At 43.7% G+C, this 59,620-nt stretch overlaps 1 protein-coding gene across 1 annotated transcript; it reads left to right on the top strand.

The window, feature by feature from the left end:
• The first annotated feature begins 20,547 nt into the window (after positions 1 to 20,547).
• On the top strand, positions 20,548 to 32,097 carry gtf3c4 (general transcription factor IIIC, polypeptide 4). The gene is made up of 5 exons (XM_030085374.1): positions 20,548 to 20,862; positions 25,556 to 27,298; positions 28,198 to 28,328; positions 28,728 to 28,816; positions 31,863 to 32,097. The coding sequence occupies exons 1-5, from the start codon at positions 20,548 to 20,550 to the stop codon at positions 31,925 to 31,927; spliced, it is 2,343 nt and encodes a 780-aa protein (XP_029941234.1). The 3' UTR covers positions 31,928 to 32,097.
• The last annotated feature ends 27,523 nt before the right edge of the window (positions 32,098 to 59,620 follow it).

Genomic DNA, 59,620 nt, shown 5'->3' with positions numbered 1-59,620 from the left:
GGCCAAGTCATGTAAAAGCAGAAGTGTTGCTAATCTATTGTTCCAACAATGAGCTTGTTAGCGCTCTAATCTGCACGATGCTGCGCATTGCAAACTCTAAAATACCGCGTGTCTAAACTGTGCATGTCCCGAATGCAGCAGATTACGAGTTTTAAACGCGTTCGCAGCTTTGTCTCACTGGAGCGCAGAGGCACTTTTAATATTTTGTACACTTAATGCATATGCCACTGCTCATATACTGTGCAGCCGAGTGTTATGAGGGCGCTCCCGCAGAGAAAATCCCTGCTATGTGTAAATGTCATGAAAAATTCCTTCATCTGCCAGAATAACGTTAACCTTCACCATTTTGTTCCGCTGAACCCACCTCTCAGGCAAATGTGTTACAAAGATGTGCGGCGTCTTCCTCGGCCCGCTCCCGGCTCCTCTTCCCTTCACGCCTTTCATTACGTGAACGGGGAGCCGATGCCGTCCACCGGCTGCCCTTTTCCGGTTGCGAGCGCGCCGAGGAAGCATACATTTTAATGACGGGACCTTTACTTTTGAATAACTGTGAAGAGGGAGGAAAATAAATTGCTGTTCAAAAGGAGATAATACTCTTGGCATTGTGGGATTGTGGGGGATCGGGCAGCTGTGTGGCATCGACCCCTATGCTGAGACCAACCTGTATAAATTAAGATATAAATAGCCTCATCTAGCGTAGTATTACCAGGGGTGTGCTTGAGTGCTCCGGCACATGCCTAATGTATGCATGTAGGTGTGTGTATGTGTGTGTGTGTGCGTGTGCACCCTCATGAGGGAGGCAGAGAAAAAAAGAACATGCATATGTCCATAGCACAATCTGGTTGCACAATTGTGTGCGTGTGTGTATGTGTGTGTGTGTGTGGGCACGTGTGCACACATACTTTTCAGCAGAGTGCTGGGGAAACCTAAATCCTGCTCAAGTGTAAGGCAAACAGTGGTGGCGGTGTGTGGTTATTGTATTTTCTTTGCCGGGATCCCAGTAAAGACCCCCAGGCCTACGCTGCCTGCCTGTCACTGCGGCCATCCTGCCACCGGCGGCCAGCTCCGCTCTGCAGCCAGAGCCCTGGCGCAGGCCCCACAAGGAAATTAAAAGGGGATTAAGGCTGGCTGACACTTTGTGGCCGATTACTCATTTATTTTTTGTGTGCGAGGAGCGTGGGGTGGCGGGGTGGGGTGGCATCTTGACTTGGCTGGGAAGAGCTGGGTGGGGCCTTGGGATGGGTTTACTCACAAGGTACTGCTGCTAGCCAAGCGTGATAATGGACAAATGCATCCTACAGGATCCTTTGCAGGGTATTGGAAGAAATCTGACTTACTGTTCCAGAGGAGACACTCGAGTCGTTTGGAACTTTCAGTGGAGGTAGAAGAGAGAAATGGACAATCAAAGATATCAAAGATAATAAAACACCACAATGCTCAACAATGTTTTCAACTTGATGTAGGCGGCAAGGATGGCGACAACAGTGAGGTTTCTGGGTGTTAAACAGTTCTGTGATTTTGACTTCAGCTGGAAAAAAGGTCAAATTTGCTTCACAGTCATAAATAACGATGTGCAATACCGATGATCTTGGTTCTGATCTGATACAAGTAAAACCTCAGCTGGTATCCCTGATGCTGATATTAGCGATGCTGTATTTTTAATCCCTACACTTTCAAACATTATTCTTTTTCTTTGAATTTCAGCTCCAATATATTATATAGCCTTGTAGCATTACTAATGAAAGAAGTTACAACAGCCATCAGAAAATAATACTTCAAATGTTTAAGATCACCCAACTTTTAATGGAAAAGCACACAATATCTAAAAACAGTAAATAGATTGTTAATATCTATATTTTAACATAATCATTGATTGTTATATTATGTAACAAGTCTTTTACTGCAACGTTCCCATCTTTTACACTTTATCCAATTTAGGGTAGCACTATGTAGGAATTAATTGCAGCTGATTCTGGGTAAAAACAGAGAACACCCTGGACAGATAACCAGTCCATCACAGAGTCAACACAGAGAGAGACAACAGTGGCACAATCTCTGGACTCGAACCGGGGTCACTGTTGTTACGAGGTACACTACTCCACCATGTGGCCCATTGTTTGAGGTTACTGTAGTGAGACATTCATGAGACAGGAGTTTGTGATTACTTTTAAAATGTATGATAAACACTGGTATAAAGCCAGCTCACGTTCCCTGTTCGCGGGTGAACAGTCCAACGCTTGGTGAATTCTGCTTCACAATAATAGGAAGAGCCGACGTCCAAGGATCGAAAAGCGACGTCGCTATGAATGTTTGGCCGCCACAAGCCAGTTATCCAGCTATTCCTGTGAAAAGCTAAGTGAGGGAAAGAGAAAATAAACTTCAAAACAGTTGTGTTATACTGGAATAATGACTGACTCAACGATCTTAAAAATAAAATGTGTGTTATAAAACAAAGTTCTGGTGTTACTTTGAAAAGAAAGACCATAATTCAATTGTGTTTCGAGTTTTATCTGTGAGCTTGTAATTCGCTTATACAGTATCTTTATATGTGCCAAATTAAAGGTAATTTACAGTAGCCAGTAAATCTCAAATACATGCTTTTAGACTTGTGTGAGGAAACCAGCTTCAGCCACTGTTGTGTTGACAGCAGTATTTTCATTTTTTTGAACTTCCCCTGGATGGGACTGAGAACAGCGTAGATGCAACAGTACCTCACTACACCATCTTGTGGCACAAAATGGTACCGTCACCTTGCTTAGCTTGCCAACTATAGTGAGACATCTTTGCAACACAGACTCCTCTCATATTCCATAGTTGCACGGTCAAGAAAAAAATATTTGTGCATATATTCAGTTACTTTCCACTACTGTACTTTGCTGAGCTCGTATTGGGTCATGCATCATCTCATTGTTATGAAATTTGGCTCTGCCCTTTATTTGACCACTCTGGCGCCTGATCCCAGCATTAAGTATGCTTAGCGGCAAGTCCCTTTTGATTCTGATGCGCATCAGGCAGCTCAGGTTTACTGCCTCTTTGTGTCAGAACTCAATATCATCGCTGCAGGGGAAAACAAACTGTACAGATGCCAGTGTTTGGTCTGCTAATTAGCAGTTTGTATTAGTAATTAATAGGCATTACCAGTCAACCGGGCTCCTGCGCGGCTGCCTCCAACAGCCTGTGAAGGGGATCCAGGCAGCGAGATCCCCCCGCAGCGCCGCAGCACAACAGCCCAAGGAGAAATTTCTGCATTGTGACTGCTGTTAAGGAAGGATGAGGAACAGACTGTCTTCGATCGCTACAGTCACTTGCTAAAAGGAGAATACTGCATAAACTCTTAAAACCTAGCGAAGTTAAAGTCTTTTGAGCATTGGAGACCGACTTTAATTGGATCTCAATTGAACTTCTCGGGATCCGTTTTTCAGGGGTGATTGTCCTGTTGTGCCATTTGTTGAAAAAAATTGAAAAAAACGTCTGAAGTGAGGTTTTCTTACTTTACCGATAGTTTGATCAGATGTGGTGAAGACAGCTTGAAGTCCAAACAACACATCGATAAACGTTAGCGCCTTGCCTCTGCAGTAAAAAAAAAAGAAAGAAAGAATAAACATGCCTGGAATGCAAAACTACCCGAGAAGCATTAGAATCTGGACTGTAATCTGTTCACCAGCGATTTGGGTCAATGATGAGCTCGGGGTGTGGTGGGCGTGAGGTGAAGCAAGGTGTGGTGGGGTGGCAGAGTTATCAATTATCCAGAGCGCAGTGGCACTCTGGCTTCCTCCAGATCTGGTGTTAAATTAAGTTGTCAGCGCTGTCTCTCCGATTCCCCTCATCACGCGGGCAGACCGTGATTGCGCGTGACGGCCGCTTGCCGGAGCTCCTCGCCGGCTGCCGCGCTGCATCTCTGCTGCAATTCATCAGCTTGTGAGCGCACTGGCCCGGGCTCCAGCCTCCAACGCCAGCGCACGCCGCGCTGCACCGGAGCCAGCCGGCCCGCCAAGCGCCGTGGCAGAGGGAAGAAACGATGGGATCACCTTCCAAAACAGCCCGCCGTAGAGGACGGGATGCAGTGGACTTTTGCCCTCGCGTCTGAGGTACGAGTGGGCTCGGGGCACTTTTGCCGAGTTGCTGAGGAAAAAGTGATCGCGGGAAAGGAAATTAAAAAAAAAACAGAGGAAGGGCGTCATCTTGAGAGCTGCAGAGGGCAACAATAAAGCCTTTGGCCTTGCTGTCCTGTAGGGGCAAGGCCTCAGGTGAGAGGCAGGAGAATATGGGACACCAAGCAGGGAGGCTTGGCACATGGGCACTTGCCACAAGCTCGCTCCCAGCACACTACTGAGTTGAAGGACATCGGTCAGAACATCCAGTCCCCCAAAAAGAAAGCGAGGCAGAGCAGCGGGGGGAGGAGACAGCAAAAGGACAACCAGGTGACAGAAATAATGGATAACTGTAAAGCAGCAGGGTGCTAAGCTCTCAGTGCTTAAGTATTTATTTGTGATAAATAGTAATGACGGCACACTTACAAAGCATTTGTTTAATGTGAAGAGGGCTCAAGAGGGGCTGAGAATCATTCTCGCGCTCCTTCAACAGGGCCGGCATGCTCGGAGGCACCCACGGGGAGATGCCAAGCCCTGCCCAGCCCTCCACCTCCCGTCTGCATTTGAAAACACTTGCCGTCCCTTTACACTGTCCCTGCTTCCACGCTGAATAAAACATTAAACGCCATTCTGAGATATTAACCTACTTATTGAAAAAAGACTCAGTGATTTATGTCGATTTGGTTGGCTTTCAATGCTGCCCAGCTGTCACCGCCGAGTCTGTAACCTAAATTATCTAGCAATGCTCTTTCACTCCAGTTAAGGGAATAAGCAGTCCTTTAACACTTCAAAAGGCCTGACTGTGCTAACTCTTGAGTTGTTTTTTTTTTTTCTTCCGCCGCACTTCTTACGTTCAGTAATTATTCAATCTTCGTGATAATGAGCGCCGAGTTGACCTTGTGGATAAAGAATATCTTCTTTTATCTCCATGCTTCATGTTTTCCAGGCTAATTTAAGAAAACAGTGCTTAATCTTTCACCAAAAGGCAGCAAAACACCGGGTCTTTGGATCCTTTGCAGCCGCAGCGGGAGGAACCCCTCCGGTTAATAAGCAGCGTCCAGGCCCCGGTGTATAGCTGGCAGCGGGTCCGGCGGCCGTGGATCAAACAGTCGTAACCTCCTGTTCCAAAGATAAGCTGCAATCAGAACCACGGGGGATCTTTAACCAGAGAGGAGAGTGTGTTTGTGTGGAAAAAAAAAAAAAAAGAGAGGCAGAACAGACGGAGGGAAGTAAGCATGAAAAAGAAGGAGAGGGCGGGAGCAGCCAGTATGTACGGGAGTGTGTGTGCAGTTAGCGGGGAATATGGCAGACCGTCGGTCGTGACGTGCTTGAACGGAACCCGGAGGGGGGGCGCGGACTGAGCCCCTGCGCTTAATTGGGCACTCAAATGTTACCAGGTCCCTTCCCAAACGACTTGGAGGTGACACATGGCTAAGTGAGGGAGCGCAAGAGGAGCTTGTGGAGAGAGGAAATGGAGCACAGGGTTTAGCACCTCCTGCGGCCAAGTATTTTTTTCGCTCTCCCTCTGGGTTTGTTTTGTTTTTTTTTTTTCCTTTTGGTTGGGACAACGGACGGTGTGAGTGATGGTGCATTTGGCTTCCTGCTGCGCCAAGGATGACTGAGCAAAATCAACCTATAGGTAGAAGGAAATTAAAACACATGAACATAGTTCACTTTTCAGATTTGCAGGATACATTTGTTGCAAACACATTTGCAACGGTGGCATAAGATTTATATGAATTCGCCGTTACCCAGAAAACGATTTGAGAGTTTAATGCAAAATCAAACGCCCACAATGTGCTAATTTAACACATGTAAAAATAAAGATTACTGTTTTCATTTAAAAAGAGGAGGGCTTCAAACGCACGCTCAAGCAAGACGGGAGCAAATTCATAATTTTTTTCCAGTTCATCAAAGCCTCCACCGGCTAATCCCTTTCTTATATAAATAGCTCTTTTGGTGGAGAGGGTAGCTGCCGCATAGAGCTCTAACCCTTCTGTCCCTGAAGCTACAGCCAGGATAAGCTGTGTGTTGGATTGGCACATCGGGCTGCCTGGGGCCTGCTGCTGCGCTGGCCGCCAGTACAGATGGAGGGCAGGGCTGGGCAATGCCAGCTTGTCAGTCGGATTAAAACGACTCATTTATTCACTGAAGTATCGTGCAAAGCGACCGGGCCAAAGCGGGGTGAGGCGAAAGGCGGAGAGGAGGGGTCGAGCAGCGGCGAGATGGGGGCAGCTTGGATGTGAGAAAGGGGTCTTCGGCTCTCTGTGCCCTCAGTCCTCCCCGCCTTCTCCATCCCGCTCTCCTGCCCTTTTTTTTTTTTTTTTTTCTGCCGGTTACTTATCTTTCTGGGGCTGCCAGAAGCCATTACCGCAGTGTACGGAAGGCGGACGGCGGGGTGGCATCTCCCAGTGCCCGGGTGACAGATTGCCGCTCGGCATTGGCGGCGAAGGAGGTTCAGGGGTTGGAAAGTGATTGGCTCTGATGGTCAGGAAGTGGGCACCGAGGGCTGGAGGAGGAGGCGGAGTGCAGAGGAGTGAGGGAGAGGATGACAAGACCCGGCTGCGTGACCTTTCTTAGCACGCGAGTTACCTAAAGGGGCAGAGGCCCTGCTTTTAAGAGCATGCTTTGGCAGTGGTGGCCGCCGTGGTGGGTGCGGGCCGAACACGGATGCCAGGGCAAGGAGAGGTGGCCCCGACACCGGCTTCTCTGCTCGTGCCCAAGACCCGGCTGTCCCCGCAACACCTCGGCGAGGATAAGTAGAGGACGACTGGCATCGTCTGCAGATTTGTCCGAGGTGGCTCGCCATCGACAGACTCACCTCTGCAACTTCAGGGCGGCTGCCAACATCAACCGTGCAGTCCTCAAAGTCATGAAATGTTTTCAGGGAAGGTTTCAGACTTTGACCTGATAGAGAGAGAAAATCCCTCCGCCGAGGACGAGTGCGGACGGATTTATGAATACCGTGTTATAAAGACTTAGAAAACCCTACTATAGGTATACATTTAGCTCGTTACTAACTCATCTTACAAATACGATAGGCAGCATTTTTTGTCTTCAGCAACAGAAATTGACCGATTCATGACCTTTGAATACCAAAACTTAATTAGGTCAATTGAGTACGAATCAATGAACATGTAGGTTCAGTTTTATAGGAAAGCCTGTCAAGTTGATCACATTCAGGATGTGATTTTGACCTCTGATCTTAAACCACCAAAATCACCTCATCACCACATCCCCGGGAAACAATTCTGAAATCCCTGTTTTCCATTGGTAGAGATATTGCCCTAATAAGACGGGAACTGACACAGGGATGACCAAGAAACGCAACGTTTCTGAAAATGCGACAACAATGAACTTTAAAGATATGCGGCAGATAAAGGCTGAAGTATTTCCTCTTCAAATGACACACACTCAGGTCACTAACAGGCCACAGCTTTGTGTGTGTGTGTGTGTGTGTGTGTGTGTGTCTATGTGTGTGTGTCAAGGGGGGGGTTGAGGCTTGGAAGGGTTTTATCGGGTCTAATTACTCCCGATAGCTGTAATTTACAGGTTGACAGCAGGGAGAAATCGGCAAGATTCACACTTCTGCGGGTCAGCATCTGTCGCCATTACTGCGCGGCGCACGCTGCCGGCCGGTCGGCGAGCAGGAAGAAAACAGTAAACAACAAACGGCGTGTGACAGATTAGCAGCGCAGGCTAAAGGACCTTCCACTGACACATCATTTCTCTCGCTCCGCGAGTCTGTTTTCGCGGCAGCTGTCACCAATAAAATGGAAAAGCAGGAGATGGGGAGGGGAGGCGGTGGCGGTGGCGGCGGCGGCGGAGGTGGCTTTTGTTCCAGATCCAGAGAGGTGGGTGGTGGAAGGAGAAGGAGGAGGAAGATGAAGACAAGAAGGAGGAGGAGTAGGAGGAGGAAAGAGAAAAAGGAGAGAGGTAGAAGAAAATGTAAGTGGGAGGGAGGGTTAGTGAGAGTGACCTGTTTTAACAGTCTGGCCTCACTTTTTAATGGAGTATTAGCAAAGAAAAAAAAAGAAAAAAAGGAGGGCAGGGCAACGTCAAACTGTATTTTTCCGCTGACTGTAATTACCCCCGCTATCTCTCTCTTTTTTAGGTCTGCAGTACAAATTGCCGGTGTCACCCCGAAGCGGTAATTCTAGTTCCGTTTGCATCAGCCTGTGTGGTACAGGTTTGTTCATTATCCCAGTACATCCTGCACGAGTGCACGTTTGTTAATTCTGCAGCACGGCGCTCTCGGCCCCGCTCTCCTCCGCCCGGTCCCACGCAGCTCCGAGACGAGCCAGGTCGGTCCGGTGCCAGGGACGGGCTGGTGGGCTACACTGCTGTCCACCTCATTGCCTCCACACAGTTCTCGCTGGCCTGCTTCTCAGCACCGAGTTAGTACCACGTCCGTTCTGCCAAACCGATTTTTTCCTTGACCTCCAACTAGAGGACATTCTCCAAGTTGTTGGCTTGTTTGGCTTTTTTTCTTTATTTTTTTTTAAACAGCTCTTCGGAGAGGATTTCTCCGAACATAAAATGAAGCAAGATTTCCAACAACAGTAACGCAGGTATTTCTAACAAAAAAAACTTAGGATTCATGATGTATAGATGTCATATCAAAAGACACCACTTGTATATAAATTCATTTGTAATTCGGCACTCAGGCTCTTGCGAGAGACAGGAACCAGCCATCATCACTGTTTTATAATCTATTACCCCTCAAAAGATCTGTGCAGTCTTTCAGTCTGTGATAAAAGGTCATTCTAGCAGCTACAATGGAAATGTGTCCTTTTCAGTCACTATAACGAGAACAATCAATTTTTTTCTTTTTTTTTTTGCAGCAAACAGCGATGGAGGTCATGGCAGCAAGGTCTGAACTGAACATCACACAATACATCAGACTAATGTACGTATGTGTGCAGCAACTCAAAAAGACAGAGGGGAGAAGGTTATGAAGCTCTCTGCCTCTTATCTTAATGGTTTCTTTGCAATAATCGATCAGTAATGGCAAGCTACTGTACTGGTAAGAATATACGGGTATTTTGTCTCCTGAAGCAGGTCTAAAAAAAGTAAATTGTCTAATATCACTTATTATAATCAGTCATCTTAGACTGAGCCAGATGAACATCAGGTGTGAAAAGAGATCATATCAGGGGGATGACAATCCAGCTCCCGGTGCTGGATGTTATCGTTAAAAAGACATTTAAAGGCTTTAAAATGCTAAAACTCAAATGCTTTCAATGATACATGATAAAAAGAGCAGACAGACTGGAGAGAAACCAGCTCACCGTTCCAGAGATCAGTGAAAGGAACAGGCTGACCGTCGATAAACAGTTTGTCAGAGTTGGACTGTTAATTTTACAGACACACTGTGTTTGTCCACGTCCTCTTAATGGTGTCCCATAATTAACAAGAACTGTTAATTTCATTTTGAGACACTATAAGGTAATGCACTCAGGAATGAGAATCATCCAGAATTATCTTATGAACACAGTTCCTAGTGCAATCCATAATTGTAATTAACATCTTTCTGAGAAGAGTTTGCAACAAGAAGATGCCGGATCAAATCCTGAGAAAAGTACGGCTTCCCAGTGAAAGAGTCTGGTTGTCGTACTGGTCACCTGGAGCATCTAAACATTTCCGATGATAAAATTGGTTCATAACTTATCAAAAGTGTATTCTTCTAAGATTAAAAGGTCAATAATGGTCGTTTTCAGGCTCGATCAGTCTCTGGTGCAGGTGTGTCTCCATCCCCATCAGCCAACACATCAATAATTCTGGGTGTTTGTAGGGTAATCACACAGGTCTGGCCCTGTCCTGTTTAATATCTAACGGGAGACTGCCTGGTGACTCCGCGTGCCAACCTCCAGAGCACCCCGGTCCTCCGCACGGGCACCATATGGGCGGCCCAGCCCCTGTTCCATTAGCGGGGTCTGAACGAGAGCGAGAGCAGGCCCGGACCCCGGCACCTCCTGCCCTTCCCCTGGCACTGCCACAGGGCATGTCCTCCCACTGCCAGCTGCCCACACTGGGTCAGAGGACAGCCACTGCCTACCTGAGTCTGGCAGCAGCCGGCCGCTCATTACAGCCAGACGCACGGTGCATAATGTGGAGGAAAGGTCAACAACCGCAACACATCTGTTATCCAGACAATACAATGAGCATGCTGACAAATGCTAAAAGTTCAGCAACTATGAAGAGAGGCCTGTTTTATTATCATTTTCACACGAAAACTGCTCTGAAATAACTGAGTGCTGTTCAAAGACACAGACTTCAGTTGAATAAAATTCCACTTTGGTTATTAGTATAAGTTTCCTTAGTTATTTTAGGCTACAAAATGTTGTGTTTTAATGTATGACGCAATGAAAAAAACCAAGACCAATACTAACACAGCTGCCACAAACTCCTTATATTTCAAAGGTTAGACTCTAACGTATTATATGTGAAAAAGGCAAAAAAATAATCAATAATCTGCTTTAATTGTTGTCAGAGTGGTATGTTGTATTACAGTTCAGACCATCGTACAGGACTCCTGCAGGAATCCTGAATCAAATCAAAATTACTGTTATTATTGGCTTCATTATATCTAAAATGATCACATCTCTCACATTATTGGCCATTAATACATTACTGGTTGTGTTTATCCCCTTGGTTAACAGAGCTACCAGTTGCTACCTCACAAAAGTGGTGTTTTCCAGTGCAAAAAAAAATTATAAAATATACTTTTTATTTGCTTATTCACTGAAAAAAACAAACCATGAACCACCACATTGTCATATTTCCATGCTTCCGATATCAGCGCACCAGACTAACAAACTGTTGACCGAGTCAGAAAATACTCATTTTTCAGAAGAGGTTCAACAAGTGAAATTTCCATCGAGTGTTTTGTGAATCTACATACAATCACTGAACATCCAATCAGAATTTACACTCCTAAAACAGATTGCATCAACTTGTTAATCATAGTCTAATTTCAAAATACCAAAAAGATCTTTTTAATCTCAGTAAACTGGACTTCAGCTTAGATCTATCTTGAATTTCTATGAACATACTGAAAATTTAAAATAAGCAACTAAAACTGGCCATACTGGCAGATCTGTGATGGTATAACTTATCTTTAGCATGATTATTGAAATTATCTGACAGCATAAATGGCTATTTAAGGATGTTTTAATTGCAATAGTCAATTCAGTGTCTCTGGTAAGGAAAACAGCACATCATATATGCAGTGAGTGTATATTAAAGTCATCAATAATTTATTCACCGATTAGAAAGAAAAAGTCTAGATCTGAATCATTACTGCTCATGCAAGTCATGAAATCTGCATCGCGACCTTGCGCGTGCTTCCACATGTGGCTACAAAGCACTCGTCTTTCACCTCATGTATTTGTGAGCTGGGTTAACATGTTGGGTGCACAGGCATGTAACATGTGTGAGGGCTGCCTCCCTGAAGACGGCACAGAGGAAGGCAGGAGGAGGGCGGACATCCGGCGCATCGCATGGGAGCGTCGGCAGCCTGTACCTGCCACAGGACCCGGGGCCTGTTTTAATTAATCATCACACGAGATGAATAATTCAGCCACAAATGCTGGGAAGAACTAGAATGGTAGGCCTTTATTATAAATTTTTTTTCTTTTCCTCCTTCCTACCCATCTGGTTTCCCAGCGATCAGGGCTTGCTCTCAGGTAAACACACACCTGCTAAGTCATGGAAGCAGCGAGGCGTGGACTAAACCTTGACTCAGCAAATTCACAACGTCTCTTCTGATACATACGAGTCCGACGGAGGAAGGTTGGCCTGAAAAATGGCCACAGCTCGGCTCATCGGTTTCCATTAAATAACTCTCCCGGGACTGTGGAAGGTTTTAAACTTTGTGGTAGAGGTACTTCATCTTTCTGGCCTGATTCCATTTCAAAGCTATTAAAAGTCAAAGACCCAGCTCACGGTGGACCGCAAAGTGGCAACATCTCGGTGAACTCATTCTGCTCTGTGCTTAGCCTGAGTGTTGCTGAAGTGTCCTTGAGCAGGGCACTGACCAAAAACTGCAGGAATTTAACAAAATCAGGAAAGCAAGTGAATGCAGAAAACTTCAGTGATGATATACTTGAGTAAAGTTTCCACAGTGAACACTAGGAAATATCTTGAGCACAACTATAGGAGAATATTAACCATGATCCCAATAAAATGATACATTAACATGCATGACATTCATCACAGTCATCTTAATGTTTTGATGTCTCCATATGTATTGATTTGTTCAATATTGATGAAGCAGTATGAACTGATAATATATTAAGATTATATTTACAGAGAAACACAACTGGATTGTTTTTGTCTTTCCTACCGTTTGACCTGAGCGATCTCCATGCAAAGGAAGTGGTTGTTGTTATTCTGAGGTAGTCGAGCCTGATATCTGAACTGAGATGATCAGAATTATAACCAATCTAATGGAGAATACATTAACCTGGAGGTATTTTAACTGGGGTTATCTACGCATATCTACTTAATAGTCTTCCTCAATTGCACCATTCAGACAACTCCTCAGATAACAATGATCACATCTACATTTCAGAATATAATATTATAAATGAGCATATTATGTCTTAAACTTAGATGCAGGTACAGTTCAAAAAATTAAACAGAGTGCAACTTTTCAGCAGACAAATCTTAATTAATGTAAATAATCGTGGTGTTTAGTGAAATTTACATTCATTCACAAGCAGCAAATAGAAAGAAGTCCTCCGTTTGGTGGCACAGTTTAAACAACAAACAGCTTACGTGAAAACATTTAAGCTAGTTTACCACTTACCTTCGTTTGAGGCCTGCTTAGTGTCCCAGCTGAAGAATTCCTCTTCAAGAAGACTTGGTGTGGAGGAATCCCTCCATCTGGATCCTTTTCTTTGAAACGTTTCATCACAGGCGCTGTTCAGGAAGCTCAGACTTCACTTTTCTCCTGTGTTTCGGTGATTAATTAAGTGGGCGTGGCCTCAAAGGTGTGTTAGATTTAAACACCTGCATGCCATGCACGTGTCACGTACGGAGAAGCAAGAGGCAACAAGTAACAAAAGTATCAAATAAGTTACTCTTCTTATGTAGATTTATCATGTATATTTACTTTCTTTTCTTGTGTGAGGACATTTTACTAAATTTCATCCGTTTGAAGGTAAATATCTATTTTATACTCTTTACCTTCTTTGAAGTGGTTCTTTCCAATGTCTTTGAAGATGATTTAGAGTAAAAAAAAAAAAGATCAAAGCAGCAGGTATTAACAGATAGTAACTGAGCAATAATAAATATATGCACAGACTTCCTGCTTCTATTTTAAAAAGGTAATTCTTCCTGAATTCAAAGCATCTCATTTAATACAGTGTTCTACTATAAAGCCCAGCAAGCCTGTTTTCTTTTTTTTTTTTTTTTTTAATACTTGATATAAATTAAATCATGATCTTTGTTATTGGTAATGATTAAGCAGCTTGAACTCCTTCGACAAAGTATCAGAATAATAATATCAGTTAGAATGTGTCTGTGTGCATGTGCAAACATACAGCATGTGCATCTAACACACTACTGAAAAAGTTTTTTTTTTTTTAAGTGTGTCAAAAAAACAAAAAACATGTGTATCAAAAAACACATTCTCAAAATATTAAATACCTTCCTATAGCATCAGAGGGGGAGCATGGATCTCAGTACAGAGGGGGCGGAGCATTCTCGATGGGCCCTTATGATAGTTATTTTACCATTCAAACAATCCCTCATCCTACCATCAAACAACACACTAATGCTCACTTTTATTGAGCCAAGAAAACCTCTATGCCTCAGAAAGCAGAATAAAGTCACAAACCAGTTCACAAACTTGTTCTTAAGAACAAATACACATATGCACGTACACACACGCACACACACATACACACAAATGCAGCCTGACAGGTGTCAGTCTCAGAGCGTCCGCTGTCCATGGTGCTGAAAGCTCAGATAAAAAGTCACGGGCTACATCTGTACCATCTTTGATACAGTTTTAATATAAAATGAACACAGCTGGTCTGAAATTACACAATCTATTCAGATAGATACAGACAAAGCTATCTATATCTTTTGGAATTCATGTATATTAGGAAAAAAATAGACTTGGCGGTCTCTTGTAGTTGAAAGCAACTCAAGGCACATTCAAATAGGCAGGTGTTTAAGACCACGGCATTCTGATAAAGATATTTTTGAAGGTTTCACTGACTCACCAATGGCTCCGATGTTAGGGTTTGGGTAGTACCGCTAGCGGCTAGCATAGTGTTTAGCATACTGTTTAACTTCCCTCCAAAGAGTTCAGATCAAGTGCAAAAAAAAAACCTTGTTAATGCCGCTCAGCCAATCAGCGCTGGCTTACAGCTCTGATGCATTCATGGACAGTCGTAATGTAAGAATTGGCAAATTGGAGCCCACAATCATATGCGTATACCTTCTCGCACACGCTGCACGTTTTATTATAATCATTTATTTACGATTAAATGTGAACACATCACATGAAACGCGACCCTGTGACCTTGTGGGCCCTGGGGCGGCCGCCCCCTTGCCCCCACTCCGGCTCCCCTACAGCACAACATACATTGGAGGATCAGGCCTATTCCTGGTGACACTGTCCACTGGGGCTGCTTGTTTTATCAGAAATCATCACTGACACCAATATGCGAAATTTCTGTATTAGAAAAGACCCACTGAACAAGAATACATTATGTTTCTATGCACTGTGTTATCATACACTGCAAATTCAAACTGGAAAATTTTCAAATATGAAAGAAAAATGTGACTAATCTCATTGAATTATCTTACGGTAATTGTTACCAGGTGTCATTATTTCACACCTGGTGGCCACAAAAATAACCTCCCAAAACAACAAAATGCTCTGCTTTTGAAACACTGCTGGTGGAAAGTGTAGAGATGCATCTAATGGAGGAGAGGAAAATCACAGTCTCTGTAAACTGATAAAGAGAAGGAGCACTGTTGTTTGGAAGAACACTTCCTAAAACAGAATTGTTTGTGGCTTAAGTGTTTCCTTTTTTTTTCTACACATCTTATCATTGTTGTGATTTGTTTACCTAATTCCATGAAAAGATGATGGAAAAACCCAGATGGGCTCAGGAAGAACATGCAGTGTATTTCAACATCATTTCTTTACTCATTTATTAGTGAAAAACAAACTTTTCCCAGTATTGTCCAAACTTCCACATGCTTATTTTCCACATGTGTTTCTCTCTATTAATAATGTGGCCTGTGGCTGAAGGATATCACAGGTCATATTTGCCAGAATTTTTTTTTTTTTTGTTGTATTCAAAGACACCCTCAGCCCCTCTGGTGTCATTTTTGACCAGCGATCGCTCCTCCTGTTCCAGGCTACATCCTGTTAAAGCAGTTCACAGCGTGTCCCATTATTCCTGCACTGAAGGCCTCCCTCTGATCCTGACATCCCCTCACCTTGACCTTTTACACGAGGCTGAACATCCCAGAGGGGAGCTAAGTAAAAGGCCACTGCTGTGTTTTCCACTGATGCCGCTGATGCGATATCAGTGTTTTTATCGAGGATAGGGGGGCTTTGCTAGTGCTTATCTGGGGTGTGAAGCCCAGCACATCTCAAGCTAGCTCGAATCTGTCACCGTGCATAAAGAGACAGGAGGGGGGCACTTTCTCGTCCCTTTTCACCCCAAGGACGGCGTGCAATGGGGGTGGCGGTGCACTGATTGAGAGCAACACCTGTCAGGTGAGGGCTTTCGCAGTTGACGGCACAGACGGAGCGCCAAGTCGACTGCTATGACTGCTAATCTCTGACGTGGCAACCCGCCGGGCTCTGCCGGTCTCCAGAGGGCGGTGGGGGGGGGGGGGGGGGGGGGGGGGGGGGGGAGCGAGGATCCTGGGCGAACCCAGGCTTTTTTCTTTCTTTAATGGAGGAACTGCCGCAGTCTCGCCAAACACAACCAAGCAGGCTGATATGCTCTAAATACATTTCATTATCATCATCATGATTATATCACTAATTGTGTGTACTGGGTAATGTGCTGCAGCAGCCCCCTCCTGGGAGGTGTCTGAGAGACTGAATGATTAAAACATGTACGATGAACCATGCATCAAAACGTCCCTGCGGGCCGCCTCACAAGATACATGTAAGCGGCTGCACTGACACTCGGAGCCGAGCAAACAGCAGAGGATGATGGTCTGCTGAGGGGTTGAAAGGCTGAGGAGGAACCTGCAGGCAATAACAAGACAGCAGGTGGATATTAGAGATGCAGGGGATTGACCCGAGCCGACCCCATCCATATCCATAAACCCACACTACATCACCTTATATACCTTCAGACATTGCTCCACCGCTGCCTAAATAATTCCACCAGCACCACCGCAGCGAGCAAAGCAAAGGCTGCGTTTCAGACCGCGGCTGGGCCTCCTTCAGCCCGGCGTTGGGGGACTGTTTCCATCTTTATGTGTGGTTGACAGGAGAGGATAAAGTTTTTGTGACAGCATTTGATGAATGTTTAATCCAACATTCATACATCCCGGGCTGGGATTGGGTCCCCAGTCAAAACCCACCAAAAGACACACAGCAGGTGTGTAAAATATTCATTCAGTACACGCTTCATTAAGAATGAAACATACCGTGGTCCCCGCTCATTTATTCATTTCGATTATCGGAACAAAAGACAGAAAAATGGGAGATTAAAACATGGTGGGCGAACTATTCTATATTTGTCTCGCAGATTTGTAACAATTTGTTTTGTGACAAATAACTCAGCCTGTTGAAATCCCGCTGTCGTCTTGCTGGGAGTCAGGCAGCTACTGCGAGGAGGAGCTTTCATGTGAGGGGCTCGTAACAAATCACTGTCTGCCGGGGGGGATTCCTCGGCTCCGCGTCCAACCGCAGCGCTTTGAACTTTGACCCGTCCGGTGACTCCTCCCGCAAAGCATGCTGATACATTTCTGAGACATCCACTATAGACATGACATTTGTTCTTTTTTTAACCCCCCCCCCCCCCAAAAAAAAAAAAAAATCAATTAACAACAATTAATGATCCCTCCTGGAGATGAGTGTCCGCTGCTCGGACAGATGAAATGAGTGATATGGTGCCTGTCACTGACTGAGCTTCTTCTTTGAATTTGTCATGGGGGAGCGCGGGATGACGTTCCAGCGCCGTCCAGCCCTTCTTGAATGAATGTGTCACACACATGACAAAATTTCCCCGTGGAGATCATTAAAGTTTCATCTAATCTAATCTAATTAAGATAAGGATGTCCAAGTCCTGTCACACTGTAGGCGAATCTCCATAGGACAGACAAATACAATTACATTGAGATTAGATTTAATTAGAAAACCAAGAAGCTTTTCAGAGATATGACTTTTTTTTTTTTTTTAAGAACCAATTGTGTCAGCAAGCTTATCAAATACAAGTAAAGGTAAAATTGCCTAATATTTGGTGATTTGTCCTCTTATGATCGGTTAAATGTGTGGAAACAACTTAAAATTTGGGAACACGCCATAAGAGGGTGAACTGCTCAGTTTTTCCAATAATATTGATCATGTGAAATACCCTCAGACCCTATTTGTACCTGGCAATATGCTTTTTGGGTGATCAGATCACATTTCGTGAGCCCTAAAGAGAAATGTAAACAGGTGCCAGAACGTTTTCACTCACACTACTCCCCGGGACGCATCTGACCCGTCTTTGCAGTCTTTACACATCATGTGCTGTGAATCTGCTCTGTGACAGCGGAGTAGCAGTAAAAGATGTCATATGTGAAATACAAACGTCATTAATGTGTACTGTGTTTTCGCTTAAGAGAATTCATTAATCTGATTTGGAAAAGGACATCAAGGTTTCTGCTCGAAGTTCTGCAGAGAGAAGGTGGCTTATAGCAGCCTGAGCAGAGGTCACCGTCGTAGCCTCTGTCTGGGGACACACTTAAGTAATAACTGTGCGACAGGCCCTTTCACCTTTTAGGTAGTAATACAGCCTGAACTGAAGTGGTTAGCGTGAAGCGGATCATATGGACAAGTGTAAACAGTTTGCGTCAGGGCTCTACATGGGCCCAAAGAGGCAACGGTCCCTCATTACATTATGACAAAGAAAAAGAACATTCTGCCACGCACTGTCCTCACTCAAAAAGGAAATATTGGCTAAAAGACAAACTGAGGACAGACTGCAAGCAAAAGAACCGACAAAGTCCTGAAAATGTAGCCAGCAGTGGACTTTATAAACGTAAAACCATAGGATAGCACTGTAAAAATGCTTCATGAGAAAATAATCATAGTAGTATTCACAACATACAGTCAGCGGACTGTTACAGATCACACCATCTCAGTGCTGTTTTTAGATAAATGTCATAAAACTTTACACTGGGAAGCTTTGAACAATAGCCTTCATGCAGTGGGCTTTGTAGTTTCCATGCAGTTCTTCTTATCTCCTATTGATTTATTTCCAGTCAATAGAAAGGTTTGAGGAAAAAAATAAAGAGAGGTCAAAAACTTGTGTCTTTCATGTGTCTCATGTTGAACGTGTCCCTTTAACACACAGATTTCACTTTGAGATGTGACACAAACCATAAAGCCGACGCAACATTGTGAATATTTGACATGACTAGAGCGACGATTTTGTAAATCCCCAGCTTTATGAATGGCATCAGTCAAAGAGTCTTGCAGTCTTTGCAGAGATTAAGTGTATCCTGGTCAATGGAAGATCTAATGAAGTGTATTGATCTGGCATAAAACTGACGAGTCTGGGCTTCAACTTAATAACTGGTATTTACTTTGTCGCAAGAGCCGGCCCATCTTAAACCCGTTTTAGTCGCTTTTTCTAGTGGACAAATTTGACAGCTGAGCTTTCAATCAAATAAACAATATTACTAAGGCCATAGCCAAGCTGTCTTGTCATTTATGATATTACAGTATGGTCACATGTGAAAGGAGATCAATTTTCATGTAAATTTCCAATGTTTGGAGGGACCCAGCAGTCAAAGAGAAGCAGACTGAAGTTTCCTTTTCAATGAATGAGTGTCTTTGAACCCTTCGAGGCCATATTTTAAAGGCTAACAGTAAAAAACAAACAAAAAAACACATTTTTAAAAAAGTATGTCGATTATGTTTGTCAGATGTGCAGTAATCAGCTAAACCTAATATGACTGCAAATAAGGTGTGAATTTTATACATTTTCATGACTTTCCAAAACATTTACTTTACCTGACTGATGGTGACGTTTTTGCAATGATTTGGAAAAACCATGTTAACCTGAGTTTTCTTGCAGTAATTCACAGCAAATGTCAGTTCTGCTGTTATGACAGTTATCTTGGAAGCCACATGGGCTGCATGGTGAAACTGGAGTCAGCATTTTCGTCTCATACCAAGAATATCTCCATTTCGAATCTGGGTACTGAGGCCTTTTTTTGTGGAGCTTGCATGTTCTCCCTGAGTGTGTGGGTACTCCACTTTACTAAATAGTCCCAAAATATGGATTTTGAGTTACGGGACACAAGACAAACAGCAGACTGGTCTTGTGTGCACTGGAGATGTTTTTACATATCAAATAAAGAAATAAGAAAAACATGACTATGCATAGGATGATCAGACTATTATGGAAAAAAAAAACAATAATGACAACAGGCAGGAAATTCCATGGTAGTGGGTTGAAGGTAAAAGCATTTTTTTCAATAGGACTCTTTGGGAAGGTCCACAAACTGCATAACGAACAGGAGATTTTTCAGCGGTTTGTTTATTTCATGAAGGGAGAGATCAGATTTCCTTGTCTCACACACACACACACACACACACACACACACACACACACACACACACACACACACACACACACACACAGACATACTCCCATTATATTGCACAGAACAGAGGAGACATGGCACTGAGCATCATGGGAAAACACCACCAGTCAAAACCCAACCATCTAGATAAAAATAGATAAATGACTGTGGATTAAACCAAACAAATGTGTGTTTTATGTTGCTCATTTGACTGACAGCATTATGATACACTGATTGTGTACATATTTCAATGTATAATGCTGATTGTGCATGAGTTTAGCCTGGTTTCTTCCCACAGCACCTCTAAATGCACATAATTGTGAAATGAATATGTGTCATTATTTCTGTTTTTGTTTTGATTAAAAAACATAGGTGAGGCTGCATTTAATTAATTTGTGTCACATAATTACTCAATTTCCATGTTTACATTCAGAGGTCATCATCATACATTGTTTGTGGTTAAAAACTGGCAAATGAAAGTTTGAAACTATAGTTTGTTCTCTAAGAAAAGGAATGATGGTTTATTTCATACATAGTGTACTATGAGATCCCTTTATTTTGGGGGAATTGTCTGAATTGGCAGTGCTATATGTGACTGGCCGGTACAGGAATTCCCGCCTTCCGCACCGCGCGCTCTCACCGACGTCACTTCCGCGACTCAGGAAAGATGGCGGCCGCCAGTCCGAGCGATCCTGCACCTTCCGATCCCCGAAATGTAGTGATTAAGACGGAACCGGGCACCGAGGACGGGCTGCCTTGCGGGGAGGACGGCGTCCCGGGTAAGCGGGACCCGGTGGTGCCCCTCCTGTCGGAGGTGAGCGGGCTGCAGCCCCTCGCGTGGTCGCAGGACCACCGCCTGTCCGTCTGCACCTCCAACTCGCTGGCCGTGATGGAGCTGGTGTGCGACTTGCAGAGCAGCAAGCAGGACCTGACGCTGCACAGGACCTCCATCCCCGTCCCCACGGAGACAAGCAGCCTGCGGGTAAATAATAATAATAATGCTTTAACTTCAGCCAAAGAGTCTGTAAACACTGCAAAGCAACCAGCAGGGTGCTGCATGTAAATATGTGAAACTGTGAATATCTCGCACTGAATTATGGCTAAAAAAGAGGAAGATATGAGCAGAAATGAGCAATCTTAATGACTGCGTTCGTAGCAACATGGATGACCAGGTTTTTCAATATTTTGTAAAAAAATGGATATTCCTGATAAAAAATACATGTAAACAGTCTTTCTTCCATCTTCAATATCACTTAAACCTGTGCAGGAGCAAATCCCAGTTCACGAAAGGTGGGGGCAGGTTACCAGTCACACAGAGAGGCAGACATCCATTCACACGCCTTGAAGCAATTTAGGTTCACCAGTTAACCTAACAGGCATCCTTTTGGACAGCGCACAGACACACACACACACACACACACACACACAAAATGACCATCCTGGAGTTCAATTTAGCAACTTTTTTACCTGCATTTACAAACCACAACAATCTTGTTTATTTTTCTTGACCTTATTTTCCTCCAGACTTGCCACTTTGCTCTCTATTTGAATATTCAACAAAGTACTGAGATCCCTCCCTTATTTTTTTTTTTTTTTTTTTTTTTTGCTCCTACTCCTCTTATGCTTTGTTTATAGTCGGACTGTACTTTACAATGCTTACAGTCATTCAATAAAAATACTACAGTGAACTGAAAAGCAAAGCAAATAACCAAGTAAGAAATTAATCAAAAAGCTATTATTAAATTAAACATCTTTATTAAAGTAGAGAAATTAAAAGGAGTTTAATTCTATTGGGTCCAAAATGCTGCCTTTGTCATTTAAGTCTCAAGATTGTTACGCTGTTATCCAATTTTACATACAATGGCTGTTTGAACTGGTGTATTTTACTTAACGTGATGGAAAATGATGTCCGTTTACACAGAAAAGGCCACTGGTGGGTCCTGTTAGTTGTTTTTGAAAGGAAATTATACACAGATTGATCCTCACCTCAGCCTGACCTGTGTGTAAACAACAACGTTACAGTTAAATTCACCTAAATGAGATTTATTCTTCATTGTAATGCTTAGTTTGAACTATAAACACTCGTTTGGATTTTGTCTGCAGCACTAAAGGTGATTCTTTCATTAAATTTTGGCATTAATGAGCACTTGACTAGTGGAATTATGTGAGCTTAATTTTTATCAAGTCAGAACTCCTCAAGAGCTGATAAAATGTAAGATAATCTGGATGGATAAAGAGCTTCTACAATCCATTACGTCCTGCATTTGGTCCACTTCCAGCTAACTTGTCTTCACATTTCAATTGAATTGTAATCAATCTGCTCTGGATCACAAGTTCAGATGTGCCCAGGACTACTTTGCATGTGATTAGAACTATAATACCACAGTAATTATATGCGAGTTTAATTTGAAGTGTCAAAGCATCTTCATTTATGTGCTAAATATTTGGAATTGTACACATTGTGTCTGTCGTGTGGGATATTAATACTATAACACTATTGCTATTATTGGGTAAAGATTCGATGTCGTCTTGCTTCATCCATTATTACAGTAAAAATTAAATTTGATTTTATGTCTTGCACATTTGTTTGGTGACAGGGTTATTTATTGGGAGAAAAACTGCATTTAAATGTGATTTATCTTGATAGTTGAATGTTTTCCTGTTCAGCACTGGCTGCTTGTTAGTTTGGTGTGATAATACTGGGAGTTCTGCTTGGTTTTACTTCCCAGCTCAATGACTGAGTATAGTTTACAGCCCTCCAGCTCACAGACGAAGGGGGAAAAAAAAAACTTTTATTTTTCTTTGATAAAGACGGCTGGTTTCCTTTGAGTTGCACAAACGGTGGTATTGTTGGATGTTTGCTGTTGATTCTGGGTGTTTGAGAGAGATCTGATTGTTCTGGTGGTACAAAAATATGGAAGTGGTTTTTATTTTCCTTTTGAACTGCGTACATCCATAAAATCCAGACTTTGCAATATGGATCCTTTCTATATTTGCAGTTTATCTACCAAATCATAGCGTGTGTAACTCTGAATGTGTGTCCACAGACTCTCACCAACATACAGCGGCACTAAAGGAGAACATATGATGGTCTGAAAGGTTTGAGGAGCCTAAAGTCATGAATAGATGCAGATTTTTAGAGAGAGAATTTGTTTTTGCTTTTATTAAAGAACGACAGCGTATCTAACTCTGGATCCTTGAACTTCACTTTGTCAAACTTGGGCTTTTTCTCCATTTTCTGCAGTGATGAAGCAACTGGGAATATCAAGTCTTAGTCAAATTATTATTTATGTATTATTGAAACATTTTTAATTGAGCAAATATTTTAATCCATTGTTAGCAAGTTGTGACATGATTGACTTTATTGCATTGAAAATGGCTGAAATTACTGATGACCATCCAAAGTTTCTTCATGTAGCAGACAATAATGAGAGAAAATCCACGAGAACTTGCAGAAAGTATTCAGAAACTCATGAAAAGTAGAACATGGAGATGTATTATGCCCAATTTTATGGGCTTTTTTTGTGTTGGTCTCAAAGATAAAGCGCAGTTTTCCAATAAAATAGTTAGAAATCCTGAAAGCTGAATGCAATGACGAACAAACCTTGCTAACGTGAGGAATGCCGCATAACATTTGAAACGTAAAAATACCACATCTGGGCATTTGGGCTGAGGATCTTGTCTCACTGAAGGGCATTTTATTTGCATCTGGTTTAATCCCTAGGCTACAGTAATAAAACCCAAATTGTTTTGGTGCGGCAGGGTATAATATTGATAATTGCTGTTTAACCGTTTCATGCTGGCCTGTGAAGTTCACTCCAACATGGAGTTTTGCAGACCTTCCAGCACGGTCATGTTTTCATCACCCAGTCTTAACAAACCGCGGCAGCCAGTCAGTTCCCGACAGGTGATTACAAAACGACATCTGTGCGCGTGTTGTAAAAGTGTTGCGATTTGTTTACTCGTTAAGCAACTTGTACACACGCCTCAGACACTAAGCCAAGCTAATATTCACTCGTGTGCTATTAGCTTGGCACTGATAGACGCGTCTGTATTTTCATGACTTACTAAACTGAAAGAAAGATAATTAAAAGCGGCGGAGCAACAAACGCTGGTGAGAAAGAGGAACAGTTTTGCTGTGGAGAATTTGTCTCGGCGCAGCTGCTCTGGTGTGTAAACACCAGTGTTTATAGGTTCGCCTCCACTCCAAAAATCCACTTGGCAGATACAATATTGGATGTAGCTGAATTTTATAATCCACCAGGCACAGTGGCAGACAGGCGAAGTTTGGTTTCCTGCTGTCATTTGCAGATATGATTAACTGCTTTTAAAGAGGTGGTCGGCTGAGCTGGGAGCAGTCGACGATCGCACACAAGGCACAACTTGACTTTTTAAAGACCCGAGTTATCTGTTGTGTGACGATACAGCAGGAGTTATCTGTAGTGAAGCGGCAGGATATCTTCAGACTTTTACCAAAATGATCCAAGAAGGAAAGAAATTGGTAAAAGAAAATCATTTAATATCCAAAATCCAGGCTCGTGATGTTCAGGTGTTCATGACAACTAAATCCCTGCCCCTCGTCAGTAATACTAGGGGGGGTCCTAATATGCTCAGGTTCTGTTTATGTATTTTCCAGCTGAAAGGGTAATTTTCTGTTCAGTTTTGGCTTATTTGGATAAGAAAAGCGTCTGGATTTTCTTCCAAAAGGTACTCTGAAAGCAGTATAGTTTCCACAGATCTTTGTGGTGTGTGTATGGCCTGAGATTGGTAGACGAATGACTGACAGAATCCTTCAGTGTGGACTGAGGAGTTTGTCTTCTGGTCAGTAACTTAAACCTACACTAAGGAACTTTTCAACCTTAATAAAACATTTTAATATCTTTTGTGATGACACTTCGACTTACAACTAGTTGAATGATCTCTCTGTCATGGACTGAGGGCGTCAGTATTGCTTTCACTTGGACTAAGCAGCTGTGAGGAGGGTGGTAGGAACCCTGCACACTAAAAAAACTCAAAATGTGCGAACTGCTTTACGGCATGCGTCACATCATGATATAACATTGTTTAGCCACCATTAGATTAATTTAGATTCATCACCTCATCGCTATCCATCCTTCACACAGCCACTGGAAACAAATGAAGGGGAGTTCAGTCCGACAGCACGCCACTGGGAGCAGCAGTTTACGACGCCACGCGCTAGTCCTCATGGGAACTGTAGTATTCCTTCAGGCAAAACACTACCGCTTTTGTCCACTGGCGCCGCCAAAATCAACAAAAACTGAAAGTTCCTTAGTGTTGCTTTAAAGTCTCATTTATTCTGCTGAGAATAAATAGTTTTAGCGTCTCATTAGGTGGCTGGATCTTTTTTTCTGGGAATAGTAATAGCTTGACCTAGTATCAGAAGGTGAAAAGCGTATTAATTAATTTATTTATTTATTTACTCAAAGCAGTGTCAACCAATCAGAGGAAAGACTTCCTGATGCCTCAAAGACATTTATGACATGACAGTGAAAATCTTGGCATTGAACTTTCATTTTGTAAACTGAATTGGTTCTCCAAAAAGATTGTACTTCATCTACTGTAAGATTTGCTGATGTGGTTTCGATGATGGCTTACCTTGCTTCCAATCACCTCTCGACTCTTAACGTGACCCATTTGTGCTTTAACTCTCAAAGGTGGGGTCAACAGCGGACCAGGCTGAAGCGACGGATAAGTTCACGAACCATCCCGATCCCACAGTGAGGCAGATCTTCTTGTCCGACAGAGTGATGAACCCTTCGGTCGGCGTGCGCAAAGGAATAAAGTACGCCAGCTGGTCTCCGTTGGGCTGCGACACATCCGGACGCTGCCTGCTCGCGTGCCTCACGCTCGAACACAGACTCTCCATTCACGTCAGCCACAAGCGGCTGGAGTGGCGCGCGCTGCTCGACCTCACCGAGAAGTACGGCGAGCGGCTGAGGGAGCGAGGCTACGCCAGGAAGGACAACAAGCCCCCCGAAGCAACCTTGTTGGACTTGGAGGAGCTGCGGCGGCGCTTCCGCATGCAGACGCCTCTGAAAATGGAATGGTCGAGTATTTACACCATCAAGCAGGTGCAGCCGGACAACCTGTGCGTGGAGGTGGAGATGGTCCTCCTCGCCATCCTGATGGAGAACGGAGACCTGGTTTTGTGGAAGTTCGACCTGCCGTTCACGGACGGGCGGGACGTGACTTTCTACGACCTCATCGAGTCGGGCGTGAGCAGACCCAGCGACCTGGCGTGGTGGGAGTACGGCACCGCGGATCGCCGGATGAGCGGCCTGATCGTGGGAAGCGAGGAGGGACCCATCAAGATCATGCCGGTGAGCCTAACGGGCGTGAAGGGCTACTTCACCCTCCGGCACCCGGTGGTCCTCTGGAAGGAGAGCGACGACATCGCCGTGGAAAACCTGAAATGCATCCCGATGATCCACCCCATCCACAAGTCCAGCTGCAGCCTGATCGTGGCGTCGCGCGGCTGCTACGTCTTCTGGTGCCTGCTCAGGATTTCGCCGGCCGGGTTGAACGTGCACAACTCTCACATAGCGGGGCTGCACTCGCTCCCCGTCGTCTCTCTGGCGGTCGGTCAGCACGGCGTGTCGGTGTTCACCTGCTCCCTCGACGGGCTGATGAAGAAGCTGACGCCCACTTTTACGGAGAACAATTTGATCTTCAAGCAGGAGGACATGGAGCGTCCGGAGCACCTCAGCGGGAGGAGGATACAGGGCATCGCCGTGAGCCACAACGGCGCCTACATGGCACTAGTCAGCACTCAGGGGTTGGTCAATAACTTTCACCCGGCTAACAGGACTTACCAGGTCGACTTTTTGACTCTGAAAACGCCCGAGACGGCGGCGGCGCTGCTGCTCAAGTCCCCCACGCAGAACCTGTACAAAATGGCGGACCTGCTGGACCTCGTGCGGTGGCAGATTTTAAAAGACAAGCGCATCCCGGCGCCGCTGCAGCAGGAGCTGGATCAGAGGATCCGAGAACAGGACTCGCCCTATTTGTGGCGGTTCAAGCTCTTCCTGGTGCGGGTGCTCCTCCGCTCGCTGCAGCTGCCCGTTCCGGAGCACAGCTGGAGGCCCACGCACGAACAGACCAAAGTGTTTGTCAGGGACAAGGAAGGACAGGAGGCGGGCAACGGACAGGAGGAAGATCCCAGCAGAGCGGAGGGCGAAGCCGGCGTCCCGAAGCAGGAGAAGGAGGACAGTCGGGACGAGCGGCGGGCGGAGGTGCAGGCCTTGATCGACGACGTGGAGACCCACCTGATGCGGCAGAACATGAAGAAGGTGCTGGGCGTCATGTACCTCAACACCTGGTTCGCGCAGAACATCAGCATTCCCATCTGCGGGCTGGTGGACTATCTGTCCAGAGACGCAGACGACAGAGCGTCGGAGGTAACGCCGCTTCTGTTTGACCGTTTGTTCTATATAACAGCCCGTCTTTGAAGGTCCATCGCTGTAACATTCAATGATGGACTGTAGAGGAAATGACAATCAGCTCAGCGAAAAAAGAAAAAAAGAAATGGACTTCGTAATGGTTTCACTTTTAAGCTGAATGGAAGATGGAGGATCACAAGCAATAATGAATCTCAGAATAAGATACGCTCAGCTATCACTACAAATCGCTTTCACTGTTTGCTAAGAGTTTATCTATAGTGCTAAACCATATGTCACAAATTTATTTTGATATCAATATTCACAACAGACGTATAAAGAAGTGACTGAAGAGTGCAAAAAATCTAAATGAAAGGTGGTAAATGATAAATTATTGATTGACAGTCTAAAATATTTTATTTTAGAAACATAAAAATCTTGGAAAAATGACCCAAATCAGAAAAGTCGACCATCGAATCAGCTTCTGAAACGCAAGTAGTGGAAGCTGCAGACATGCCCACATGATGGAAGCTGTAGTGTGCGTTGCTAATATCAAAATACCACCCTTCCAGAGCCAAAGTTCAAAGCTGCTGTAGCCAGTGTTCATATGTTATGAATTTGGACAGTAAAGATGAGTACGAGACATTGATGTAATACCACCTTTGTACACTGGGGGCAGTGTCCAGTCGGTCTGGCCTCAGCACTGAAGTGACTCGCTGCTTTAACCTGTCGTGTGAAACGGCGTCACGAAACCAGACAAGTTGAATCTGCTGTTTTAGCTTCACTCGTTATAGTCAGAATGACACTGGGGAGTTTTGACGTGATAATTTGTAATTTTTCAACAATATTTAAGCTAAAGTGAACTGCTCTGCGGTGTTTCCCTCCACTGACTGCTGGCTGTGTGTCCGCGCTCCTCCCAGGTCCTGATCGGCCACATCAAGAACAAGCTGAACAAGCAGACGTACTCGGAGCGCTGCAGCCTGTGCCAGTCCGTGCTGCCCTTCACCGACCACAAGCAGACCACCTGTCACAAGGGCCACATGTGGCTCAGGTAGAAACTCTTTCCCGCAACTTTTCAAAAGCTCAAACCAGCGTCTAAAGGTGGTTCTTTATGAGCCCGGGCGGCGCGAGGTGCGGCGGCGCCGAGCCTGACAGCCGGGATCACGTATTGAATCTTAATGCCAAATCTTTGACGGTTTATTTATCTTTGCCGCGCTGTAATCAAGCCTCCCACCTTTTGATATTTACCCATGCACCAGTCTCACCGCCTCATAAATATTGTCTGTCAAACATCCCCGCCGCCTCCTCCGAACGCCTCCGGTGGGCACCGAGCGGGGGGATCCGTGCCCATCAGCTGCACCTCAGCGCTGCCTCTGCTCTGCTCCTGCATTGTGTGTGTGTGTGTGTGTGTCTACCCTCTAATGCATTTCTCGCCGTCTCGCTCCTCCAGGTGTGTGTTGTCATACCAGGCCTGCCAGTCGCTGACGTTCAGACGCTGCCTCCTGCTGGATAGCATCGCCAGACTGCCAGAGCCCGAGGGTAAGCGCCACTTTCCATCTCGCCGCCGCCACCTCCATTTCACACTCGCACTCCCCGATCAGCCATCTCCTCCTGTCACCCTCAACGTCAGCCTCCACATCCCGACTCGCCACCCGAACTCCATGAACCACGAAGCGGCGGTAGAAATTAGCGAGGCGCACGTCTAATTGACAGAGCTCCGTCTTGTGTCGCTTTTCTGGCTGAAGCATGAAACGCGTCTCTTCTGTCTCATTACTCACGTTCTGGATGAAAGGCAGGAGGAGGATACACGTTTTATCATTCAGATATGCCCACTATCAGGAGGAAGATTAAAAAAAAACCCTGATATGTTCGAAACACGAACTCCCAGTTAACACAACTCTTTTGGCAATATTAGTGTTTCCGCTTGCCAAAATTTCTGGTTGATTTTATGTCTTCAAACCCAAATGCAAATGAATGTTTGACAGTCTAAATGGACATATGCAGCGTCTTGTTCCTGAAGCGTCCTGGTTTCTTAAACAAAGAGTAATCTGGAGAAGAAACAGCTCTTCTCCTGAGCCAGATCAAGAAAAGCTGATTTTCCGCCATGTATACAACCGGCTGGATTCCTAATCGGCATGTGCAAAGCAAACACAGGTGTGACGGCAGAGCTGCGGGATAGAAGGAGACGGGAATACTCTACACATTCTCTGTAAATACGAGATAATGCAACGAAACATGGCGTCTGATCACCTGCATGTCGTCAAGGAAAAACCTCACTGTGCTTTAAACCGTAACTTCATTTCTCATCCGTTAGAGAAACAAAGTTTTTCCTTTGAGTCATTTCATTCATTCATTTCTCCTCTTCCTGCTGGAGATTCTTCAGTAAATCACAAACAAATTCAAAAGTTGGCTCTCTGTTGACTTCCTGTTTGAGAGAAGGCCTCGTGAGCTGATAATGTCACATGACTGGAGCCGGCTGGCCCGGCGCTAAGGCCACCGTGGCGTCAAATCAGTAAATATAAACTCAGCTTCAGTACAATCATATAAAACCCTGTTATTACTGTTAACTATAAAGTTGTTTTGATTCATTTTTAATATAGTTATGAAGTTTCTGTACATAACTATTGCATAATGCAACTGTAGCTTATATATTGACAAATTGTTTGCAAACTGTGGTTATTGAAGTTGTTTGTTGACTAATTTTCACCATTTATTTATCTGATTTTTTTATGGTAAAGATATTTATATTGCATTTTAGATTTTTTTGTATTTAGATTTAATTTTTCAGGCATGTAAATTAGTTTACTTGTAATATTATAAATTAAAGATAACCATAGAAACAATGCTATTTCATTATGTAAATTACCACATAGGGTGAGACCGGCTCTGGTTGTATTATGTCTCATTGCAATACACTTGACTCCCAATTAGGGCTGTCAAAATATAGTTTTTTTCTTTATTGCGATTAATTGCAGACTTTCTATAGTTAATCGCAATTAATCACGTTTCGAATTGCCCGTGGAAAATTCAGTTATTTTGCATTTAGGGCCAATTTTAAGCACATAGTGTAAATAATAAGTAATTGATTACCAGTGTTTTAATTGGGAAACAAATGAACACAAAGAATGAATTTCCCTTTGGACTTTTCTGTATTTTCTTCAAAAAAAAAAAAAAGTGCTCTGTCATCCCGCTTGTTTCAAAAATACATGTTGAGCTAAATGCTTCAAGTCATGAAACCCATAACTTAGGAGGAAACGACTTCCAAGTAAAGAAACATGAAATACAGTTTTCAATTAAAAAGTGCCACGTAGACCCACAGGTCTACTTCAGAATAAAAAATAACATATTTGTAAAATTTTCAGTCGCTGAATGAAGAATCTAATGCTGATAATTCACCTTTACTGCACAGGGGTGAACAAAACGACGTCCCAATGGCAGGGACATTAAATTAAAAAAATAAAATGAATAAAAACCTGCACTCATTAGACATGAGATCCAGAACTGTCTGAGTTCTAACTTTTCTCCCCTATTTCTTTTCTTTGAGCCAGTTGCTAACCCGAACCTTCACTCTGTGATTAATCGCTTTTATATATATATTTTTTAATGTTTTGACAGCCCATGAATAGCAATTAATGTGATTAACGCTGACAGCCCTGGTCCCAATACAATAATATTTACAGCAAAACATATGAGGACCGTTAAGTTATTAGTATGTGATCATAACATGTCATTACAATCAGTAACACTTCAGCACACATCATTATCACAATAATGGCATTTCACACATTTCTGGAAATGTAATTAGAAGTTCTGCTTCACACAGACTCGGATGTACGCTAACTAAATATTTGTGGCTGTGTCTGTCAACCACACACACACATACACATACACACACTCACACTCACTACTTTATATTTTCTCTTCATCATCAAAAGCATAGAAATCCTGTTTGGCTCATTAACTCTAATGAACTGAGGTTCCCTGCGTGTTTATCCTGATTGCATTTTTTTTTTTGTTCCTGTTGTTGAATAACTGAAGCCAAAATGTTAAAAGTCCTCTTCACTTATTAACGCACACATTTAGCAAGTTTTTCAGGCTCGTCTGCCGCTGTATTTACTCCACTGTACATCTGTGCATGCATAATGAATGTACATTGACACAGATGGCAAACAGCTTTTGTAAAATAAAAAGAAAAAAATCATTATAAATTGCAGCTAATCCAGTGACATAGTGGAGGAAAACAGCCGTGTTTTTGTTGATGGGCTTCATCCGGACGGCTTCCCGAGCGCCCGAGGCGCGGCCCTCCCGGTCATTGCAGCCCATCTGAGCTGAAACCTGACAGCTCGGTGGAAATGTGGCATCTGTCAGCATCTGCATCGTCCTCCCACCTGTCTGAAATATCCGGCAGGTGATCGTCCGCTGCACATGTTCGAAGCCCGGTTCAGGCTGGGTCCAGACGGCATCTATTAGCTAACCGGTCAAGCAGTCAGAGGACCGCCATATTAATCTCAGTTTGCCTTGTGTTCATGCATATCCGTTTTTAATCTTGACCGTAAACGCAGCTTTGTGTTTGTTCTCGCTGCAGATCCGGAGTGGATAAGGAAGATCCTGCAGGCTCCCTGCACGCTCTGCGACTCGCCCATGATCTAGAGCCGAGCGGCGACGGGCGGAAACCCGAAGGCTCCTCCACGACCTCTCCCAGCTCCCCAGCTCTCACGCAGGGTCCAATTTAGTCAGACATCACGGCTCCACTTCCTCCTGTTTCATGTGTTTTGTTTGACTTTTTTACGACTTTATATTGGTATCTTAAAAGTGCAAATAAAAAGCTTTGATTATTTGTCTGAACCCCTTATTTTACTCACGAGTGCGGGCTACAAAGCGCGCCGAGGAAGCCGCCGCTGGTTTGAAATGAATATTTCACTGAGGTAAAGCATTTTGGAGTCAAACTTTACAGATTTCTTTATTATCCCCTCCCCTGCTCTTTCTAAAATTAATTCCCAGTCAGACGCGGTGTTTGCACAAGGGTGCACAGAAACAAAGTTTAAAATGTGGTTATATGTGGAGGTTTTTATTATTCAGGAGGACTTCAGGGCACCATAAATAAGCTTCCTCATTTTCCTCATGTTGACTATATTTCCCAACCTTTGGTGTAGTTTTTATTGCAAGTAAGTGGAACTTATTCCGCCAGTCCTATTTTAGTGGAGCTTTTTCTTCCTCTTCTTTTTGAGTGCAACAAATAATACACTCTGAATAATACATACTCTGGAAAAAACTCAACATACCTACTTTAATTGGCACTGTAAAACAATTTCCAAGCTGTGGGAGGAGGAGGAGGGGGAGGAAGAGGAGGAGGGTGGTGGTGCTCAGTCATTCTCTCAGATGAGGACTTCCGCTAATGTAAACGCAGAAGAGAAAAGCAGCGGCGAGGAGCAGATGAGATGAGCAAGAAGGCAGGAAGAAAGTGAGAAAGTGTGCTTAAAACCGCGGCGCGTCCGTCCCGCGGGAGCGGCGCCTAATGAGATTCAGCAGTAATGAGGGACACAGCACGGAGCCAGATGTGATTCTAATTCTAATCAAGGAGGGGAGGCGCCAGTGATGGGGCCGGGCTGCGAGCGAGCATATTGTTAAATACAATTAACCCCCTTTTTTTTTTTTTTTTCCGTATTTGGAGAGAACAAGGGGTCACAGGCTCTCCAGCCCGGCCTCTGTCTTCCTTGTTCTGGAGACATGGAGGTCGGCGGCCGGTGATCAAAGACGCGGCCGGACCTGAGAGACCGGGCCGGGAGCACAGGCTCCTCTCATCCCTTTACACCCCCCCCCAACCAACCCCCCCACCCCCCTCTCCCGGCCCCGGCAGAGGTGGGATGGGGTCTGAACCTCCCTCTGGTGTCACTGGAGATGATAGCCTGCCCCGGGGCGAGGAGAGAGAAGAGGCAGCTCGGCTCCAAACACCCGGGAGCTCATGAAAGGAAACCTTTTTCCCTTCTATTTTTTAAAACCCCCTTATTTCTCAGTTCAGTGGTGGCATTTATTGGCCCAGGACTCAGTGAAGAATCAGTCTAGTTGTGGGAGGAAAAGAAAAGAAAAAAAAGTCCTTTCTCCCATTTTACGGAAAAGTGAATCATTTATCACATTATCCTGTGCAATCGCTGCTGCTGCTGCAAACTAAAAAACGTCTCGGACTAGTGGGGCAATTACTTCAGCCGTACGGCTGCAAGAAGACGATCCCTGTTAAAAAAGAGCAGAAATGACATTTTCAAGCGTCAACTCTTCTGTCCTTTACATGTCTGTGGAAGCTGCTCATCTAAACAGTCTGAAAACAATAAAAAAAAATCTAAATTAAAGCTAAATTCAAAATGTGTGACTAAGCACTTTGCCCTCCATCATCTACCATCTGCAAGTACAATTCAACCAAATGCCTTTTAGGAGACAAACTTATTCTGTGTTAAATGTACGATTTTTACCACAATGATCTGAATATAAGACCTTTGACATTACGAAAAGCAGCAGGTGTTAAAACTCATAGAACATCAAACACTGCAATATCTTACAAATAAACCAGTAAGATTTAGTTTTGTGTGCTTGAAGTGGTTGGAATTATGACAAAACTAATCGAGTCAACCAGGAGATGAAGTATATTAAACGACAGATGTACTTTTACTCAAGTCCCATGCTCTTAGCAACCATTTCGGGCCAACAGGCTTTAAATTTGACCCCTGACGTGTATGGAAATCAACTTCTTTGACGTGTTAACATGCTGCTTCTACGGCAGAAACGATGAAAACTAGTTAGCATGCCAGACCATGAGCTGGTGCTGCTGGTTGGTTTTTGTAATTAGTCTCACACACACAAAGAAGGGTTACAGAAGCGTTTCCAGAAAGTGTAGTTTTCACCCGTTTCCACGATGACGGAGGTTGGAGCGCTTTCAAAAAGTTTTACTTTCAGTGGCTCTGAGGTTCATTGTCTTGTTGAAAGGCTCCTGGAACCCACCCTAATCATGTTCATGTTAACTGAGGCTCAGTCTGATTATCTCAGTGTTATAAAGCTTGATTTATAGTCGAACTTGTCAACCTATACTAAACTTCTAGTTGTAATAATATAATTCTATAATTCTTTAATTTCTTATTCTTAAATACATTCACTGATCCGACCATTAACTAATTTATTAAGAATTTTAACTTACTTGTGCCAAAACATACAGCACAACTCTTCACGTCAATGCAATATATTTCGTAGTAAGCGCTTCGCAATCTTACAATGTCAACTGTGATTGAATTGAAATCAGATAAATAAGTTTTGGTTTGGGTGTTTTTAACCCACACTCACTGTTTCTACCAGATAGTTTTACAGTAACTGTCGTTTTGCCTCCACCTGTAATTACCTTCAGGGACTCAAACAAAGGCTTCTTCAGGTTTCCGCGTAAAGTTAAGTTCAAAGTCGACTGGAATCCTCCCGATTGCGCCGAATCGGTGGTGATTTGTGAATGAGCTGAGTGCAGCACTTCATTATAACTCCCCCAGTATAATTAGAGCCAGTTAATTAAAAGAAAGAGTAACTAAAAGGCTTTGTAATGAGCTTTTTATCAGGCCCGGCTGTGGTGGGTTTCCTCAGTGTGGCTGTCAGAGCGTCCCCCCCCCCCCCCCCTTCCTTCTCCGCTCAGCCTGGGGATTTGTTGCTCGGTGTTGTTTGTCAAGTGGAAGTGGCTCCTCAGGTTGTAATGTTCCTGTCACTGATAGGTGGAGACCAGCACTGTTAGAGGTTAGCTGTGTTTGGTTGATCCTCCTCCCGCTTTAATATAATAATCCGTCAAAGAGCATCTCCTCTCGTAATTACCTGCTTCCCCTCCCTTTCTCTCTCACTGTCTTTGCTCTCCAGACTTCAAACAGGGGATTTTTCTCTTTGCATACAATATTTATATCCTTTATGTCAGTGGCTGGAAGGCATGAAACATTCATGGCACCTTTTCACACCTTAATTTCATGTGATATTCCTTTTGTTTTGTTTAGACGAGATCTTGAACACGGCCGCATCCTCTCGAGGGTATCGATTCATTTTGTTGCTTCAGAATATTCCAATTTGAGACGGCGAGAGTGAGGCAGCTGCTTCGCCGCCTCAGACATGTGACTGCCTCACCTGGTGGGATCACAACCGTGTTTGTTAGGCTGACAGTTTTGTACCGTTCTCCTGTTGATTTCTTTTCACGTTTTGTCACATTTCTGAGACGTGTTGTGGAGCAGGATGTAATGGGGCCGGGCAGCGTTGGAGCGCACAGCGGCGGTTCTCAGATGGTTTCCTGCAACACATTAGTGTGTCATAAGGCGACGTGAAGAGGATCTATTACGGTATATTTCATATTCAACTCTGATAACACTGCATTCTAATCAAAACAAAGCAGCTTTATAGGGAGCGTTTATTTAAAAGACAGAGGAGGAAGTCCAAAAACCTGGATTTACATTAGTGTTTTAGCTCCTCTGCTTCCCTCAGCTAATACCTAAACAGGTGTTTGGTTTCCTGAATAAAAATGAAAGTGAATTAAATGTAATTTTTACTGTCATGAAAATGTGGGCTTGGCCTTTTCCCAGCATAGTCAATGAGACAAAATCCCGATAGAATGGAATATGTGAAGACTGATCTCCTGAAGCTTTTTGTCTAAAACAATGGGTGCAAATTTATAATTGTGTCCAAATATGCGGATGAGTGTGAAAGGATCAAATCTAACAGACGCAAAAAAATAAAAAAACTATAGATTTATGCCCCATTTTACATGACAGTGTTCATTTCCACAGAAACAGCCAGAAACGTGCTGGAACTAGTCAGAAGTTTATATTAATCAGTTAATGCGATTTACTGGAAAAGCTCGCTTTGTTTCTTATCCTGCTCAGAATTTCTTCAGCTGGCTCCCAACGACTTTTATTTGTGGACTTTATCATGAGCTGCTTTCTGTGTTCTTTGTTCCATCCAGTTCTGTGTTTGCTGGGATCTAGAGCATCGCTCCATGGTGAATGTGAACAAACTGGAAGTGATTTGGTTTCCTGCAGATCCTCCTCAAGGCACCCTGGTGTCGCCAATAGTGTTATTTCTAGTAAATCACCTGCAAAATGCAGTTTAACAGACTTTGTTCAGGATCTTATGAAATCATGGCATTTAATGCTAATTATCATTTTATCAAAATACATTGTTCAGTATAAAGGAAAAAGTTCACCGGCTTCAAAGTCATGCCTACATGGCCAATTTGATAGTGACTAAGAGAAGAAACCTCAACAACACTAAGGCACTCACAGGTGGAACATGCAAACTCCACATGTAAAGGTCCTCAGATCTGACCCAAACTGGCCGTCTTTTCCTCCAACAGCTTCACCCTCCATTGTTCTAAATCACCATAATCAAGCACATCGATATTCCCTGCACTCTTAGCTGTTGCTATATTTGCGCAGCATCCAGACTGGGAGCAGATAGTCCCTCATCTGTGAAACAAACACGGCTGTCTGCAAAGTTGGGGCCCAGGAAACGCGCCACCGTAAACACGTCGGCGCAGCAAAGATCCAAAGTTGCGTCTCGACTCTCTCCGCACCCCCATGAGGCTTCTCACTTCCAATTCTAAAGTCTTCTAAAGCGAGCCGCATCGCCCTCCAAACTTGTCAGCGCTAATGAAGTCAGTGTGCGGGGTTGTCTTCCGCTCTGTGATGGGGCGAACGCAGTTCTCTAACTGGTTGACTACACCGCCGCCGCCGCCGCCGCCTCCCCTCCCTCCTCTGGGGGTCCCTGTGGGAACCCGGAGGAGGGGAGGGAAAAGGGAGAAGCAGTGACCCGAGACGGGGCGTGGGGCTGTGAGGAGGGGGGAGGCTACACGTCCATCATTAGAGTCACTATTTGTTCCCGGCTTTGAGAGCACCGGAGTGGAACTAATACTGAACAGCAGCGCGGACACGGAGAGGGAGGGCCACTTTTTACTGCTACATTAATTAAGCTCATTCTCAACATGCTGCCCGTCTCCCCTTGTTCTGCTGTAATTAAGCGGAGGGGCTGCTTTGTGTGTACGCCTGGTTTAACCTTTTCTGGTGTTTAGTGCTACATCTCGCACTTTCAGACGTGGGAAGTGACATTTCACCACAAATGCTGCACTTTTGTAAACTTTTCGGGGGGCTGCTGCTTTCAAGTACGTTCATTTTTTGACCGGAAAAGTTGAAGGAAGACAGAAATCACTTTTCTCCCGTTGTGTCAAATAATCTCTAATGAGTTTGCAAACACCTTAAATGAATATTTCCTGATCTGCCATATTGTGACAAAAAATATGAATTAGTATTTTTTACTGGATGTGATCTGGATAGTTCTGATCACATAATGAACCGCTCTTCAAGGCAAGGCTGTGAATTCTGAACATGAAACATCGAGAGTTTGAAAAGGAAGGAAAAATTCTACGCAGGTCTCCAGTCCATCTCAGGGATACCAAAGAGAGGCAACCATCAAACTTCAGTCTACATTAAAATCATCTGGTGGAAACAAAATTGTTTTTCCATTTTAATAATGATCTTCGACTGTGGGAGAGAATCTACACACGTGGGAAGAACATGCAAACTCCAAACAGAAAGGCCCAGACAGTCATTGATCCCTGACCTTCTCACTGTGAGGCCAGAGCACTAATCACTGCGCCACCGTTCGGCAATCCAAAGGTATTTTCGGAGTGTAAATGAACAGGCAAAACACAAACAAAATTTATGGTGGAAAAAAAAACAAAAAACATTGTTCTGGGATTGTGAAAGTCGAAGTGTCAAAAGGAAATCCTGCATTGAAAAAACACAGAAAGGCCCAAAATGAGGTGACAGTAAACCACTGCTTCACCTTGCTGCTGGTTCTATTGATATGATCATATCTACTGATCAGACTTTGGGGAGCTCATTCTAAAACTGTTTTCACACAATAAATAATGTGAACGAACTGAACTGAATGTTGAGTGACAATAAATTATAGAAATTAGAGAAGCCATTTTCTGTGTCGTGGCTGTGACTGTGGTTGTGCCTCTGACTCTCCAACAACAGCATCATGTTGTTCATGAACTTGCGTTTTCTTGTGAAACTGGATTGTGAAAACTTTATCTTGACATAAACGAAAATAAGTCTGAACTGCTGGTAATCAGTAGGAAAATGCAGCCAGTGCTTCATTTTAAAGGAAAATGAAAAACATGAAATGACTTTAAGTTGTTGTGTTTAACAGCCAAAAATAGATCCTCAGTTTTATGGAGTTGAGCTGGTTTTGTGTCATTATGTTCAAATAATTCATATCCATGAGAGAAATTACAAGCTTTGACACTTGAGTTAATTTTACTGCTTTAAAATAAATGCAATGACGTTCTAAATCTGGACTTATAGCAGCGTTTATATACAGGATGAGAGCACGTCTCAGTTTAATGAGATCTGTGTGAAGTGACTTCCATTGTGATTGATGGACAGTTATTTCCTTATTGCTTTTATTCAACATTGAATCGTCTTTTTTTTTTTTCCTTTTTTTTTTTTTTTTTCATTCGATGACAGAGATAAGTGAACAAAAAGCACTCCGGGCTCTGCACGAACGTGTTTTCAGCAGATCTTAGGCGAAATAAGCTGTTCAAGCGAGGCCTGCAAGACATCACGTAGCGTTCGCCAACTCCGGCGGATGACGGATGTCTGTCTCCATCAGCGCTCAGCACCTGCCAAGTGACAGCTCTCTGTAACTGTGACAAGTCTGGTTCCAGCGGAGACAGATTGCCTTCAGGTGGCTCCATTTTCAAAAAAAATCCAACCGAGGACGTGGAGCGCTTAACTCTCCGTTTGATGGCTGAAGGGCTCTCAGCGTCTTTTAGTTTTTCAGGTTTCAGCAGGAAAGAGAAAGCAGGGAGGGAGAGAGGAAGGAGTTGGGGGGGGTGAAATCGCTCATTTGAGAGTTTGCTTTAATATCTGTCTTTCAGAGATCAGAGGGTGTCATATCCACACACCTCACATTTCAGAGCGTCGATCACAGGCCATGTAAAATTCCTTTAAAAGTGCATTATGCAATATAATAGCAGGTTGGGGTGACATTTATCTGCCAAAGGGGAGGAAGGCTAGTTACAGGCCGATTGCCTTTTACAAAAAGGATTTCATCACACAGGGAATCTCGGTGAATTTCTTCACTTTGTCATGCGATTGCAGTTGATGACGGAAATCAGAGATGAAGTTTCTGCCCCCCTATCCCAGACATGTTTTTTTCAACATGCAAATGACTTCAAGTCAAAAGTACAATGTGAAATTTCCACTTTTAAACAAAGAAAAAAAAGGGAATCAACAAAATATGAGTGCGTTTGTGTGTGTTTGTGTGTGTACAATATTGAGCGATATTATTTGTCACAAAAAGTCTAACAACTCTTGTAATACCACTTCGTACCACTAGGTGGTATCATGTTTTTGTGTATCATTCATGTATCATTGTTGTGGTGCACAGTATGAGGAATGAAAATGTCTATGTTTTTGCAAAACCATAACATTTCAACTAAAAATGACTGCTATCATAACGTAAATTTTTTTTCAGTCATACTTTTTGCTGCAAAGTACACTTAAAGGTGCTGTAGGCAGGATTCCGCATATTTGACCCATCTAAGATGGCAGTTTGAAACCCAGCACAGCCAATCCTATCCTGTTTTCTCTGACATCATGCCCTTACGCAAGTTAAGCCCCTCCCACAAGAACGTACGACGAACGCCCCTCGACCAATCACGGTTAGAGCCTCAGGGGCTCTTCTGATTGGTCAAAGATACCTGGAGCTGTCGAGATTCCTTTTCAGCTCAGAACAGAGACAGATGGAAATGTTGCGCCCTCGCGGTAGTGCAATTATGCTACACTCCTAAAGGATTATCAATGGATACTCTAACATTTAATCCAAAGAAAACAGAAAAATTAGCACTGACTAGCAAAATCCTGCCTACAGCACCTTTAAATGTAAAATATTGCAAGAATAAAATAAACAAAAATCTTACCACTTGAAACATTGTTGTGGAAACGGGATCTTAGTCAAGCTTTTCCTGAGGACTTCAGGGGTCTGAGCTTTATTGCGGTCCAAGACCATTCAACGTTTTATAGACAGGAATTAAAATTTTGAAGCTGATCCTCGGACACACAGGCAGTCAGAATGACCAAGCTGCTCCGCTCGCAGAAGCCCCGTAGACATGATCCCCCCCTCTGCAAGTGAAACCTTCAAGCATTTAGACATAAAAATCAGCCAGTGCCAACACTGGCAGGTGGAACGATAAACACAACGATGACTGAAGCTTTTTGTAACTTCGGATTAAAGATGGAAATCAACATTCAGATCTAACATCCAATACAAGCAAACATGTTTTTGTAATACTACATTGCAATAAAAAATGCTTTGGTAAATGGAATACACTTTTTAATCAGCTCGCATCAGATGTGTCACAATCTTTTACCTTTTGACACACACACATCCCAATGTTACAACTTCTTAGGGTTCAATGTTTTACACATCATCAGGTGACTGAAACACCAACTTACACTCTAGTATCCAGTCCACTAGCACACATTGTTTCCTGTAATAATCATTGTCAGAGCAACTACTGACTAATCCAATTCATTTATATACTCATATAATTTTATTATAGATTTTAAGCACTGAACTGAGGCAGACTGTACACTAAAACAGCTCAACACAATAATCTCTTGTGTAAAACTTTCACTGCTGAACTCTTGAAATGGTTCACAAGCAAATGCCTTCTTGCAAGAACACTTTGAACCACACGTGGATGCAAGAATTGGCTATTTTTTATTATCACCACTGTCAATACTTTTACAGTTTTCTCCATGCTTGGTCGTTGCCAGTGATCAGAAGCACCAGCATGCAAACGCAATGACTGAACCATGAAAACTGGAGTGGGTCATAACTGGGAGCATTTAGAGGAGGCTATCAAACTTACATCAATAAACTGAAGAATTGACTTTCTATTATCATTAAGTCCATGTTTCACAGTTGTCTGCATTCAGGCAACTGTCAGAGTTAGTTCAGACCAGGTATACTGGCTATTGAGGTAAATCACTACGGTGCTTTTCATTATTTTGTAGCTCCTTAACCATGGAATTTACACCTGTTTCAGCAGAGTTAAACTCACATATTACTGACTGAGAATGTTCACATCAAGCAAGGCACTGAGAAAAGTGAGCCAACCTAGGGTTTTCAGTTCCTATTTAAGTTTCCATTAAAGACCCTCAAAGATTAGAAACAAATAGCATTGAAAAACAGTCATCGCTGTCATATGAGAAGTTTTCTTTTCAGACATTTCACTGTGTTTTGCAGCAGAAAGTTTCATTAAAATTTGCTTTAGGCTGAGATTGCAGTCATTTTCCGTAATAATGTTAATTCTGTAATACATATTTTCATCATGTGACTGCCACAAATAAGAACATCTTTAAAGTTTAAAGTTTAAGGTTATTGTGGCCCCATTTCACCAGTTTGGCTCAGTCAAGATGAAATTGTGCTGCATGTGGCCCCTGAATCAAAATGTGTGTAAGACACCTGCTCTAGTGTACAGTCTGTCCTGACTGTGAACACAGAAGGTGTGACAAACATCTGCAGACGCTGCTGTCAAAACAAGAGCTGAGTCTCTTGGCATCTTCTCACGAAATAGCTACAATCCTAACAGCTAAACTGGAGGTCAGACTGGACGCCGCAGCGACTCACCGCTTACACCCAACGCGCAACAGAAACATCACATATATCTTTCATCTGTATCTTTAGAGCTGACATGAAGCAGGTTGAAGATTTTGGAGGATATTTTCACTGTAGTGAGTGATTGTTTAAACACCGTCTGAACAGTTGATCTAGATAATCTTCTGTGTGTCTGCCTCGGAGTGAGAAATTATTTCAGGGCCTGGTTATGTGGAATTTGTAATGAGTATTTTTCTGCGGTTTTTTTTTCTCTTTTTTTTTTTTTTTTAAAAAAAGGGAAATACCGGTAATAACTATGTGCAAAACCATTAGGATGAATATTTATGTAGCTCGTTATGAAATATTCATTAAGCTGGTACAAAAAAAGAACAGCGAATGGGGAGAAAAAGAGGGAGAGAATGGTGTTTACTTGTGTGTAAAATGGGGCGGTGGCGGCGGGGGCCCTCATCACCTATTGCACAGGAGTACTGACAAAACCCCTGGATTGAATATCTGACATCTCTTAACAAAAGCAGCAGCAAAAGCATCTTCCACTTGTTTTCTCTCTCTCTCTCTCTCTCCGTCTCTCTCGCTCTCTCTCCGTATGAGGCGATTCGAGTCCCTCCGTTCATCCGATCTCTACATCTCTTTCTCTCTCTCTCTCTCTCTCTTTCTCCACCTTTTCATTCCCTCACTTCCCCTTCGTTCCATCTACCCAAATTAAGAAATTAATGAGGGATAGGTTCTTTACCAACTGCCCCTGCAATGTTTACCACTGATGAAATTATAATGCAGGCCCTGCTGTATTATTTATAAGCCAATTAGGGGAAGTGTTACTTGATTTGATGGGGAGCCGACACACGGAGTACATTTAACTAATGGAGACCAAGAGAGTAAAGTGAAGGAGGGGAGGGAGGACAGCTGAGGCGGACTGTTCCGTACGATGCTCTAGGATTACGTGGCTAATTGCCCTGCTTTATCTGTCTGTCACGGATAGCCATGCATATTTTAGCGTTCCCAAAGACTTTGATTGTTTGCACTCGTGTTGGGGCTGTAACAAGTAGAGCAGAGGCCAGAGTGGAGTGTAGTTAAAAACTGGCAGCAGGGGAGACGGAGGGGGGGGGGGGGGGGGTGGAGAGAGATGGGGTGGGGGCTGGGGAGGAGGGGGTGGTGGAGAGGACGAGGAGGAGGGAAGAGGAGGAGGAGGAGGAGGAGGGGGAGGAAGACTGTGCACCAAACTCACACACAGTGACAGGTGGGAGAAGAGTTTTGACAAGGAGCAAAAGGGGGGTCGAGGAGGGGGGAGCTAAAGTTAAAAAAATAACGGGAGTTCATTGAGTGGGTGCAATTAGACGGCGGCGTAAGCAGTAATTAATTTCACTTATTGTTGCCTGTGGCCAAGAAGCCCCTCACTGACCTCCCCCCGCATCTTGTTTGGGGATGATTTCGTAACGGCTTCTTCTCTGATTTGCACGGCTCATTTGCACCACTGCTACAGTGAAACTGTGACACCCGGAGAGACGAAATGGGACACGAAGTACAGCCACCACCCCCTGGTTCCCCCTCCCTGGGTACACCATGAGCTGGAGAGATGTGGTCTGATAAGAGGGAGGACAGATCCATCTGGAGGGTGGATCCTGCCCTCGCCCATCGTTAGCTGGGATTGGCACCAGCAACCCCGCACAGAAAGAAGCTAGGTAGAAGATGGATGGATGGAAAATAAAGCCGACATTTCACCGCTTACGTTGCCATTCTGGCTAAATATTCCACTCTTCTACATTTGGACAATGTCGCAACTTTGTTCTTTAAAATTTCAAACTTTTTCCTCAACATTTCCACTTTATTTGCAACATCTTATTCTCCTCTCACAACAGTTTGACTTTATAGTTTATATGAATTTTCAATCTTCTGACATTTAATGTTATGATCTTCCTTTCTATTTAACTTGTGATTCTTGACATAGTAGCTTTATTTCAACTTTTCCCAAAACACTGACATTTTCTTTTATTAATAAAACTCTTCTATCGTCTTAAATTTTTTCTCTTAACAATTATAGCTTATTTCCTGATGTTTGACTCTTCCAATTCAAAAGTTTAATCTTTTCTATTACATCGGTTTTATTCAAACATTTACTTTTTTAGCACATTTCTTTTCTTAAAAATTACAGGCTGATTTTCAATGCTTTGTTCTAAGCTTCTCTGATTCATTGTCAAGATTTTACTTATTCACAAGATTTTTGACTTTGATATTGAAATGAAAACCATTTTTCCCCGATATGGTCACGATGTACAACAGTAGGTCATATTTATCATCAGCATTCAGCGATCGACTCGACTCCCGGCCCCAAATGTATCACAAACAATGGATTTCATTGACCCCTTCGCAGTTCGTCGTATCTGGCGTAGTAATGAATCGACTCTTGTGAGCGTATCTGGGTCCTTCAGGGCAGGCCACGGGCCAGGACCCCCTGGCACTGCACTCAGGTTTAAGCAGACTGATCCTGGAGGAAGCTGCTGAAACCCCCGGAGTGGAGCTCCGAGGAGCAACTCTGACTGATGAGCTTTTTGAAAGTTGATCAGACACTTATGCTAAGAAGGGGAAACTAGAGCAAAGGCATCCTTAATTATCTGATGAGGGGGGGAAGCTTATCTGAACGGTTTCTTTTTCTCTCCTCTTTTATCCTGCCGGATCACATGGCACATCTTTACATAACAAAAGAGCAACCTGGCTGGCCCGTTTCATTTAAAACTCCATACCGATCCAGAGACACTCTGCATGTGTGAGTCCAGGTTCTGGTCCGAGGGCGATCCACAATAAGACCCGGCTTCTCGTTTACACGGGGGCGTCACGTCCTGGAGCTGTAATTTCCTCAAAATACTGCGTGAGAGAGACTTCAGGCCCGAGCATATTGGAACATTTATGGGTCTTCTCCTCACAATGACTGCGTAATTAATTCACGATTAAAAGTATTAGTACAGGCTTTGTGTGGTGATTTATTTAAAGGCTGGTACTAATGCTGGCTCGGTTTCCTCCTTTAGGAAATGGGTAATGAGATCTGATGCCAGGCCTTCTTTAGTATCCACACACACACACACACACACACACGCACACACACGTCCACATATTAGTGTGTCTCCTCGATTAGAAGCCCACACATACACACAGGAGCCCTGTCCCCGCCACCGTCACAGTCACCATGTTAACTTATTCATCCCTGTTAAAGCCCATGTAACTGGATAGCTGTTAATTAATATAGCTGTCGGGTAAATGGTTGCCGCCGGACCATCGCCACCATCCATCAGTAACATAATCTCGGGGTTGTTTTCATGCCAGGCCTCGGGCTCAATTAAGCTAATGCTATGCAAACGAGGTCTCTCGCCATTAGCCTCATCACTGAGGGGCCGTTAATGGCATAATTGGGGCACTCCAAAGAACAATTACCGCAGCGCCTCCTCCTCCGCCTATGAAATCAGCGATCATCGGCGAGCACGGCGGAGGAGTCACGAGTCGTGACCGCCAGGCGACGAGTCGTGGCTGCGCGTTGACCCAGGAGGTCCAACAGGAGCAGCTGGAGAACACAGACATGATGGCCGCGGCCAAGTCTGCGGGCCCGTGACCCCTCTGATGAGCTGTAATTATCATAATGCGCTGCAACCGAAACACATGACAGTGTCTCCATCACGGCACAGGAATGAGAAAAAAAAAGAAACTGAAAATGTTTGAGATTTAAATAAAAATTTAATCACAATTATTGTCTGATTGAATGAAATCTATCACGACTGTTAATTAAAGAAAAAATTAAATATATATTTCTGGATTAATGGGCTGATAGTTAACCCATTGAGTACTGATTTCAGGCACTGAATCTTTTTAAAGAATACCAGCAGGACAAGGAGGTGACGCAGGCCTCAGTTTCAGTGGTGACAGTTTTGAACATTGGGTGACAGCAGTGAGTCACTGTGGAGTCAGTGTGAGTTTTTTTTATTGATACGAGTTGGGAGTGACATTTCACTTTCTGTTCCATCATCCACTTTTGACATCTGCTGCGACTTTCCTCTCTTGAAGCCTGATTTACCAAAGATTTATGTGCATAAAAACAGATTACACATGCGAATACCAAAAAAAAACCCCACTTTCATCACATGTCTTCATGAATATGAAATATAGGCTTATTGCACACAACTGTGAGGAGTTTAAACTAATAGAATTATAGACAAATAGAACCTGACCTATGCATGCATTGTTTATCATTACATTTGTTACAGCATAAAGAAAAGTGTAAAGCAGCTCAGCCTTTTCCTTTTTTCCCCTCCAAAGCCTCAGTTTCACGTTTCCATTTCATCAAGATCTCAGAGAATTAGTGACCATCATAGGTGATTTTTCTTTTTTAAAGAAGAATGTAGTATATTGATGCAAACCAAAGTCAACACCAGACAGTACTGCTCAGCATTAACACTCCTTTCCCACTGGCCAAAAAAAAAAAACGGTTTAAACCCGGTAATAATCGGCTCCTCGTGGCAGTGGGAAAGGGTGTAATCGATATTTCAACTCGGGTCGACTGACCCTGCCAGAGACCCGGGTTTTAACCGGCTCGCCGCCCATTGGCTTCAGTGAGAGAGCCAGGCGCAGGTCGACACGGTTAATGTACGCGATGACGTTGACGTAGTGTGTCTACGTCAGCACGCTTATTGTTCTTGGGCACAGTGTTAGATATCCTTCGTCAAGATGACCCAGCATTGGCAAGAGAGTGAGATCAGAGAGCTTCGTCGACTCGTCTCCATTGTTTACCTCACCGTGCTCCGTCGCGCTGATGATGTCCCACGTTGATGACATCATCAGCGCAGGAAAACACAGCCACGCAGCTCGCCTGCAGGCGATTAGACCCCGGTCTGCAGGGAGTGGGACATGAGTCAATTGCCGATTGTTAGCGGGTCGACCTGCTAGTTTCAGTGTGAAAGGAGTACAACAAAAAGAAACCGAGAGAGATACATAGGTTAATAACTTTGACATTCTAATGAGCAGTGGCAGAGAATAAGGTAACACTTTACTTGAGGCACCCAGTATAACACATTATAAGTATTTATAAACACTCATAAATGATCACAATGCTTTGTAACCCACTATACAGCATAGGATTACGGTTAGGGTTAGGTCCTGATGTTATAAAGCATTGTGATCATTTATGAGTGTTCATAACTAAAGTTATACAGTGCTATAATGTACTTATAATGTGTCATACAGGGGTGCTTCAAGTAAAATGTTACTGAGAATAAATATAGAACAGCAGTAACATATCTCATTCTTGATGTGTGTGTGTGTGTGTGTGTGTGTGTGTGTGTGTGTGTGTGTGTGTGTGTGTGTGTGTGTGTGCGCGTGTATTTTTGTGAGGTTTACCTGCTGGGCATGTATGGAAATAGATGTAGGTTCTAACTTCCTTGTCCAACACAGTTTTAGCATATAACTTCTGTTACCGTAATAGATGCCTTTTCCAGTTAATCCGTCTTGGTTCAAGAGGGTCTAATGCATGAGAAACCCGATCTTAAATACTCCTGTTTGAATGTGACGTCAATCATGGTGGCATTTTTAGTAAATCAGCTGCAAAAAGAAAAAAAAGCAAAAGGTCTAAGTCAAGTGGAAGGCCAAAGTCTATGCAGTATATTATCATCAAGTGCAGTTTAGCAGATTTGACAAAGTAGAAGAGCCAACACCGTAGCCATAGCCGCATGGTAGCAAAGGGACTTTATGAGCCGTTCACAGTTGTAAAAATAGTGGTCAATGCAAACATCATTATTTGAATTAGTTCTGTATTAGTCAATGTAGTCTTCAGATTAACAAAAGGTTGTTGACCACGAGTGTTAATAGACTGAATAGCCTCAATGTTTACCTTCCATACTACGCCAAATCTTCTTACTGTGTTGCGCCTTGGTGTTTTCTCTTGCAACTCTTACATAATGTATTTTTATGCAAAAGCCACATGTTATTCTTTATTTGTCCTATAATTGTTGAAAATGAATGAATGAAACAACACTATGATGATCTGTGTGGCACCTCACAGGATCTGGGGTTGGAAAATGTAAGTGTTCGAATTGCACGATAGAAAGCAAAGTTTGAATTCACTGTGTCCTCTGTTTTTATGTTGTCATGAAATGTATGTCAAACAAAAACCATCTATCTAGCTATTTATCTATCAATTATAGGGTTGAATCTGTCCCACCTCTGAATATTAATTGATATATTTCTTTGCTTTAATCCTTATTCTGAGTGTGAACACAGGTCACACCACAGTTTTGCACAGGGAGTGATGCAGCTGCTCTTGTAAAGGCATTTTATTGCATCAGAATGTTTTGGCATGGCAGCCTTCAGGGAGTCAGATCTCAAAGTTAGTGGAGTCACACAGCAGGGAGGTCAGGGTCAAGTCTCAAGTGCTCATTTAGTCTGACCGGCGTTCGATTTGGCAGCACGACGCGTCAAGAGTTCAAGTTCAAACTGGACACCAATGGCTTCAAATGTGTCCTTCATGCTTTGTTTACATAACGCCTCGATGTTCCAGCTGAATCCAGATGACTGAAGCTGTCGTCTCACATATAATGCTAACTTTTCCTAACTACTAGTTTTGGTTTCAGCATGAAAATCTCAACACTGAAGGTAGAAGTGGTCGAAATGAGAGAGAATTGGTTGGAAAATATGAATTGGAGCGTCCCGAGGCGAGGCGATACGAGGATGGTGTTGGCAGAAAAGTGAAGGTCAGTGAGGTGGGAGGGCGTCTGGACAGAAGGAGGTTTGAGATGTGATGGACAAAGACCTGAATGTAGTCAGTATCACTCACTTTGGCTTTAACTGATGGGGAAAAAAAAGAAGAAAAAAACATCAATTTGTCTGGAAATATTGAATTACTTCAAAACCTTCATAGAAAATTGAGTGTGAATACATTTAAGTTGAGACATTGACAATGAAGTTTGAGTTGTTAACAAGGTGAAAAGGGTTACCGTGTCTGGGAAATGTGAAGATACAGCAGTGTAATGTTGTCTGACTGGTCTGTGCCTGGGTGGTCTCACTTCTAAAGTTGTCTTCACGCTTTAATCAATTCATAAATCAATATCTAATCTTTTCTGCTACAGACTCCTTTTGTTTATTTCTTCTTCTTGCTGCATAGCACATCTAATCGCCACAGAACTTCTCAACCAGTTAGTAGACTCATGTACATGGCTACTTACTGTATATATTTCTGTGGTGAAAAAAGTAATTATGTCAGAAAAACATTGAGAATAAAACCAACACATGGAATCCTGGTGAAAGGTGAATCAATTTAAACTGTAGGCACTATTCATTATTAATTGGCAGAGGTCTTGAGGTTCCACCTGTTATTAATTTAAAAACTAATTTTCAACAGATACCAGAGACAAATGTTTTGTTGATATAGCTATTAACAGTTTTTATTGATGATTTTGGAAGAAGGGTCGTTTCCGGCAGAGCTCCTCCAATGAGACATGAAACACGAGGGACGCTGATCGGTAAAGCATCTGAGGTTTTATACCTCAGCAAAATGTTCCGAACCATTTGAAATGAAAAAAGTAGGCATACAGTCGATTTTTGCTATTGACGTCCTTGCATTTGTCCACGTTCTCGACATTGTTAATGCTCATAGCTGAGTTCATGTGTGCGCGGTTTCATTACAAAAACAAGAAAAGCACCAACTAGCTACCTACATCACTGTCAGTGTTTCGTCAAGGGAAACAGACAGACAGGGGTAATCCAAGGCAGGGTCAGAGTCCAATAATCCAGAGATTATGTGAGTATTTTGAAATAGCATACATTAGCAAAGTTGCCGCCAGCACTCTGCCATCTTGTGGTTCAAAGCGGCATTGGAAGACTGCGCAGACTGTGGCAAGCTGGCTAACATGTTTATGATTATAAATAGAAAGTCTTTGACAAAAAAAAATACCCCATAGTGTAATTTAAACTTCATAATTTTTCAATATTTGAAAAATATGCTGTATTTTTGCATTGCAAATGAGCAAACTTGTCAACTTTTAGCTCAATAGTTATTCCAAAGTAAAGATTATGAATAAATGTAACACTGTGCAAACTTTCGTACCCCTCGCAGTGTGAAACTGCCACCCTCATTTGTAAATTTCCTGGAGATTTTCTGTTCGCTGAGTCACATTCCCACACATTTTCCTTCACAGCACGTTTGTTATTGATTTGCAGGTTTTTCCTCTCTTGAGCAGGAGAGACAAAAGCCACATCTCTGCAAATACTCCGGCCCGTCCCATCTGTTGTCTGCTCACACCTCCACTTTGCTACATGACTCACACACACTCTCTCACACACACACACACACACACACTCACACACCATAGGCGGGCTTCGGCTCTAGCACCAGCTATAATGATTCCTCTGACACACATTGGGGCACATCATTCCACAGCACAGCACAGCTTTGCAGCTCAAGGCCCCTAAACCTCACTCACACTTCTCACTGGCAGGGATGCTTTCTGTTTGTGTGTGTGTGTGCGCTGGCTGCCACGGGGGCTGAGCAAGTGAGCGGCTCCTTGGGAATTTTAAGAGTCAAGCCCCCCTAAATCTTCTTGTTTCAACTTTAGAAAATCAATGGGATAAATATCCTGTTTGCCCCTCTTGTCCTTAGCCGCACACCTCCAGCTCGCTCGGGTTACTGGAGCGGAGAATCTCGTTCTCACCTCGGGCTATGTTTAAAATAATCCCTGGTTCTTGAGCTGCGAATGGCCAAGGATTTCAGGTGCAGCTTTTTTTTTTTTTTTTTTTTTTTAAACAAGTGAACAAGAGGGAGATTCATGTTAACATATGCCATCAGAGAGCGCCACCGGCTAAGTCCTCCAATCGACCTGCTCGGTGTGTGATTAGGCTGGTGAAGCTGAGCCCAGCCCAGACACAGATCGAAGAGGGTACACTCTCAATATGGATGTGAGCCGCGCCTGCCGCGACCACATCCAGCTGCTTCTATTGATTTTTTTTTTTTCCTGCCCTCAATTATATAATAGAAGCTCTGTTCTGGATTTAAACTGAAATCACATAGTTTGGCGAGCGAGCATGTCCCATAAATCAGGAAAGCATTCAGACTCATATGAAATGGGATTTTTATCGACTGCATTTTGGCAGCCCCTCTGGAGAGATTTGCGTGCATGTGTGATACAAACGTGTACGTCTGCAGGTTTTCTTTATTCGTTTTTTTTTTAGGTTGTTGTTGTTCCAGGTGATTGGACTAAAGACAAGGAGGCACTGACACAAAACTTTGAGCGTACAGTTCAGCAAGCCACAACTCAAGCTCCCACAAATCTGTATTGAAAAGCCTTTGGATTAGTTCTCCCAGTACACAGTTGACTCTTCTAATTGGGAGACTTCCATTTTTTTTTTTTTGGTCGACTGATCCATCGGTAACTTCGCTGCAATACACCCGTAAATTCTTCATCCTGCCAGGCATGTCCATATCGACAGGAAAGCGCAGGTTAGGAGCACTGTCACAAGAGAAAACAAAAGTGAACACTCACTCTGTCTGACAGCCAAAGGAAAATTGACCTCAGTCTAACAGACACTTAAACTTTAGCTCATTCCAAAAACAGCTCTCAAAAATCCAATAAAGATGAATATTATCCTTTTTTTTCCCCCACAATCAATTGAATATTTCAAATTACAACATGATTAAAACACATTTTCACTTTTCATTCATCCTCTAAGTAGGGTGGAGTTTAGCCACAGGATGCAGGTCACTAGTCCATCATGCACTGCGCGCATGCACTGCATGCACGGTCAACAATGTGTGTAAAACATGACTAACAAGACTTTTTCTCCCTGTAAAGGAACCCATTGTTTCTGCTAATGCTAAAGCTAATATTATTGGTCTGCTGCAGTTGTGTGACTCACAAAAGACCACCAAAGTGAAAAACAATACACCTGTATGAACTTCAGTACACTGAGAACTAAAGCCATTACTTTATACCTCCATCTCCTGCAAAACAGAATTAAAAATACATTTAATTACCAGATGTTAGACTACTGAACCCTACAAGCAAAATGTGAAGGTAAATATATTTAGAGATATACATGCCAGGGCAGTCGTGGCCTCGAGGTTGGAGAAACGGGCTTGAGTACACAGGTTCAAATCCCGACAGGTTTCTAAGACCCTGACTGCTCTGTGGCGTGTAATTAAGAATAATGATGAAAAGAATGGATTAAATACAGAGAAGTGATTTCGTCAAACGCATCAATAAAGTATGTTTTCTGTCTTTAATATTTTCTCTATGTTCCAATGTGCAAACATTAGAGGGGTCCTATTATAGGTATGGAGTGGAGTTGCCAAATATCAGACAGAAGGGGCTCAGCGCCCGATTTGTGAACAATATGCAGCGTCAAGCTGGATGGAGAAGGTATTCATACACATAAAAGGTATCGTGACTCCCGACACTTTCCAGACAAAACATTTCTCCCTCTTCATGTTTCAGGTTTAGGACAAACCTGGTGGCAACTGGCCAGAAGTCAGAGGAACAAAAAAAAACAGTATAAATGTCAGCAATTGTATTACTGTAATTGTGAGATGCTGTTTGTTGGAGCCGCAGTCGTGTGTGTGTGTGTGTGTGTGTGTGTGTGTGTGTGTGTGTGTGTTCTCGTATTTCTATCCTTGTTGGGGCCAAATGTCCCCACAAGGATAGCAAAACGTGAAACGACGTGCCTTGTGGGGACCTTTTTCCGGTCCTAAGTAGGAGAAACAGTGTTTTCTTGACCATGTTGTTGTTACTGAAAAAAGTAAAAGTGCAAAAACATTTCTTTAGGGTTAGGCTTTGTTGTGGTGTGGGTTAGGGTTAGGGTAAGGGTCAGGGTTAGGGGCTAGACATGAATGGGAGTCAATGGACGGTCCCCACAAGGATAGAAATACGAGACTGTGTGTGTGTGTGTGTGTGTGTGTGTGTGTGTGTGTGTGTGTGTGATGAAAGAAAACTGAGGCACCACAGCAGTGCATGGTGCAACTGAACGATAAGGATCACCGGAGATAGTTTTATTGCGTATTGCACATTTATAAAGTAGCCAAGAATTCAACTCAAGCATGAGTCTGAAGAGTGTCGCATTTTTCACAAATTTCGGGACCGTCACAGGTCCTTCACTCTCAAAGTGATAAGCAAAACTGCCGCTTCTTAGACCCTGTTCATAAGTTTCCAGTGAAAACCCATTGTTTTGGGGGTTTTTTTGTATGTCTGAAAAAGTTTCATGTTTTAGAGGGCCTCGTTTTGGAAACGATGTCCATTCACACAGGAACTGCAGTAACATGCAGCAGGCAGTAGCTTCTGTCTACATGGCGACGGGGCCTGAACGTTTTCCAAAAGTTCCATCTTAGGAAACGTTTCCAAAAAAGTTCTCTTTTTAACCGTCCCTGAGCAGCACTGTTCTGTAAACGGACGGCAAAAGCACAACAAAACATGAGCGTATTTATTTGAAATCACTGCCATGCAAACGGGCCCTTGTGGTCACTCGACAGGGCATTGTGCAATTAAAAGTAAATGACTGTGATTGTTAAAAGTAAATAGAAATCCACCAGAGAACGAAGATGAAGGCAGGTGACAGTTACGCTTGCGTATCTTGCTGCACATTATTCATAAGTCACAAGGTAGGTGCTTCAAAACACAGTACAAAAAAGATTTGACACAATTCAGTATTTAAATGTAATATTTCTGACCCCTGTGAAACACATCACTTGCTTCCAGTTGCATCACTTCGACCATTTCCTCGGAGCTCTTCTCATCACAGAGTGATATGACTGTCACTGTAGACCGAAGTATTTCATGCCCTATAGACCTGGTAAACTGACCCAACGCGCTGCGCCCGCGGAGCACAAACAACGACCTCATTTCAAGCGGCCTGTCTTCCTGCAAACGAGAGCACCGTCATTATCACCGAGTGCCATCAGACACCTGGAGGAGGAGGAGGAGGAGGAGGAGGATGGCGAAGAGGCGGTGGCCAGGGATGGCCGGGGGTTTGGTTCGGTGGGAGGGACGAGGGTAACCCGAACCTCAGATGCTAATCTTGCTACGCTTGGGCATTTTGGGGGATAATTGTAGCCCCGGCTGAGCTCAGGTGATGATGCAGTCGATCCGGTGGAGTTAAGCTCCGTCGTACTCGCCAGTTTGCTCTTCTCCCCCCCGCCATCACCTGTCCTTCCCCCCTCTCTGCTTGGTCTTAATCTTTTTATTCCTATATTTTCCCCCTCCTCCTTTCTCCATATGAATATTCTGCAGAATGCAAGACAAATCCCACCGTAAGAGGCAGTGGGGAAGGGTCGTGGGCGTAACTTTAGCTGGAGTAATGAGGCCTAATCCCCTGCTGACTGGGGCCTGTTTAAACAGCTCCTGGCTGAGCCACCCAGTAATGGAGTAATTAACCCCGTTGCCCTCTTCTTGCCCAGCAGCTCTGGTCCTCCACCACGAAACGCCCCGCCACTCCGATTGCGTTCCTGCTCTGTCATCACCCTGAATGTGATGGCGGAGTAAGATTGGAACTGACGGAAAAACATCAAATCGGCGGTGATGTGAATTGAGCCGGAGACGGGAGGGAGTGCACAGTAATGCCGTCTATGTAGCGTTCGGCTTCGTATGCGCTCGAGTGGAGTAACAGTAATGGGAACGGTTCAGGGTTCAAGGGTCATTGGAAGCAAGGCGGCAGTCAGCGGAAGGGAGGCGTTCAGGTGCAAATCATACCTCTCCTTTTCCCTCCACTGATCTGATTTCCAGACAATCATACACGGCAGTTTCTTTGTATTTGCTTTAGGTGGGCTCACGAAAACAATCAGCACAATCAAACAGCATACACTCCTCACACAGGCATCCCATCAAGCCGGCAGGAGAAGCCTCGTGTGTGTTCGTGCTCCTGCCGTTGCATCCCCAGCCGACTTGAGCGTGGAGAGGCGCCGTGGCGTTTGAAGTGAGCAGCCACCGCACATTACGCCAGATGAAATGCTATCATGCATGGCCGCTGAATGGTTTGTGTCATTAAGAGAATAAGGCAAACAGGGAGCCGAGCCGAGCCGCGCTCAGGAACCTGCCTTGTTCGCAACGCCTTTTTTTTTTTTTGAGGGGGGCTGAGAGAGAGAGAGAGAGAGAAAGAGAGAGTGAGAGAGAGAGAGAGAGAGAGAGAGAGAGAGAGAGAGGGAGATGCAAGATTAAGGGGATGTTCAGAGGCTCTCGTCTGTCAAGACTTCAAAGATGCCATCGACACTCCTTGTTTCTGCCGACGCAGCGACCAAATCGCGCACACTCTGCTGCCTCTGTGGCTGTCAAAGCTCCTCTGACATCCCCTTTATCAGGTGTACAGGCTTTAATCCAGACATGGATAAATAAATCAACACACAGGGGTCCCGCTCTTTTCAGCGCCTCCTGGTGGCAGGGTATCTGCATAGCCAAAAACGTATCAAGAAGTCATTAGTCGTCTGCTGGGGACTACAAAGTAAGGCCAATTACATGCTACAGAAAGGATAATTAATGCACTATTGTCAAGGAAAGAAGTGAATTAAGCAGTAAAGCATTGTGTTTTTTCTCTTCCTCCTCTCCTGGCACGCACGTCAGATGGCTGGGTGCAGATATAACGAGTGAGAAACCAAATCAGCAGCGGCGTCAAGGCGCGCGCTCGGCGAATTGGGCTCATCTCCTCCTGCACGCCTGTGAGGATTTTTCAAAGTCTATCTTACAGTTGCTACAAACACAGGAATATGTTGCTTTCCACCTTTTTTTTTTTTTTTTTTTTTTCTTCTAGAGGCACAGATCCGTTTTGACACCCAAGTGCAACATCTGGAGCAGACAGATGAGGGGAGAACAGAGGAGTTTGAATTAGAGCTGACACGTCGACATGCAGGCAGACACACTGAAACATCAGAGTCAGCCCCGCGCAGGCATGTCGGGATGGACACATCAGTCTGTTTGGATACCGGCGAATCCTGAGTGGAGTTAAAAAAAAAAAAAAAAAAAAGGAAAGGGAAAAAAAAAAAGCACACAGCTGAACGGGACTGTGGAAAGCAATCTCAGATATTGACAATGAAATAAATACAAGGGAACAAACCAAAAGAAACGCACCGTGTGTATCCAATATGACTGCTTTAACTCGCAGAGAACTTCCAGGGAAGGAGGAGAGCATGAGATAAGGGAGAAGAAAAAAAAAAACACACACATACACACACACGGGATGGAAAAAGCAAGAAGTGTTGTACCTGTCTGGGTGTATTTCCGTTGGCTCTTTTCATTTTATTTTAACAGCAAAAGCGAGGCAGACAGAGATCACCACAACAGAAATGCGAATGTCTGAACTGAGACGAGAGATCTGTTGCTCTATTGTTCTGTTTGTTTGTTTTGAAGACCGGTCTGGCAGCGTGAAAAGGCGCATCCCTTTCAGAATACAAAAGATGCCTTAGAGGCAACATAAGTGAAGTTTTATGCTGATGACTGACTGTTTGACAAACATCGGGGGTGAAACTATGACTCTCCTCAGCGAGGAAGAAGGCAGAGAAGAAAAAGAAAGAGAAGTGAAAAAAAATATATAAATAACAGTGGTACCTGGATAATGTGTAAAAAGAAAGAGAGGAAAAAAAAGGAGGGGGTGGGGTTAAAAAATGAAGGAGTGAGAGGACAAAAAACTAATTTATATCCTATAAGAGGAATGTGAGGCACCCAGGGGGGCCCTGTAAGTTGTGAAAAATTAAAGGAGACGGATTCAAACTGTCCAATTTCCACATCAAACAAACCCTAGGCTCCATGCTCCTGGAGAGGCTGCCTCATATCCAACACATAGTCTTAGAAAAAGGTGCCCCCCCCCTCCACACCCTCACTACCTTCAATCCTCCTCCCCCCCCTTCCTCTTCATCCCCTCCACGAGTCCACCACTGCAGCCGCCACGTTTTATAAATATATATCTATATAGTTTTTTTTTTCTCTCTTTTTCTTTTTACTGGTACTCTCCATTTCCTCAATAACCCCGCTCTCTAATTCCCCTAAGCACTGTACTGGTTACACTAGCCACTGTCTCTCCCCTGCCTAATTATACCCTTGTGAGTCTATTAATCAACTTGTGAATTATTTAAGAAGGAGAGCTCTTCTGCCTGTAACTGGCTTTGACACTGTGAAGGAGAGACGGAGCAGAGACAGGGGGGAGAGAGAGAGAGAGACAGAGAGAGGGAGAGAGAGAGAGGGAGGTGGTAGAGGTGTGGAGGGGGGGCTAAGGCAGGCAAGGAAGAAGGGGAGACAGTGAAGGTGGTAGCAGTGTGGGTGGATGGAAGGAGGAGAGGAAAGAGGGGAGAAAGAAAAAGGGAAGAAGGGAAGAGGAAAAAGGGGTTTGCATGGGGGGGGGGGGGGGGTAGATGGAATAGAGGTCTCCTTGCAGCACATGTCCCTCGAGAACCCGCTACACCCAGACGAGACACCCGCCCCCCCACACACACACCTCTATCTGCATTCACCTTGTTTTTTTTTTCCTTTTTGTTGTTGTTTTTTCTTTCCCACCCTCTATTTTCATGCATATGTTTTTCATGATAAACAGGAAATTCATGAATATATGGAGTGATACAGTGAGGGGGGGGGGGGCAGAGGGGTGAGGTGAAGGAAGAAGAGAGTCAAAGCCAAGAGTGAGACGAGACTGAGTGGTGGTCGGTGGGGGGGGGGGGGGACTATGGAGACAGCAGGATGCCTGCACACACAGACACACACACACACGCATTTTTACATACACACAAGCACGTGCAGTCACATACATTTGCACACACAAACACACACATGTATGCATAACTTCGCCTTGCAGACAAAAAAAAAAAAAAAAAAAAAGCGAGGTCCTTTGGCTGTTTGACAGGAGGCAGCGTGTCCCCAGAGCAGCAGGGGTACGCTGGTGATGCTGGTGTTGGCGATGATGATGATGGTTGTGGTTGTTAGCGTGCCGGAGTGTGTCCTCCTCTCAGCGCTCCCCCCGGTCCCTGCTGCCGCAGCAGGAGCAGCAGAGGCAGCAGCGGCACTGCTCCTCATCAGTCGAGAGGAGAGGCCGACCCTTCTAATGACTCCCATCGACACTGACGCCCGCCATAAGCAGCCGGGGCAGGAAGAAACAAGCGTGAAAGTGAGATCATTATTATTTTCATAATGTTTGGTGCTCTCGGCCGGACCCCACGGCGCATGGCGCGCTTGCCTGCGGAATTGCAATGAGTCTTGAGTCTGAGGAAGTGTTTTGGGAGGAAAAGAAGTTTGCTTCAAAGGCAGCGGGGTTGTTTTTTTTTTTTTTTTAAAGGGCCCTTACAAGACAAAAAACAAGACAATATACAGTGATGTACAAAAGTAGGCCGTTCTATCAATTCATTTTGAACATCAAGTGACTGATCCTCTGAGAAACAACGTATATCAGTGAAGGTGACAAGCGCATAAAACTCACACACAACATCAGTGTCTGTTGACTAAAAACTTATAAAAGTCTGGTTTGACTTTCTGAAGCAATAATGAGTCCCAGAGATCCCTCAGGGTCTCTGCAGGTGTTGATATTATTAAAGATTTTGCACAATGTTGATCTGCATGAGAGGCCTGTTTGGTTAAAAAAAAAAAAAAAAAAACTCCAATGTGGCAAAAAACTTCAAATTTGACAGAAGTATTTTAAAAATGGTCAAATTAGTGCAATTTCTCTTTGATTGTAAACACATCCACATCCTCCTGGAGCCACGAAGCCACTGAGACGGTCAGTCCAGGACAAAGCAGCAGCTGTTTAAATTGTCCATCAGTTGCAGGTAGTTCTCTTCACGGCGGACTAAATAATTTTAAACTCTTCTGATATCTCTGACTTTAAATGTCTTGACAAACTCAAAGGCATCCTCAGCCTTTCTTCTGAAGACCTTACAGGGCTCTTTAGATCTCAGCATGGTGTCACCACACTCTTCAGTAGCGATGCGAGCTGCGAGTTTAAATGTGAGAGGTTTAAATCAGACAGCTTCCACCTGTCACTCGCTAACAAGGGTGTAATTATTTCCTCCCTGATATGGAACCGCTGACTTGAGTCTCATGGATTCAAAAAGGTGAAAAACAGAAGGGATACTCATAAAAAAAATCTTTGAAAATGAATATAAAACACACAGAAGTTTAAAATGACTTAATCTAGCCCAATTCCAACAATAAATAGGGGAAATAACAACAGAAAATATCAATAATAGATTATTTATAGTAATAATGACTGAATGAACTTGTCTGATTTTCTTTGTGTGAAAAAATGTCTGTGTCTATATGTGGGTATAAATCAGATTAAAACAAACTGAAATCATGGAGTTAATGTATGTTATTTGGTTGTGTTTTATTCACTTACGTGGATACTGTATATTTTACTCGGAGAACTCCTCATTTTACATTGATATCTGCCTAAAAGAGACAGTGTGTGTGAGTGTGTGTGTGTGTAGTAGTTTGTACTGATATGTATGGAGGATCGACACAGAGCGTAGGACTGTCATATATATGAGTTTGTAAAAGACTTTCCTCTGGAGCCAAACACAGTGGTTGAATGAAGGTGATTAGAAATGCATTTGAATGATTTATTCTTCATTCATAATGACTGGCCGATTGTGATACATGCTTTTACAGCACACGCCAACTTAAAAAAAACCCCAACAAAAATACAATTGAAATAGAAACATAAATAACTCCCAAA

Source organism: Salarias fasciatus, assembly GCF_902148845.1.
Source record: "Salarias fasciatus chromosome 7 unlocalized genomic scaffold, fSalaFa1.1 super_scaffold_4, whole genome shotgun sequence".
Lineage (NCBI taxonomy): Eukaryota > Metazoa > Chordata > Actinopteri > Blenniiformes > Blenniidae > Salarias > Salarias fasciatus.
Note: the sequence above shows the minus strand (reverse complement) of the source record. Positions and strands in the feature narration are given on the sequence as shown.

Excerpts from the sequence above, each read along its gene's own strand:
- gtf3c4 (XM_030085374.1), top strand. The coding sequence starts at position 20,548 with ATGGCGGCCGCCAGTCCGAGCGATCCTGCACCTTCCGATCCCCGAAAT. Across the intron at positions 27,299-28,197 it reads CAGACGACAGAGCGTCGGAG|GTCCTGATCGGCCACATCAA; the intron begins GTAACGCCGCTT and ends CGCTCCTCCCAG. Across the intron at positions 28,329-28,727 it reads AAGGGCCACATGTGGCTCAG|GTGTGTGTTGTCATACCAGG; the intron begins GTAGAAACTCTT and ends TCGCTCCTCCAG.